Here is a 72,089-nt window from a genome sequence, read left to right as displayed (position 1 = left end):
TACTCGATCTTGTTGAACTGAAGATAGAACTGCTTCTTCTGGCGCAGAAGTTTGAGGCTGATATGCTTTAGATGGCGCTATCCCAGATGCTCCATTGTTATGGAGTCCTACTATGACTCCTTCGATCTCTGTTGTCCTATGTGACAACGAGGCAAGAGCGTTTATGATGGCGTCTAGTTTGGATTCCAAACTTTCAGCCATTTTAACGTCTTAACCTTCGGCTAATCTTCAGAAAGAAGAAAAAAGAGTTTTGACAAGAGAACAATATTGGTTCAGAGGAGAGTACTCCGCAACCTCTAAAACGCCTTAAGACTCCAAGATGAGGGATAATCCACTCTCTCCAAGAAGAATAAGGCTCCAATATTGAGAAAGAAGAGATATTAGTTTAGAGGAGGGTAATCCGCAACCTCTAAAACACTAGCACACCTTCAAGAAGAGGGGTAATCCACTCTCTAACAAGAAGGAACTAGCTCTGATACCAGTGAAAATGCAGTCTCGACAAACTGTCATGGACACAAAATACAGACTTGAAATCTAACAAGAATTTCAAGAAGAAGTGGCAGAACTAGATTAAACAGATGAGTACAAGAACAACACCAGAAAGATGAGCTAGAACTCCAAGAGATGTGTTGTCGAGACTGAAGAACCCTTCAACCTCGACTCCTATATATACTACTGAATAGGAAGCTTCTCGAGCTACTTCCGCTAACTAGGACGCTTCTCCAACAACTTCTACTAATTAGGAAACTTCTCGAGCAACTTCCTAGAATCTATCAGAATATTCTAGAACCTTCTAAGAGAATCTTTAGAGAATATTCTAAGAATATTCTAGAACCTTCTAAAGGAATCTTTAGAGAATATTCTAGAAGAATATTCGAAGAATCTTCCAATGTATGTCCATGACACTGACATAAATTCTTTGACTTCCACAAATAAAGATTAATATGGCTTATTATTATTATAATTAGAACTTAAAGTGACCTTAAATAATTTTAAATCAAGATTAGGATTATATAATTTAAATCAATGGAAGCTCATTACCACCAAATTTCAAGGATATTGAATGATGCTAAAGACAATGTTAGATATTTGATCTTTAAAAGCATTTGAGTTACAAATTTATAGTTTGAAGTTTAAATAATTTATTTTAAAATAAATAAATAAATAAATAAACATAGTGTAGAATCATATAGTAGTATGAGAATTGCATTTGATGGTTTATAATTGTCTAACTAAAAGGTCTCTATTACAACTAGACATCTTTGTTTTCTAACTTTTTGCATTTAAATTAATATTCTTTTTTATGTCTCTTATTAATTTAATCTGATATTATTATATCTTATGATTTATTTTTTAAAATATAAATATCAGATTTTATATCTATTTTTATTTTTTTATAATTCTAATTTATATAATAAGTAAGATTTTGGAATTTAATAGTATAGATAGTATTTATTTGCAATCATTCTTGTAAATAAATATATATATATATATATATATATATATATATATATATCTTTTTTAGATTTATATCTCCAAATATGGTTGTAAAAACTTTGAAGAATAAATTTAAGCCTTATAGAAATTATGAATAATTTTCTATCAAAGGTAAAAATAAAAAAAAAAATAAATAAATAAAAAATCTCCTAAAATTTTAAAATCCTAAACTTTAAACCCTTGTCCTAAGAATATTAAAAAGTTTATAACGGTCCATAGTAGTTGCAAATCTATTTTTACTTCTACCGAGTGCAGTATCTATAACTTTTTTCTTCTATTTTTAGAATAAAAAACTTTAAAAATTCTAAAAATTAGATTAAAAGAAAAAAACCTACAACCTCTAATATCAACCAAAAAAATTCTTAAAGAAAAGTAGTCTATTCTCTTTAAAGAAAGAATCAATATTTAAGAAAAAATAAATATAAGTTTAAACGTGTGTAATCAATAACAATAAGATGTAAAATAATCTATTTTCTTTTAAAATAAAATAAGAATAATAAATTAGGATTTTTAAAAAATTATTAAAGACATGAATCACATTAAAATTCTAATAATGTCAATATATACTTTTCTACCAAAAAAGATGAAGTAGATAACTCAAAACAAAGCATAGAAATAAAATTGGAAGAGCTATTAATAAATGCAAATAAACTTGGAAATCTTGAACTAAGATAGAATAAAAGAAAGATATTGATAAGAATAAAAATAGCCTCATTCTATTCTCCATATAAACTATCTATTATAAAACTATGTGGCAATGTTCTATAGATAATATGACAAGTGTCCAACTTGCAAGATAGGTGTCAAATTTGTAAGGTAATTTTTTAATAGGTGCTCTACACAATTAATTTGAAATATAAGTGGCTAAATGTGCAATATGTGACTAAGTTATTGGCTAAGTTTTCAACTTACTAATCACTTGTAAATGTATAAAGTCTACAAAGCTCTTAAAATGTTACTTAACAAAATATCAATAATTTGGCATTCTTCTACTTGTGTCTATCTATTTTTTACTTATTAAAATAAATATACTATTAAACATGAATTTTTTTTTAAATAATTTTTTAGTGATTCTTTGAATTTTAAATAATTTTATAATATAATAGAAACTATTACATTTATTTTAATTTTTTTTCTTTATAAAAATTTTAAATTTGCTAAAATCGTAACGAAAAATCTTAAGAATCACATAAATATGAATTTGGAAGAAAATTAGAAAATTAATTTAAAAAATTAAATTATCTTTAATTATTTATAAGCAAAAATCTCAATGTCTAGTTTATAGTATTTTTACTATTTAATTTTTATTATAAATTATAATTTATAAATATATATATATATATATATATATATATATGTTAAAACTTATATGAATAAACCTTAATTAAGTATTTTTTTGATAGAAACTACAAAAGATATATAAATATATATGTTAGAAGTGGTTATGACTTTTAAAGAGATAGTAATTCTAATTAAAAATCAATACAAGATGCATTATAATAAATTTATATATATATATATATATATATATATATATAGTAATAAAAATTTATCTATATTTATATTAAATTTTTAATAAATATATAATTATATTAAAAAAAAAATAATTAACTGAGCTTTAAATCTCTTGAATTTTTTTTATATATTGTATTAACCTTTTGTTTCTTAAAAATAATTAAGTGTATTAAGAGAGTGTTTCCCTCTATCTATTTTTTACAAGAAAATAATATATATTTTTTCAAAATTTAATACTTAAATTCTTATCTATTACATTATCTACACAAATAAATTATTCTGATTTTTTACATGTTTATTTGATCTAAACACAACACTGATTAATTTTAGATTTAAATTAACTTCTTCTGAAATTTTATGAAATATTTTTATCTCATATTATTTTAAAAATTATTATCTTTTTTCATATTTTAAAATTCAATTATTTAAAATAATATGATTTAAATTTTTTTAATAATTAATCCATTTAAATATAACATATTACTAAAATTTTCTATACATATATATATATATATATAGATATATATATAGATATATATATATATATATATATATATATATAGATAGATATATATATATATATATATATATATATATATATATATTGAACATCTTTTATTTTTAATAACCATTAACTAATAACCTTTTATTGGAGCTAATAAACAAAAAATAATAATATTTCTTTTTTAGATCTATGTACCTTTATATACATGTGTGTGTGTATGTGTGTGTGTATGTTTTTTTTATTCTATTGGTTTTAAATTTCTTACTACAATGTGTAGTTTGTTTTTTACAAAAAAAAGTTTTGTCATTTAAAGGTCATTTAGTATAAGAAAAAAAATACAATTTAAAAAATAAAAAGGCTTATTTTTTAAATTAATTTTTTTTCTTAATTTTGTTTTTTTTTTATAGTGGTTTTAAAATTGATTCCACTTATTTATATTTTTTATATGTATATTTTTAAAATTTATTTTATTTATAATATATTTGAAAATTTGATGAAAATTTTGTTCTTCAAATCATAAAATGCCATTGTGCTACTTAAGTAGAATATTTAATTTATTTTTTTAAATAATAAATCTTTGATAATATTTTTTAAAAAAATTTAGGTCATTAAATGATTTATTTAGAATATATTTTATATTGTCTACTTTCTTGAAAACAAATGGTAGTTTATAATATTAACTTTTTGTTATCGTATGAGAAAACATAACTATATTGCTGAAATAGAATCGATATGCATTATTATGTTTAATACCTAATTGAATGAAATAAAAATAAATAAAATTTAAATTTAATTGTTTAACAAAATAATAATAATAATTAATAAGTAATACTTATTGCAAGTACATAAGTAACTAGCTTTCCTGTAAGGCTTATTTTACCAGCAAACACTTGGCTAATAAGCACTTGACTTCTTAAGCCACTTAATTGTTCTAATAAACTATCAAGAATACACAATAGTACTATCAAATTTTGGTAATTCTAAGTAGTTGATTGATAGCACAATATCAACTATCCACATACTTGTTAATTTCATAATATATTTAAAATTTTAAAAATTTAAATCTTTAACATATTTTTTTATAAATATTATGTATTTTTTGAAATAAAAAATATTTAATCCAAAACTAATTGAATTGTAATCCTATAAAAGAAATTTAAAGATTTTTGCAAGTAAGTATTTAGGTAAAACTAATAGTACAATTATACAAAATTAGTATAATTTCTTAAATCATAGATTTTTATAAATCCTCTCTATTTTATAGATATTTATTTTTACATAATTTAGTTTAGTTTTTATTTTATTGTATTTTTTATTTATTTATGTGGTTGTATAGAAATCTAAACTATAAAGTTTATTAATATTGAATAAAAATAATTAAATATTATTCATAATTATACATAAATTTAGAGAGTTTTTAAAGCCATGTTCTTATTTTTTTAATGCTACACCTCTTCTTTGCTATCTTATTATTAATTTAGTCTATCTCCACTCTTTGATCCCTCTCCTCTTTCCTCACTCTTACTTTGTTCCCCGCTCTTGTTCTTTGTCCTAATTTCTTCGACCCTTATTTTCATGTCTCTATTCTTAACAATTATTTGATCAATCTTTGACTCGCTTTGTTCTTGCTTCATTTGATCTATCTTATTGCCTTTGTCGTCCAACCATGTTTCTAAATTGCTAGGTCAAGGCCTTCTAGTAGCCCTTTTTCGTTCTCTTCTTGTCTTTCTTCTTGCTATTATTTTATTTCTTTGTTTTTTCTTATGCCTCCCTACCCCCCCCCCCTCCCCCCTTATACCATGCTTGTTCACATTGCCATTCAAATCTATGCACTTCATATTCTTCATTTGTCTACTAAACTATTGGTTTCGTTTTTTTCACATTGTATTTTTATAGTTTCTAAATTTTTCACTTTTGGTGGGATGCAAACAAAATTTAGGAAATCTAACCATAACATATAGATTCTTGTGCATAAGGTTGGAAGAAGTTTAATTGATTTTGAGATAGATATAAAGATAAAGTAGGAAGATTATTGCATACAAGACTATATCTTAAAGGTAGGAGTATAAAGAAAATGAATAAAAAGAAGAAAAGAAAATGAAGAAGGAAAAAAATTAATATATATATATATATATATACATACATACATACATACAAAAGAAAAATAAGAGAGAGGAGGAGGAGATTATGAGCCTTATGATGGAGGTTGTGGTAGTAATAGTTCTTAGAGAAGGGGCTCTTGGAATGAAGATGAGAGGTAGAGAAGAGGTTTAAGATAGGAGAAGAGGCATGGAAACAAGAGATTAGAGACTAAGAACAGGGACATGGTGGTTGAGATGGAAAACAAGAATTAGGGACATGTAATAAGAAATTGGGATTAGGGATGGAGGTCAGGGACTAGGGACCAAGTTGGAGTTTGGAAATATGTGACAAAGACAGAAGATAGACTAAATTAAGAATAAGTGAATGGAGGTGTGGCTTTAACAACTCTCTAAACTTAAAGTAAATAACTAAAATATTTTAAATAGTTTTTAATATGTATATTAGATAATTTTTAGTAATTCAACTTTTGAAAAAAAAAAGAAACAAAAAAAAAAAAGAAAAAAAAAGAAAGAAAGAATACGAATTATGATATTAAAATGTTCAGGTACAAAATTTGAAAAAATATTATCAATTTTTACAATTTCAATTAATTAATTGATTTTTTTTTGTTAAAAATAATAAATTTTGATTAGATATCAAAGCCAATGGAAACTCTTATGATTTTTGATAGTCTTCTTATTAATTCTGAATTAAAAAAAAAAAAAAAAAAAAAAAAGAGGAAGAAAGGATAAGTATCATGAATTTGTGATTTGTATTAAAAAATGTGAGAATATGCTATAACTGTGTATTCTGTTTGAGATACTTGGAGCATATTTACATTTTAATTTTTGATGCATAATTTTGATCATATTACAATTAATCTAATAATCTCAGTAAAAAATAAAATATTATTAGTTTGAAACTTAAACATGTTTTGTCGAATAAAATCAGGTGTAGATTACATGAAAGTTAGGATGCATAAATAACTAACTTACAAAATATATCCAAAAACATTTTTGCAATGATTTGAATATTTTTCGGAAAACGTGATCATTATTTATGGTATATGGTGGATATTTTAGTTGTTATGCAGTAAATTGTAAATGGTGCTTCAATTTGAAATTTAATTCATAAAATATTTATTGGAGTTATATTTTTTAAGTCAAGAATAAAAGGCTATAGAACATTTAATATACTTAAAAAATAGAAATAATGGTTACTGACACCTCTCTTTATTTATTTCTATTTTTTAAGTATATGGTTACTTTATTTATTTCTTAATATTTTTTATTTAAAAATCTAAGTATATGGTTACTTTATTTATTTCTATTTTAAATTTTAAAAGTAAATATATAATTTGAAATTTATTATTTAAAAAAATATGATTAATATTTATTTTAATTGACTTATTTAGTTCTATTCTTAATGTGTTTGATTATTCAATGTTTAAAATCTAAAACCATGTAGAGCAAAAATTATATTAAGATTTTTTTTTATCTTATCAATTGGAAACTATATTTTTGAAATATTTTTAAGTATTATATAAAAACATAAATATAAATATAATATTGAGATACTCAGATGCTTATTTAGAAAATTATTAATGCGTCATCTCCAATTATATTGTTACATCCCACATAATCTCTTTGTAGACAACTAGCTAATAATATGACTCTTTCTTTTGTGCATTTTTTTCTCTTCTTTGCTTTAAAAAAAGGTGGTGGTTGAGGATGAGACAATAAATATTTTATGAGAGAATATTTTGTTTTGCAACTTTTCTTATAAAGATTAAAAAATTCCTCAAAATTTTTTTAATTCATATTTTTTTTATATGACTTCCAATAAAAAAACAAAAAAAAAAAAAAAAAAAAAAACTAATTTTATAATTTATTATATCTTTTAATTAATTTTGGGACTGAATATTAGATTACCAAATATGTCATAAGTATAGAAATGTACTTTTTTAGTCAATTTAAGTTATGTAGATGTCATGTGGGATGTAGCAATATTATTTAGGGATGTAGAGTTAAAAATTCTTCTTATTTATTATCTGATATTAAAAAAATTGTGAAGAAGTTTATTTATGATTTAATTGCAAAACTTATTGCATGTAATTTTTTTTTAATTTAATATTTTTTTTTGAAATAAATGAGGTGAAGGTTTGTAACACAATATATTTAATTGTTTTATTTAAAAAAATGTCTCCCAAAAAGGCCATGTTTGAAACCCCCTAATATGTCTACCATTTCTATCATAGTTTCCACAAAATATCAATAGTATACAAATCACAAAGATTATTTTTTCAAGACCATGATGTCATTGTTGGTCATTCTTTAATCACTTTTCTTGGAAAAATCTTGCAAAAGTACCTCATCACATTCATGGAAATCTTACAAGAGAATTTTTCTTCCACCTTTTATTTAAAGAACGTACCACTCCAACTTTTGTTGCTGACATTAATGCCCATACACACACACTCAAACTTCCGCATATCACAAAACTGCAAAAATATTGAAACTAATAATTATCTACTTGTAATCATTAGAATACATCTACCACTTTCATCAAAGTTATTCTTTTGTTCACTAATTCTCAATACCACTCAAATCACATACATTGTTTCTCAAAAATGTGATTTTGTATGGGGTCATCCTTGATAAGTTTTTTGAAAAACCTTGCAAATTTGTACCCATGGGGATCTGCATAAAATCAAAATTTCCTTGTAGAGTTTCTAAAAGGAAAGAAACAACTTCAGAATTTTTCACCAACATTAGTTCTCCCCCCACAGACACACCAAAACCTCCACAGATATCCAAACCCTTCAAAGGACCCCACTTCATCTTTTTTGCAAAGTCTGCTGCAACCGAGCAATTATTCAGACTTTTCCCATGGTTTCCAAGACTTTCATACATGCAACTCCAGCCGCACAAGTTACTCCAGTTTCTGCAAGTGAAAAAGCCACAATCTCTTCCATCCTCAAAATGCCATTATGCATGTGCTTTTCAAAGTTAACATTCAATGAATATCACAAAACCCTAAAAATGCACTTACAGGCTGACATTCCATGAATATAACCTAACCCTAAATATCAGCTTGAGGTTTTTATAATATGTCTTCCTGGTTAAAAAAAGAAAACCTGCTTTCCCTTCCCTCTTCTAATTCTTTCTCTTTCATCTTCTTCTTCCTCATTTATTTACGTATATTTTATAACCAAGTCAACTTTGTGGCTGAGCACATGTGGTCTGCAATATTGGTACTGTTGGGCACACAGTGTGGACATCAAAAGGGCTGAAAAATGGGTTTGGGAGTGGGACAGTTCCCAACCAAAGGTTCCCAAGGCATTGACCCACTTTGCTGACTTTCCACACAGTAAGTGGACTCCACCTCACAGAACTGCCACAAGTTCCTTTGCTTTTGCAAAATCCAGACAGAGCCCATTTCTTCCTCATTTCTTAGTGTTTCCCTACACACCAACACTCCTCAAACCCATCATACAGTTTTCACACTTGTCTTGTTTTTTTTTGGGGTTTTAAACTGTCTCTGAAGGTGAGGATTTAAAGGGTGTAAAAACAGTTTTTTGAAACTTTGACTGGAACAACTTCCATATCTAGGTGGATTTAAATAGGCAGTATCTTTTTTATCCCTATTCACATTTGTTTTTGTTTGTGTACATTCAATTGTGGGAGGCAGATTTTGGGCAAATGAATTGGGCTTAGCTGTAAGTGTGCATAATAATTGTTAACAAATGTTGATGGTCTTTTTCTTTTTTGACTTTTTGACTATTTAAAATTTGTGGTCATTTATGACATGATTTCAAATTGATATACAAGTCAAGAATGAATATAACATGCATGTTTATATGATCTTCAGGGTGAAAAATATTGTATTCTTTGCTTTACAAAATATTAAATATAATTTGTATTACAAAATAAAAGGTCTACAAACAAAGCATAGAATACAATATTTTTCCATAAGGTCTATAAATAAAGCATTGAATTCACATATTTAAGCAAACAATAGCAAAAAGGACATTTTCACAGTCCATCTCTCTTCTCAGTGCACTCCACGTCATGCTTGCTTGCTTGCAGGTTGGCTTGCTGGCGGGCTCGTGCGGGGAAGGATTTTGTCGACGCACCCACAAAACAGACTCACATAAGATGAGAACCACATGAGCACCACTTTGTGATTGCGAAATGTGCGAAATGTGCGAACTCGGAGATGCGGAGCTTTTGCTGATCTGAAACTAGCGGGGTGGATTCGGAAGAGTGTGCCGAGTCTGAGATTGGACACAGTCATTCCATTCATGTGGGTGCGTCGATGAGGAGACGACTGATGAGGTAATCCGCGTGACAAGTCAAGGCAGTTGACTATAGAATGACTAGCATCCAGACAACTGATTCCGGCTCCCCCTTAAAGCAGCTACCTGATTGAGGCCAGAACTACCGCCAGCTTACCGAGCATTCAGGTCTGATTTGGTTTAAAATTAGTTTTAATGAAAAAAACACAGACAAAAAAAAAGTGGAGAAAAAAATTTGCTGGGCAGTGTGATGGCATTGTCTGTTTCAACGCCGTGGAAGTAGCAGTGCGATGGATTTACGACCAACCACTGATGCCGGGCAACGGCCGCGATGCATGCGGGTTCCTCCGAACTCCCTTGAGCAGTGTGCATGCGTACAAGGACGATTCGCTCTGCACATTGACAGAGTAGACTTGGGTGACGCCGATCAACTCAAGGGTCCCACACGACATTGATGTCCCTGGTGTCTTGAATTTCACCTGGTGAATGTTGCAGCCCCCCCCCCCCCCCCCCCCCCCGTTTGGATGTGGGTAGTAGTAGTATCGTGGGATGGTGCCTCATTTTAATGATTTCCAGGACGTTCGTCGGAGTTCTGATGCACTGTTTGGGGCTGGCTGATGTAGACGCTGGCGGCCGATTCTACGCTGCAAGCTACAGTAGTGAGTAACAAGTTCCGAGACGGTTCTTGGTGGATCTCTTTAGAAAATGCGTGCGATCGGGCGAAAGTATTTATAAGTTCTTGAGTTCAGAGGACGTAGAGTGCTTTAAAAGAGTCGTAGAATTGGTCTTCATCGATTCACACTCGATCTGAGTGTTAGTCCAGTAGCAGGTGTTGGAAGAGCATTCTTGGCAGGTTTGTGTTTGGAGGAGGAATCGATCATTTTCAGATCAGGTTTGGTGATTGTGTTGTGATTTTGAGGCGTGGAGAGAAAGGAACAAGGTTGGTGGAGATATTTCAATGTCTGTCATGGTCGCTACTCCGCCCTGCACCCCGCGTACTCTGCAAAGGTGGAAACTCGAGGAGTTTCAGCATTATCTTCTGGAAGAAGACGACAACCTCTGGATCACGGAGGAGGAACTCATGCCTTCGCAGCAGATGGAGAATTCAGAAGAATTGAGCGCTGAAGCATTCTTAGACACCCTCACATCGCCCTCACATACTCCCAAGTCCCCTGGTCTGTTGCCATCGTGGTCATCAGATGAGCTTCGTTCTTTGGATCTTTCAGACCAGGTTCGAGCTCAATCAATGCTCGACGACTTGTGTAATGTGATGCAAGCATTCTCGGGGCAACATTCAGTTCAGTCCAGGGTGCACAACTTGTTCCCTGCGATTCCCGATAACCTCAGCTCGTCGAGTGTTGGGCCGAGTTATACAAGGTCATGTAATGGTGATTCTGAACACATCGATTTTGCGGAAAGTTATCTGGAGGACGATGATGCTCAGGCTTGGATTGAATCGTTTGGAACAGAGCCACAAGCCTCATCACCATCGCAGGAGGAAGGCTGTATGCCGAAGAAAGATGACGTGCCGTTGCGAGCCAATCTACAAACTCTTCAAGTCAATTCCAAGAGAACTCGGCTGTTCAATTACCGGGGTGTGAGGCGGAGGCCGTGGGGGAAATTTGCTGCAGAAATCCGGGATTCCTCACAAAACGGTGCTCGGATTTGGCTCGGGACATACGAAACGGCTGAAGCAGCTGCCGTCGCATACGATCATGGTAACACAACATTATCCTTGCACTTCCTTTTAATTCTAATTATTTTGAAGTTTAGTCACAGGAACTGTAAATCAACTCCACCATGATCTGTGATTTACTGGCAAGCTAACATTCCTTTATGTTCATTTTTGCAGCGGCATTTGAAATGCGAGGTTGCAAGGCTCTCTTAAACTTCCCTCTGAATGCCCACATTTACTCGGCTAACCTGGCCGCAAAGAAAAGTGCCGGCAGCTCTCCCAAGTCTGCCAACTCGTCGAAATCCCCCTCAAAGACATCAGCACCCCTCCGATCGTCAGGGCGGGAACAGGGAAAGTCATCTTCAGCCGGCACACCGGCAGAGAAGTTCAGTAAACCAAAATCTCCCTCGACCAACTCGAAATTCCCGAAGAGAGCCAACCCGCCTGCTTTGGCCGAGCCAGCTCAATTCACGAACCTCAACCAAACAAGCGTTCAGAAAGTGGAAGCAGAGCTAGCCGCACAGACTTTGGCCAGCAGCATGGCCGTCGTCTCCCCCCAGCTTCTGCAGATGAAAGCTGCCATGATGCAGAAGGCAACTGGGCTGATCACTATTTGTTCCTTAATGCAGCTTCTTGGTGGAATGTCCAGTCCGGCATGTTCTGCATCTTATGGCACGCTACCACAACTTCCACAGAGAGGTTTCTCATACTTGGAACAGGCAGCATTGATCAACGCACTGCATCAAGAGCAGAACTATGGATTTCCATCCACCTCAGCCGGTCTCAAACGCAGCAGATCGGCAGAGTCGTTCGCAGATCCTGCAAGCTTGTGGGAGCCGTCCTCTAAGAAAGTTTTCCGAAGAACAGCTGCCATGGGAAGTTCTACTTTATATTAATCTATCTTTAGGGGTCGAAATTTGTAGTTTATTTGAAGGGTTACATTATCTTGATGCAACCCATTGCTAAAATAGATCCAAGAGAGGTCATTCCCGTCGGGAAAAGGACGTGTACAGGTGAAATTGGGAGGCTCTCCGAGTTATGTATCATATTAGGGTCGATGACCCTCAGAAGATGAATTAACTTTTTGTTCGCGACAATTTCTAGACACCAGACGAATATTTTTGTGGTGAGCTGAAATGCTGGCAGTTTGCCGGAATTAAATGCTTTTAACAGGCTTAGGACAGCAGTTAGCCGGAATTAATCCCGGACTGTTGGGGAATCACAACACTCCAGAGGCATCCCTTCAAATTGTGAATAAAACTGATTTGAAGCATGATTTCATTGTGTTCAATTCTTGTAATTATTCTATGTGTTTAATACTTAAATTTGAGAGGATATTAATTGATCCCACTGATTGTTCAACTTCACAACAAAAATGTTCACTCCTGGATCACAGTGACTCGCTCTGGTCTACTCAGAACCCCTAAGAAATTGATAGCACTTATCCTGTTCACTTAATTCCCTATGACAAGATACCACATTACCTCACCTTGATAAGACATGGTCAGGTGCCAGTCCACATAAGATTTCAGCCTGAAATGTGATGAGAATACAACTCCTAAAGTGCATCTGCAGAACTCTGTGCTCAAATTCTATTAATGTTTACCAGCCTTCATGAACACGAAGGGATACGTTGTTGGCGAAAACACACACATCGGCATGGTCCAACTTGGACTACATGTCATCCAATCAGCCAACCTTCTAAAAATTACATTCAGTCAAACATGAATCCACTTGTAGTAGCACCGCAGTAGCAGATATGTCACCTCAGTGAGCATTTGTCGGATGCTGCCACTTATATAGCTAAGTTGAATAGCAACTTGAGATACATGTAAATATCAAGGACCGAACACAATAATCTCAATGCAAAGTTTACCACTTTCGTTCCGCATTCAAGATATCAGCATGGGTCACTTGTCGCAATATATGTCACTCACCTTTTGAATATTTCTGATCAAATTCACAAACACATAGAATTTAAACGTCCTCCGGGTATGTTTCAGCTCCTGGTTCCGCCGACCGATGCGTGGCACTTACTCTGTGACGTATCAACTCATGATCAACATGTTGGTCTGCTGCAAGGCGGGTGCTAAACTTTCCCGTACCAACCAGACTGGAAAGCAGCAGGCTCCACCACTGTCGGGTCCATCTCATTATAAGTCGATGTGATCGTTACAATGGTCTGGTGAGAGCATTTTTGCTGGGAACAGCTATGACTTGCACAAACGGGCCTCCAACAGCCCTTACAGGCAGCATTGTCCTTCGTTCCCATTTGCCGATTGCTTTGCGGCCGTGAGGGAGTCACGTATGGCGCACTATTCAAATTGACTTCCGCACTTCTCACCCATTTCTCGCCATGATTTTCGGTGGTCAAGAATCTATCTGTCGAGTCAAGGGCAGCATTGCATCGAATCCAGGAACCAGGTAGTTATGTATCAGGGGTATTAGGAAAGCCCCTCAGCGCCTTCCCCCTGTTCCAGTTATATTTTACGAAATTCCAGCAGAAGTAACAGAAATGGATCAAGGTTATCATGCTCAGAATCCTTCACCTGATTTCTCATGTGATAGAATCCAGATGACAGAGAGGTAACTCCTACATTTAACTATTGGAAACTGCCATGCCGGAGCTGATTGGAGGAATGTTGACGTTCAGTTCCAAGATTCTCTTTCAGCTAATCCCAGACGTAGCTTTCCACCAGCACCGCGTGTTAGCAGCATCCTGATTTTTCGTCCAGACCGAAAAACCTCCATCTTCTCATTGTTCCCCCGATTTCTATCGTCTACTACGCGTAGAACACCAATTGCAAAAAAAGAAAATACGAAAAAGAAAATGAGGTATCACACAGAATTCAAAAACCAGAAACCTTGCATTCGATATTCCCCTAATTTTTAATCATTTTGTCGTAGTCTTTCATCGCAATCAACAGACCGGTTAAATAATGCCCTGATCGAACCTTACCACGAAGATGGTGACAATTTTCTACCCAAAAGACGAGTAATGCAGCGTGATATTGTAGAAGAAGCAGCTCAGGAACTGTCTGATGGTGGTGTAATTTCTCACGCAGCAGCTAATTGAGAAGTGATTATTGATCCACTTCCAACTGCGATTATATGTCTTCAACGAGTTTTTACAATGTATTTCAACTTTACAATATAGATATCAGTTCTTCTGGAAGCGATCAATCGAATAATCGGAAGAATTTCTGATCACGTAATTATGCATATTGCCTGTGAACCAACCAAGGTTCACCTTCCTCACTATTGTGAAGTGCCGGTTCGTTCAGACTTCTCTTTCGTCAGAAGCGATCCAGAAGTCACTGGTAAAAATGACACCGCAATTGAGGCTTCACTACTGCGATGGAGAGAACCCTCGTCACTGCATCTATCGTCGCCATTGTCAACTTGTAAGCAGCTATCGCATCTGACCAAGACTGATCGAGAGAACGCAGATAACGAAGCGCTGATGGATGCATCGAATCTAATACCGCGTCTGGACGCGACTGTCGTCCGGACTAGGTCAGAATCAGCTCGCAGTGTCGATGAATTGCTACTTTCGGAGCCTCTCCGGCTATTTCCTATGCCCCAGAAACTGATTAGCAAAACCCTAATTTCTCGTAATGAGCTCTATTTTGAGATTAAGGTTCAATAATATTTTTCCGAATAAATTGTTTGAAAAAGGAACAAACGTGTTAGTTGATTGCAATGGAATTTTGATAGGCGATGTTGTACTAAGTAAAGATTTCTTTTTACTGTTTAATGGTATTTATTTATTATAAATAGGTAAATAGAAGAAGAAGAAGAAGAAGAGAGATATGGATATAATTTATCATAGTTAGAAAAAATATATTGCATAACATTATTAAGTGGGACAAACATTAATTCTTGTCTTAGTACTTGTAAAAATAGTAGACCTATAATAATCTATTCAAATATATACACTACAGCAAACCATTTTTTTAAAAAAATTAAAAATAAATACCAAACAAATAATTTATAAAAATAAATCTAACAACTAAAATATATAATTGGTATACTTTATTATAAGATACTTTTATAATATTATTATTAGATTTTTTGGGAACCTTCATTTTTTTTATCTTTTTTAATTATTATTTATCAATTAAATAACCAACTAATCCAAATGATGATAATAATTGCACCTAATTGTTACACTAATAATTTTTAATGAGTCAACAACCAATAACTATGCTTATCTTTTTAAAAATGGATTCTAAAGCAAATGTAGTAAATACAATGAAGCTTTTTATTCTAAAATAAAATAAGTAGCTTTTTATTCTACTTTTTAAGTTTTTATGGATTAAAATCTATAAAAAATTTTAAAGCAAGATCAATGATATAATTAATAATTATTGAGGTTTTAAATTTCTGTAGAATTTGGTTAAGATTAATAAGAATTTTATTAGAAATTTATTAGAATTAATTAAGATACATTTGAGATTTTTACTAGAATATTATTAGGATTTAATTAAGGATTTATTAGAATTAATTATAATTTATTTAGGACTTAGTAAGTATATTATTAGGATTTTATTAGAATTTTTTTAAATTTTATTTAAGATTTTATTAAAAATATCTTTAAGACTTTAATAGAGTTTAATTAAAATTTTATTATAATATTTTAAAAATTGTATTAGGCCTATTTAGAATTTAATTAGGATTTTCTAGGATATCCATATGATTTTTTAAAAAAATGATTTAATTTTTTTATTTAAAAATCTTTAAGATTATTTATGATTTCTTTAATGTTCTTTAAGATTTTTATAAGAGTTATTTGGGATTTTTTTGAATTAAGGTTTGATTAGGATTGTTAAGATTTAATTAGACTTTATTCATGATCTAATTAAGGTTGTTAGGTTCTTTGTTAGTTATAAAATATAAGTTTACTTTCTACAACTAAGTGCCAAATATATTTTTAAATAAGATGACATGTAATACAATAGCATGCAAATGATTCTTTTATAAAATTATTTCAAATAAAATTATTAATACAAGATATTTGTAGGTAATCTTATACAAAAATGTGTTTGTATTGTACATATTATACAACTAGTGACAACACATCATTGACTTAATTAATACAACATTAGATAAAATTACCATACATTTGACAATTAAACCATTAAAAAGAAAAAGTTGGATTATGTTGGCTTACTCAAGCCCATAATAGCTCACACAAGTAATAAGTGCATTTTAATACCTAGTGCTTATGCCCCTAAGTAAATAAAAGCTTGTACATAAAAAATAAATATGGTAGCAGTTATTATTTTTTTTCTATGTAAACATATTTTAACTTAATATAATTATCTATAGATTCTTATTTTTAACTAAGATATATGATTATTAATAAGTCAATTTAAATTTTTTTAGATTTTTTATTATAAATTAAATAACTAATATTAGATTTTATGTTAATCTAAAAGATATTTTATTAAAAAAAATCATCTAAATCAGAAATCAAAAAGATCGGAAAATATCTTAAAATAAAATAAAATAAAAAATATAAACTAAAGCTTTTTTATTCTATTTAAAGATATTTCAATCCAAACTTTGGTACTTTAGACATACATTTATCTAATTTTCTACAATTTGGAATTTAGTCAAATAATACTAAAAGTTTAGTAAAGACTCAATGATTGATTCTAAAAAAACTTTGAAAGATATTATTGTATATCAATGTTAATTTGCAATATAATTTAGCCTTGCTTATTTCTACCAAAATTTATAAGTTGAAAACAAAACTTCTATTGTGAATTGTTTTACACCAACTACATTTATAAGTCAAATTGCAAGAATATTACTTTAATTAATATAAAGAAAATAAGAGCATAAGATAAAATAATAGAAAATAAATTTTACACAAGAGATTTAATAGAATAGAAAAAATCACAAAAAAATAAAATAGAATAAAAATTATATCCTTATATTTAAATAATAGGTGATCTTAATTATACAACAAAGCATTCAGTCACAACATGTTTAGATGGTTTAGAATAATTAGATGTTTATAGAATCAATGCCTATACTATAACCAAGGGTTGATAAGGAACTAATCTTTCTAAAACCAATAATATTGATGGCAAATTTTATGTTTATCAAGTAAAAAAATAAGAATATAATCTATCATCTTCATCTAATTGTAATAAGATTGCATCTATTTCTAAGTCGAATGGATTTATTTTTATAAACAATAGCTTAGAAAATATTTAGATGGTACAAAGTAAAATTTATTTTTTAATTATAAAATGGTGATTTTGTATCTTTATTCTATTATAAATTTTCTTCATAAATTATTATTTTTATTTAAAATAACTTTAAAAGAACTTTTGATAAATATTTAATAATCAATGTTTTAAAAATATGCTAAAACTCTTCATTTCAAATTTATCTTAATAATTCTCATATTATGAGAGGATTCTAGTCAAATCTCCACTTAAATTTTTACTTAGAGCTAAATTATTTTTCTTTTCTTACCACATATATAAATATTCTATGTTCATTAAATAGATGCTTGATTTTTTAAAATACAAGATACATTTTTAATTTTAATTTTCTTAAGAAAAGATAAGAATAAAAGGCTATAGAACATTTAATTTATTTAAATTATATATATATATATATATATATATATATATATATATATATATATATATATCTACATTTTCCATAATAATCATAAAATATCTAAAATAGTTCTAAACTTTGTAATACTAAATGTGACTTAATTTTAATGACCTTTATTGATTACTTCTATTGACAAGGTTTCATAAGTGGTATTTTCTAAAAACAATAAAATTTGTCTATGTATGACTTTGATATGTATATACTTGACTTTCTTTTATTGAAAATATCTTATAATAGTTTATAAATATTTTATGGAAAAAAAATAAGAGAAACTTAAATCTAAAAAAAAAAAGTAGAAATGATAGAAATTTTGGATCTTAAAAAACTTGTATTAAAAAATAAGCTAATTTTTAAAATATAATAAAATATCTTAATAAAATAATATGCTACAAAAATCTATCTTTAAAATTTAAATTTTTTTTAGATGGACTTATTTTCTTAATACATTTATTTTTAGAATTGCATTTCTTGTCTTATAGTTTAATTTCTTTTTTTGAAGATATTGAGCAATGTGTTTTGGTTCTTAGAAATATAAGTACAATTCTTCGTCTTGACATGTAGTTTTTTGTTTTTTTTGTTTTTTTTGTTTTGTTTTTTTTTTTGTTTAGAAGGAATTTAAAATCAAAGAGCATCAATTTTTATATCTTTTAAATATGATTTTATATCTTTGTTAGTAGTAGAATTCGTAAAACAAATATCGAAGTATTAAAATACTAGATTACAACTTTCTAATCAAATTTATATTATTGGTTTTCATATGTGACAAAAAAATCAATGGTTCAATTTAAAATTTGAAAAACCAAAAAATTAAATAGTAATTTCTTTATATCATGGTATAATCAATAATTTTTTTGATAAATAAGTGCAACATTATTGGACTTGACATTAATAAGTTATTGAAGTTGTTATGTATACATGGACTAAAAAAAATTCTATTAAAAATAAAATTAGATTTTATTAATCAATATATAAACTGCATCATTTTTTTTCTTATATAGATCAATTTTTTTCTAAAACTCATTAATGGTATCTAATGTATAATCTTTTTATTCTAAAAATGATAAAAATTAAGAAAAAATAGATCTCTTAAATAAAGTTTTAATAAATATAATTTGAAATATTTAGATAAGATAAACAAGACATTGGAGTTGAAAAAAAAGTTATACATATGTAATAAATCATTAAAATAAGATTTAATACTATTATAATTTTTTTAAAATAAATATTTTTTTCTTTAATTATTGTAATTTTATTTGAGTGAATTACTTGAGGCGATGTAATTATTAAATTTCTTTTTACTTTTATATTTTTTTGATGAATTATTCTTGATTATAATTGATGTGATAGAAAAAATTATTACATTTGAAGCATCAAATCTTTCATTTATTCCAATCTTTACATTATGGCAATTTTCATCTTTGCTAAATTTGTCACAATTATAATGATTTGAGAATTTTTATATAATAAAGTAAAATATATCATATTCAAAAAATAATATCATTTAAGAATAGAGTAATTATTAACCTCTAAAATATCTTAATATTTTAAAATATATAAATATATATATATATATATATATATATATACATATACATACTTTTTATCTAAAAAGATTAAATTATATTATTGTATATGTTGGTCTTGTTAAAGTTTTAGGATTTAAATCTAAACAAAACTTTTAGAGACAACATATTCATTTGTTACTAAAAAAATAAGCAAAGAAAAAAATGAATTTAAAATAAAAAAATGATTAAAATGTCTATTGCTGAATATAAAAAAACTTAAGAGTCATGAATCAAGACTAAAACTTAGGGCATTGATAAGACTAAGGATGGCCTCATTTTTATTTATTTATTTATTTATTTTTATGTATATTAGCCATCAAGAAAGATTTGTAGAAGCTTTATATAAATCCTAAAGTTGCAAATTACTTTCAATATGATTTTATTAAAGTTGGAACTCTAAAATATAAATTTTAATATTAATTTGGCATGTCTATAGGATTCTTTAAATCTATTTTTTGTCTAAAATTCATCTTTGAAGTTTCTTAAGGAAGATGTGATGTATTTAGTATATTTTTTTCTCATTTTTACTTACTTCTATTAATTTAGACGTTTATTACATAAGATTGAGATAGTTTTTTTAACCTTCTATAATATTATTAAGATAAAATGAAATGGATATTTATAAATTAATTCATTAAGTGAGCCTTAATACCTTTTTTAACTTCTAAAAGCCAAACCAATAATAAAAATAATTTCTAAGATTATTAAAAAAAATTAAGTAAATATTGTTGGTCAAGGGTCAAATTAAAGAAGATGGCCAAATTTATATGTCTAATCTATTTTTAATGTTAAGAAACCTTATAGAAATCACCAAGTATATTATCTAAAATATCTTTGGCTTTAAGAAAAGAATCAATATATCAAATCAACATGTAATTAAGAGATTTTAAAATTAATATAATTAATTTTATTTATCAACTAAAGGCTTCTAACATGATGATAATTGAATGAAGGTAATAAAACTTGCATATTAAATATAAGTGCAAGTCTTTCCAAATATATTTGGATTTAAGAACATTTTTATTTTTTAAGCAAAAACATTTTTAAAACTTGTTTGAAATATAGAACATGGTAGAACAATAAGAACAATATGCACTAGTTGTACTTTGTAGTAACCAATCTATATCAACATCTTATCTATCTCAAAATTCTTTATGAAACAAATATATATATATATATATATATATATATACATAATATCTTCAAAAAAATATAAACAATCACGAAAAAATCTAAATTTTGATGCTTAATACTTGATATAGTAGATTGATAAATATACCATAAAATATAAATAACTAATTTAATATAGTGATTTTATTTTAAAATCTTAAAATTTATATTAATAATAGTTAAAATATTTATTTATTTTTTTAATAAAAATCTAAAAAGTAATGTAATATCACACATACATACACACACACACATATATATATATATATATATATATATATAACTTTTAATTCTTCTCTAAAATATTTATATGTTATTTCTTGTTACTAAGATTTTATTAAAAGTTTTTTTAGAACATTATTAACTTTATACTTTAAATATATATATATATATATATATATATATAAATATATTTCACTTTAATAATGATTTACTTACCTTCACTTATAATTGTAAATTGGCAGCAAATCAAACATATTTGATCTATACAACATTCTCTAGTTTGTGAGAACACGTGAAAATACATATTCTATCAACATTTTTCTACTCATCATCAAATAACTCCATTTCTCATTTGCATTCAAATATATGTTTAACATTTATTCATTCACTTCTTGATTTCGGATTTGACATTTTATTCATTATTTCAGGAATAAAACACTTTATCTAATCTCTTAGAGTTGTTTAATAAATAGATACTATTTCCATCGTCATCATTTACATAAAATATATAAAAATAAAATAAATCAATCTCCAGTTTGGTTGTTACAATTCCGAGACAACTCATCTCAAAGAAGGTTGGCCATCACCAACATTTTCCTGTTTTTTTTAGTAAACTCTTTGCATGATTTACTAACTGGAAGACTGATCGTGATGCACAGCGCCTCTCCTTCGTCGAGCTAAGACATCGTCTTCGTCTAACTCGGGATTCACAGACCGTCTATGGCGTTTGATTCCAATCACGATCTGCAATTCCTCCATTACCGCATTTGGACGTGAACCCATGTTGGTTTTTGGTACTCCAGTCTTCGCTTCCGACATGCATACACTCCAAATGCGTGAGAACTGATTAGAGATGGTTCTCATTGGAGCGTTGTATTTTCTTTTCTTCCTTCTTTTTCTGTCTTCGTTGTGTGATCACGTACGACGCTCGATACAAGTAGCGCGTCACTGTACGCAGCGGTAGGGGTTAACCTTCATTCCTCAGCAACATGATAGTATTCTGACTCATCGTGAGCGATATATCTTTTCACCTTGTGCTATTTGGGTTATGTCATTGATCTTACGTTCCTGCCGATCCGGCCACACTTGACGGGGGTTGATGCACTGAAAGTTTTTCCCCACGTGCCTTGTGCTGAAACAAAACTTGCAGCAAATGGTTTTGCAGGCATGGTGGATGATCAAGTTGATCTACGAGTGGTGGAATGAAGGTAGTATCTATCATCAGTCCGTCTACTTTTTAACAATGTCCACAGCTTGTCTGTACCGATTGATTGATTTTTCTTATTTTTTATTTTTTTGTTTTTGTGCATGAGTATTTCTTCATGAAATAACCGCTGAACCGGCAGTAAATTCTTGCTAAACGTATATGTTGGTGCTTTAAAATATGCTTCAGTGAAAATTTGCACTTCAGATTGTTCAATGATCCACAACCATTCCCTTAGAAACTTACTAACTTATATTGGACTCTCAATAATTGCTTTCCAACAACCTATTCTATTTAACCTATTATATATGCCTGTAAAGAGTCTTGATAACCAATATCATTCTCTCTTATTGGTTTTTAGAAATAAGAGATTGTCAAAGATATAAAGAAGTAGTTAATTTTTAGCACCAATATTCCCACCTAATTCAATGCAAACTACCAAAGAGTCCTTACGTAAATTTTGGTGACTTACACAAAAAGATAAATACTAGTTTTATAATATTGGGCCATTTTCTACATGTGTTATAAAACCATAATATAGAAAGCTAACTCAACTACCACATGAATAATTTTTTAAACAATACCAACTTTGGATTCAAGTCCATATATAATATATATTAAAATCATCAAATCTCAACTTAAAATCACCAAGAACCATATCTTTAGAATAATTAAACTTAGTCCTAAACTTTTTAACTTTGAAAAAACCTTTAAAAATACTTTGGAACTAAAAATCTATGCAATAATAAGAAATTTATTAAAAATTGATTTGCTATAAATTAATTTTTCTTACTTATTAAATACAAATTATTTGTCAATATACAAAAAATATGCTAGGAGTTAAATCACAAAAAGCTTGATTGAACAAACTATATCAATAGTTAATGAGAACCTTGTTTAATTTCTAATTTTTAATTGATTATTTTAGCCTAAATTATATTTTTAAGTTATTTTTGCTTAAGTAGAAAAAATGAACTTCTACATTATATCTGTAGAAGTTATAGATGTGATTTATTACAATAAGTCAAGAAAGATCAATAGCAAGCATAAGCCAATATAGATGCCTTGATAATCCAATAATAAATGATAACTAATTTAAATATCTTAAAAGAGAAACAACAATAAAATAATATTATCATGGATATACATATTTACTCTAATATTTATCTAAAATAGATTTATTATGTAAAAGTAGATTTATTTTATAATATTTTTTAGAAGATTCTAAAAAATATTCTAATTATGTGGTGCACATATAGAAAACTTGCCTTGCAACTTAAGATATATGTCTTAAAAAGTCAACACATTTTGGAGGTCCTATAGGATATTGCCACATAGCTCTTAGTTAAGATTATATAAAAAGGCAAGAGTAAAGCCTTCTCCACTCTCATCAATGCTTTTTTAGTTCTTAATCTTATTTCAAGACTTTTTAGTCTTTTTGTCTTTGATAATAGCCATTCTAGTTTGATACTATATCATCTTTGAGTAATTTTTTTGTTCTTTTAAATGACATAAGAAAGTATTGAGAATTTCTTTTTTTGAGGTTCATATCCTTAATAATTTGACAAGAGTGCTAACTTATTGTTTTTATTTTATTTTAGAAGTAAGTGAATTACTTTACTTCTATTGTTATATTTTGAAGGTTGTGAATTATCTACCTTCAAACAAATTATTGAATTTTTAAATACCAATTTTTTTTCCTTGAAGACATGTGATTATCCTTCTTTGTAGAAATTTTCATTCAATATTAGAGGTGGTGGATTATCCACCTCTAATTTGACTTTTGGATTTTTTAAGTTATTTAAAATAGAAGAAAAAATCATAGATGCTATACTTAATGATAGTAAAAATAGATTTATAACTATTGTAGATCTTATCAAACTGATCAATACTCTTAGAGTGGAAATTTCATGCATTACTGATGCCAACCATGGAAACACTAATCCTATGCCTATAGAAGAAGTTTAAAATATATTGCAAGAAGTTGTACAATTTAAAGAAGCAAGTAGATTGACCTCACAACCAAATCTAAGAAGTTTTGCTTCTACAAGTACGATGGAGATATGGATTACTATGCTTGATAAGTTTGATGGAATGAGATCAAAATTTCAAGGATTTTTGCAATAAGTTAAGCTCTATCTAAAATTGCATCTTTTTCAATACCTTAATGGATTTACTCAAGTTGGGTTCATATTTTCTTGATTTGTATCATTAATAGAAAAGAATTTATGACTCTTTTATAATTTGAATTCATTCTTAGAAGTATTTATAGCTACATTTGGAAAAATTGATTGAAAAAGAGTAGCAAAGACCAAGTTTTTTTTATCTTTACAACAAAAATCACAGTCTCCTTCGATATATGCTCCTGAATTCTAAAATGTTGCTTGCAATGTAAATTGGAATGATAAAGTCTTTATTAATCAATTTTGATATGGATTGAAGGATAACATTAAATATTTGTTATTGAAAATATCAAAAGTAGAATTTTTGGAATAATTTATTATTCAAGCCATTGCATACGATAATTAATTATTTGAAAGGTGTTAAAAATAAATACTTGACTAAAAAATAATAAACCAAATAATCATGGCAGTTCTTAAGTTTTTAGAAATTTATTTATCAAGGCCAAAATTAATAAAAATTGATATAATATATTTTAAATCCCTCATTGAAGAAAAAAAGACTCAATGTCATCAAGAAGATTTGTGCTTATATTATGGAGAAGCTAAATATAGTATTTAATATTATCTAAAGAAGCAATGCAAGCTTAAAATGAGGAATATGATTGCTAAAGAGGATAATGTGTTAAAAAATGAGTTTTTTCAACTACAATAGGGATTGTGTGGTTGATATCATGTGCAACACCTAATAAATGTTTTATTTTCTCCTCAAATTCTTCACCTTGTTTTATAATAGATGTATGTTTAGGACCTAAAAATCACAAAGTCGTTATATTATTAAATTCAAGAGCCTTAGCTTGTTTTATAGATAGAGATTTTGTCAAGAAATAAGAAATACCTTTAAGCAAGAAAACTAAACTTATACATATAAAAGTTATAGATGTTCATATGTTATCTTTTGGAGATGTTACTCATGAGATTTTTTTTTAGATATAGCAATTAAAGATCATAATGGTATAATAATATTTAATATAATAAGATCTCTCTCTAATCTAATTATTTTAGGATTATCATGGATGAAAAAATATAATCCTAAAATATGTTAGAATTTTTATAACCTTAATTTTTCTTATAGTTTAATTCAAAATCTTAATAATGAAGTAATAGATAAGTCTAATACATCCAAATCTTTATTGTTAGGTACAAGAGCTTTTATGCATATGACAAAAGAAGGTCCATCTTTTGTTATATATGCCACATCCATTTTTAATGGTAGAAAGACGTTAAATGATATTTCTAGCTAGTATCAAGATTTTTAGGACGTTTTTTTTTAAAAAAAAATATAGATATTCTATTAGACCATCGATCCTATGATTATTCAATTGATCTATGAAAAGAAGTTCAACCACTATTTAGATCAATCTATAACTTATCACAAAACAAGTTGTTTATACTAAATGAGTATATTAAGAAGAAATTTGCTAAGAACTTCATACAATGTTCAAAATTTCTAGAAAGAGCTTCTATCTTATTTGTAAAGAAAAAAGATAGATCTCTATAGATGTGCATAGATTATTGGGGATTTAACAAGATCACTATTAAAAATAAGTATTCTCTACCTTTGATTTTAAGATTTTTTGACTAATTTAATGAACCAAAGATCTACACAAAAATAGATCTACAAAAAGCATACAATTTAATCTACATCAAAAACAGTGATGAATAGAAGATTATTTTTTGAACTAGGTATAGAAATTTTAAATATAATGTCATGACATTTGGACTCATGAATACACCAGCTACTTTTCAACATCTCATGAATGATGTCTTTTGTGAGTTTTTTGATTATTTTATTATCTATTATTTAAACGATATTTTAATCTATTCTAAGAATATAAAAGAATATGAACTTCATCTTCATTATATGTTATAAAAATTTAGAGATGCAAGATTATATACAAAGATAGAAAAGTGTGTATTCTACACTAATTAAGTTGATTTTATAGAATATATTATTTTCAACAAAAGATTAATAATGGATCGTAAAAAGGTCTAGACTATCATGGATTGGAAGGTCCCAAAAACAGTTAGAGATGTATAATGTTTTTTGAGATTTTTCAATTACTATCAAATCTTTATCAAGAACTTTTTTTAAGTTATAGCTCTTCTTTCACGTTTGATATGTAAAGACAAACTTCAATGGAACAAAGAACCTAAAATATCTTTTGAAGCCTTGAAGACAATATTTATTTTCATACTAATTTTTTATTACATAAATTTTTTTAAGGCATTCTTTATGGGAAAAAATGCATCAAATTTTACTATATGTGTTGTTTTATGACAAATAAAAGCATATAATAAGCTCTATCTTGTAGCTTTTCATTCCAAATTTTTTTTGACAATTGAGATTAACTATGAAATCCACAAATAAGAGTTGTTGTAATTATGGATTCATTTGAAGAATGACATCATTATTTAGATGGTGCTTCAAGTCTAGTTACTATGTATGTGGATCACAAGAACCTTGGATACTTCATGTTGGCTTGTATTTTGAATCATCACTAAACCCATTGAAATATGTCTTTATCAAGATTTGATTTCAAATTCACCAATAGACTTAGAAAATAACAAAGTTTATTAGATGACCTTTCTAGACGTTCTTATCTTATACCAAAAGAAAAAAATGCAGCTTTTGATCAATAAAGAATAATTTTCTTGAAGCCAAAATATTTTCATCTTTGAGAAATAAAATCAACATTGACTATTGATTCAATCTTTATCAAGCAAATTCAATCAAGTATATTTTTTTAGTCTCTCATTCATAATAGCAAGAATAATTCTTCTAAATATTATGATACTTCCAAGTTTGAATTCAAGAATAATCTACTCTACTTCAAGGAACGATTATATATTTCAAAAGACAAAGCATGCTTATATATTCTTCAAGATTGACATGACTTTTCAGCAGCCAAATATTTTAAATACAATAAGACTTTGGAGCTAATATTTAAAGGCTTTTAGTGGCCTGAAATATAGAAGGCAATTAAAGACTTTGTACAATTATGTGATATTTTTTTAAGATTCAAAACTCCTTGTCATTGATCTTATAGACTTCTTCAACCATTACCTATTCCAAAACAACCGTGCTCTTTTATTTTTATGGATTTTATCATAGATCTTTCAATCTTAGGTTTGTATAATTTTACATTTATGATAGTAGATCATTTTATTAACAGAACAAATTTTATACCATATACAAAATCTATTACAAATAAAAAAAAAGTGGCTAAGCTTTTTTTTGACAATATCTATCGCTATCAAAGATTATTCAAAGATATTATATTAGATAGGAAGACTCAATTTATATCAAGATTTTAAAGATGGATATAAAGCTTTCTTTGACTTTTCATCTTTAAAATGATAGACAAATAGAAAGGATGAATGAAGTTTTAAAACAGTATTTGAAGTGTACCATCAATTATCATCAAGATGATTGGATAATTCTTTTTCCATTGGCAAAGTTAACATATAATAATTCATTACATTTTTTTATGCAACAAATACTTTTTTTTTGTCAATTAAGATTATCATCCATGACTTCATACTTTTGACTTTTCTAAAGTTGATAATCCTATGGCAGAAGATTTTGTAAACTATTTGTCAAAGTTACATGCAATAATGAAGGCACACTTAAAGGGAGCTCAACAATAATAAAAGATCTATGTACATGCCTATCACAAGGACAACCGTAATTTAACATGGATGATAAGATATGGTTACTCCATTGTAATATCAAAGCTATTTGTTCTTATTACAAGTTGGACTATTGTAAGCTTGGACCTTTTTTTCTTTGTGAATAAGTCAATCTTGTTGCTTATCGATTGCATTTACTGAAATCTATAAAGATCTATCCCATATTCTATGTGTTTTATTTTTTATCCATATAAGATAATGAATATCTTGAGAAAAAAACAAATGCCACCTCTTCTTGTAGAAGTGGATAATAATTAAGAATTCTAGGTGGAAGAAGTCTTAGATTCAAGGCGGTGCCAAAATAGGTTCGAATATCTTGTTTATTAGCATGAATATGATAATAGTCAATGCATATGGAAGCTAATAAAGAATCTTGCAAATGCATTAAAGCAAATTTAGGTTTTTCATTAATAGCATCTATCAAAACTAAGTTGAAGAATAAAAAATCTTTAGTGTAAAAGAAATAAGATCCAAAGAAGATAGCATTGTACTTTCTACCTTTGTTTATAGCTTTTGTAAGTTTGTGACGCTAAGGAGATGGAAAACCAATAACTAGCAAATTCAACTCAAGAAATTTCACTTATTGATTTATTAGATGAGACATTATAATTGTCACAACCTTCAAGATGACGTAATTAAAATGAAGATCCTCAATAAAAATATATTCTTCCTTGAATACATGACAAAATATAATATGTTTGGTATTACAACCTTGAATGAGACTTCCAATGTTTGGTGATTTTATTAGAGGTAGGAATAGCTCTTGAAGATATTTCAAATGTTTTATTTGAAAAAAGTTACAAAAGCCTCAACAATAATCAAATAACAATGTGGTCTTTTTGCTTTGATATGACATACTATCAGTGCCTAAGAGGACCTATTAACCATCTTCAAAGAGAATAAAGATCAAAATATGAGGCAAAAATAATTTGCCGCATTTTGGATTTCTTTAACATATGATGACTGCTCCTTAAAGAACTTGTCTTTAGAAGGAGAGGTAATATCATGGACATATATATTTATTCTAATATTTACCTATATGATCAAGTAGAAGTATGTAAAAGTAGATTTATTTTATAATATTTTTTAGAAAAGCTTCCGAGAAGCTTTATAGATGGTGCTTTGACTTAACATATGTGTATAATTGATTGGTAGATTAGAAACTTGGTCAACAAGTTAAGCACATGTTGATAGCTTATGGAATAAGCTAACTATGTGGCACACATATAAAAAACTTGTCTTGCAAGTTAAGATATGTGTCTTACAAAGTCAACATGTTTTGGAGGTCCTATAGAACATTGTTATGTAGCTCCTAATTAAGAATATATATAGAGGCAAGAGTGAAGCCTTCTCTACTCTTATCAATGCCTTTCTAGTCATTAGACTTGTTTCAAGACTTTCTAGTCTTTTTATCTTTGGCAATAGCCATTCTAGTTTGATACTACATCATCTTTGAGTGATTTTCTAGTGATTTTGAATGATATAAGAGTATATTGAGAATTTCTTTCTTCAAGTTTTATATCCTTGATAGATATTAAATTAGCCTTCTAAATAGTAGAATAAAAAAATATAAAAATAAAGGTATTTATTTTTAAGAATAAGATTGAAAAAATTTAAATTCAAATCAAAGATAATTTTTACTTATTGCAATAGAATTTAAGCGAATTTTTAATTCAATAAAGATATAATTAACTCAACTTATTAATGATTTTTAAGATTCAATAATAGATATAAAATAAAATAGCCAATTATAATAATACTATTAAAAAAATTATAATAATAAAATATATAGATAATAATTTTTATATTTAATTTATTTTTTAATAGTTTTTTATTTCCTTAAATGCTTTAAGAGGATTTTAACTACAAAAAAAGAATATTAATTAAATTATTTTGGGTATTTTATTTATTTATTTATTATTATTATTATATAATAAATTAGAATTAATAATGAAAAAATCACTTTGACATTGCATTAATAGATTCTAAAGAACCAACAATCCATTACTATGCTTAATTCTTTAATAGATGGATTTTAAAGAACTTACAATAAATATGACTTCAAAGAATTTTTTTTAAAAAAGAAGCATAGATTTTAGAAAGTAATTATTTTAGAAAGACTAAAAGGATTAATTTAATTTAAATCAAGGAATCTTAGCTCAAGTGGTGGTTTTTTTATAAAATAATAATATAATAATATAATAAAATAGAGACAAATGCTAATTTTTTATTTTATTTTATTTTATTTAAAAAAAAAAAAAACAACAACAACAACAACAACAACACTTAGATTGCTCCCAAATTTGTACAGGCAAGATTAGAATGATTCTTGTCATATCTTTTTATTACCAATATAATAATAAGGTCTTATATAATTTTCTAAGAAGAATTCTGAGAGCTATAAAATATATTTTCAATGTAAATGTTTAAAATATATCTTTTTAAAAGACTGAAAAAATATTCGATGACTGTAGAAGCTTCTATAAAATTAAAAAATAATTATGATATTCAATAAAATTCAAAAAAATAAAAAAAGTTGAAACAAATATCAAGAATGTTTAAAAAATTCTACAACATATTAGAGGGTGCATATACTTGCAATTTATTATATATTTGTTACAATAGTTCAATTGGATGTTATTCATGAAAATATGAGAAATGTCAATAAAAAAAATATATTTATATATATATATATATATATATATATATGTATTATAAATTTATAAATATAATCTAATTCAACTTATAATTATTAGATAAAAATTCAAAACTTGGTTTCATTAGAATCTCTAATTTTTTTCAAAATAAGATGTAAAAAGATAATTTGTTTATGTATTTATTCATTATGTTATAAATTAAATATATTTTTTAATTATTAAAATCTTCGATAAACATTAAAAAAGGAAATAGGAACCAAAGCGTTCATTTTTAAACAACTCTACTGATTTGATACAGATAGTTTAGCACTTACAAATTAACGAACTATTCCAACCAAATAAATTTTACAGGAAAAGACACACAACCTATTACAAACGGGCAACACTTGCAACGTTTTTTCAGTTCAATATGTTCTATCACCAACAAAAATATCCTTTTCAAGACAACGTGGTATCATGAACACTTAAAAGTTACATCAAGGCAAAGTATGCGAACAACACGTTGGACCAAGTACTCATACTCACATACAACCGAAAACTGAAATAGAAACAAGAACAAAAAAGGGGCTACTTACTCCAATAACATAAATAAAACAAACCAACTCACAAATCGATATTGTTGGCTTGCCCTTTCTCTCACCAACGAAACAGATCATGTGGGTTCCCATGAAATTATCATATCTCAATAGAACGGAGAGTAACAACTACGTAAAAGCCATCGATACAATCGGACGACCATCTACACCTCAAAGACAGAACACCCGACTAACACGACGAGACGAAGCACAAGGGCTCACAACAGTCGTTAGCCCCAGGGTCGGACGGGTCCGCGCAGGGAGGAGCGAAAGAGTAGTCCGAGGACCGGAGACAGGTCAACCTGGGTGATAGGTCCAACTGGGGGATAGGTCCATCAACTGGTGATAGGTTCAACTGGTGGTAGGTCAAGCTGCGTGGTAGTGCTGGTGCTGCTCTCCCCCCGTAGCCAACACTCGCCGGACAGGTTGTAGGGAGCGGGAGCTATTTCTCAAGATATACTGGAGATATGAACCTTGTTTCTAGATTCCATTTAACGCTGTTTGGTTGATCAGTTGTACTTGGTGATGCTACGCAGGTTGTGGAGGTGTCGGTAAACGATAAACCAATGAAAAGCGGCGTCCAAATCCAGAAATGCCGGTACCTCGAAACCAGCGGGTGCACAGGCCTTTGTGTGAACTCATGCAAGATGCCCACACAATACTTCTTCACGAAGGAGCTCGGCATGCCTTTGACAATGGAGCCCAACTTCGAGGACATGAGCTGTCTGATGATTTTCGGACAAACTCCACCTGCATTCGAAGACGACCTGGTGTTCAAGCAAAAGTGTTGCACCACATATTGTCCAACGTCAAGTCAAGCCTCAGAGGTGTGTCCGAAACTTAGGTGACTGCACAACCCAATTCTGTGAACATCTCATAGCTGTGTCGGTGAAAAACAAACTACTACAGTTGACGGCTTCACACATCCTGAGCATGATGTGTTAAGCATCACATTCACAGACCCTAACATAGTCTAAAAAACTCATCGTTCTACAAAGTATATATTTTTCAGAGAACTTGACAAGCTTTGTAATCTGAAGTGAACTGGGGTTATTCCACATGTAACGAATGCTATTCATTGATCTTTTGCCTACCAACCGCACCTATAGTTACGCAACTGCCACCTTTCTGTTGTAGAGTTGTGAAGCCCTAGAATCCATACCTACCTGCATGATATTCTCTATCATACCACTACCTGTAGTGTGATTTCAGACAGTAAGATGTATTTAACTCTAGAAGCATGCGTATCTAGTAGTTGAAGAGCAACTTATGCTGTGTGAAGATTTACTTTATTAAAGCTTTCGTCAAATAATAACAAAAATAACAGTAACAGTAGTTATAATTTTATATTAGAATTTCCACCTGTTCACACAATGTTGTGTAGAAGAAATTGGGTTTTTTTGGAAGTTGTGGAAAACATTTTTAGTCGATATGAATAAAACTGTATTAATCGCCATCCTTGCATTTATTCAACATATTCATACTGCTTTATTTTCTTTTATCAGAAACTAACATCTACGTTCATAACTGTTTGGCTCAATCACTTTGGGGCCTTGTCTTCGTTTCGAATCTTTTGTAAGCTTTCATAGTTGTACCTAGTAAATGTATTAACTTGCATATTATTCCAAACATTAAGTTTTGTTAATCATTAGCTAATGATGCTATGGGAAAAATAATAGATAACTGTACTTATGGTTGTATCATATTTATTATTCATGTATATACCTTTCATATTCCCTATCTAAATCACCATAATATTATTCTCCGTTCACAAATGAACGTAATAAATCCGTCTATGTTTTTATAAGCGTAAGTAAGCCGCTTAATTAGCAATATTCGATTTTACTAATGCCTTGACCATGGCGGCATCATCAGCTTAAAAGGTGGTAAAACGACTATTTCTCAAAAGCGGCGGAAGCTGGATGTGACAGAAGCGATGAACAGAATGGCGAAAGTAATCCAAACTGTTGTGGCAATCTCTTTTGACGTATACCGACAATTAAATATTCACTCGTGAAAACTCACCTAAAGCTGAACGTTTTTCTTTATTGATTTAAATTCGGGAGAATCTAGAGTACTATGTGCGGGCACTTGGTCTAGTGGTATGATTCTCGCTTTGGGTGCGAGAGGTCGCGAGTTCGATTCTCGCAGTGCCCCTCCCTCATGGAAGCGGTATGTTCGAGTTTTGTTAATTTGGCGTTACATGCTGAACCCAGGCTTTCGGGACAGAGAGGAAGATTATTGGAGTGTCATCTTCGCTTGATAAATAGCACCAGTTTAATCGATCGACCCCTGTTTCATCTATCAATTGCTGCAGACAAGAGAAAACAAATTCTCGGATTGTTCATGCCGTGGAAAAAACGTTCAATGTGAACGCCGCCGTAGAAATCCGATTAGCCATTTGTTAATTCTGTTGGGTATTCTACCTGTGCGCAGTATTTCCGGCGGAACGAACTGCCGACCTGAATTGTTACCTGCATCGTCTCTTCTCCGTGGACAGCACAGTGCTCTTCCCGCTTGCAGTGACAAGGATGTTTGCCACCTAGTGCCAAAAATTGCTCATGAGCCGAACCAGGATGCGGTTCTGGGGTCAAATTGGTGTGTCACTGGACGTCAACACATTGCTTGTTTACTCTATTTTTCTGTGTGTTTTAATTTCTAAATTTTTTTCCTCGTACCTTTTTCTCCTTTTTGTGGGAACAGTATCAATGTGTGGATTTGTTAACTTTAAGTTTGCATGTAGAGCTGTTTTATTTCATTATTATTACTAGTATACTACGCAAAACGTGACATATATTATATTTAAAATAACTGAAATACTAAAATATATTATATCTTCCCACATGGGTCAGTCAATCTAACCATTCAATACTTGGAAACCTAATAGATTGGAAATGTGTGTATAATTTATCCTAAACGCAATAAATAATACTCGTCACACGGTACTGAAAAAACATCACTTCGTACTGAACATGTTCATGAGTGTTTTCATGGATATCTTGTGATTATCAAAAAAAAACACACATCATAATCACTAAAAAAACTATATTCAGCTCATATATATGCTGATCAACCTCAAAAGATTACTTGTTACCCTAACTTGAACAATAAAACTCTGATCACAAGAATAATAAAATTTCATGAGCCAAATTAAACAATTAAAACTGCAGGAGAAGGAAATTAACTTCGTTGCATACAGGAAAGCACCAGCTCTATGATCTAAAACCAGAAACAGAACAAATACCGATAAAGAAACTCATTTTGCCCCTTCATGTGAAACATTAACAAGTATCTCAGCAAGCCAAATACACAAACAAAACCAAACAGCAACGCTGTAACAACTGAAAGAGTACAGACAGAAGACCAATTTGTCACAACAATATGCACGTTCAATTTGATACCAACAAGATAACAGAACTAAATTAAAAAACTTACAATGCGAATGTACGTAAAACATAAAGAGAAAACACATCATGCTGCTAGAACTGCAGACAATCGACTCAAAAATCAATTGCACCGTACCACCTTCGTAAACTTCACTGACATTGTTCAAAATTATACGGGAAAAAGTATACGTGCTAAAGTGTACGAGAAAATGTGGGTGCACGGCAGGGGCAGGAGGGGGGGAAAGTGGGCAGTAAGAACAGGAGCAAGAGCAAGAGCGAGAGAGAGAGCGCGAGAGAAAGACAGAGTACCGGAAGGAATGACGGAGGGTGGGAGAGAGGGAGGGGGATAGGTCCATCTAGGTGGTAGGTCAAGCTGCGTGGTAGTGCTGGTGCTGCTCTCCCCCGGTAGCCAACACACGCCGGATAGGTTGTAGGGAGCGGGTGCTTTCGGTAGATTGGCAGCTCGGTCCATCCGAGCTGGCCTTCACTCCCTCGCCCTCTCTCCCTCTCCCTCCCTGTTCGTCGTCGTTGTCGCTGGCCATGGCTGTGCCTCGCCACTCCGCGGCCCCCATTCTCATGTGACCATGGTCCCTTGCCTCTCGCCAGTGTCCACGCCTCTCCTGCGCGAGTCGCGTCCCTCGCTGTGTTCGTTCTGAAGTCGAGCGCCCTTCCGCTCGCAGCGGCGAGCTTTCCAGCACTCCTGCTCGTCCTTGGTGGCCTGTTTGAATCTTCAGCTGCTTGAGGTATGTGAGTCGCTCCCTGCTCGGTAGACGGCAGAGTCTCCCCACGGGTCGGTGATCTTTATGATTGCATGACATTTGTTGGATCTCGAGTGAGTCGGAAAGGTTTTTGCAGGTGAGAATTCGTCGGCATGTTGGCGTCGTGCTGCTTTTTTGCTCTCAGGGCTGGATTGTGCGATTGTCGTGGAAATTCGTGAGAGCTGTAGGATTTTTGTGCTGCCAGATGTCGGGAACCTGAACATGCTTCAATGCCGTCGAGACATTCTAGTATGAGCCTGGCCGCATTGGCGTCGTGTTTGTGGTGGAGATACGTTCTGGAGAACGTTAGCATTCCGACGCGTGCCTTGGCAATCGTGAGTGCGCCCGTGTCAACGGTTGACGGGATTTCGCAAGTGAGGGATTGCGCGATTTTGTGGTTAGGTGTTGCTTGGATTTGGAATGACCGTATCAGCGTCAATTTGCACACGCCTGGGACAAGCGCAAGTGATCCCGACTTTCGAAATTTGGTCGCTGGGATGAAGATCCAGTGACCGGGCGTAGCGCCTCCAAAGTTGCTTTTTCCGATGGTGTAATTTGCATCGCGTTTTCGTTCTGAGGGTCGAGATTGCTCTTCCTGGTTGCGGAGCGATTCCCAGCGCAAGGCTACCTGCGTGTGTGATTTTCTGTTCGCTGCTTGGGGGATCGTTCCGAACAGAGTGATGTTTTTGTAGTTTTATTTTGACGAAGGACGAGCATCAATGGCTGTCTTCAATCTGGATCGAAGTTTTTGAGCAAGCGAAATTATGCCGAGCGACCACTCCTTCTCTGATGGAATGCCTGCACTGACCTCCACATCGAAGTGGCCTCGGTATTTGCGCCAGCGTCTACACATATCCCAAGTTTGCAAGTGACGGGGTGTGGGTCTTTCCATGGACACAGTAAATTGCATGCAATAACAACACGTGCTCAGTGATCTACAGATTGAGCCGGTATTCGCTCACACGTTTTTATTGCTGTGCATCATGTGACACTTGTTCGCCGTGTTGGCAGCAGAGGTCTGGACTGGTTGAGCCAAGATGATGCAAACGCGGAAGGACATTTTGGAAATCGACAGGGAGAGTGTGATTGTCATCTCCAAGACGAAGCTCACAGATGGCTTACTCCATCTGCTAGGTGCGTACTTCACGACTTCACATTTTCCTAGTAGACGCTGCTTGGACTTTGCAAGGATTTGGCGTGCTACGCCTTACCATGTGGTGATTCGGACTCTGTCGACTTTTTCCATGAACCTGAGCAAATTTCAAGTAGGAACAGTTCCCTTACATGCAGGCGTGAATGGTGGTTGAAATATGTGTGCACTGCACTGAGAGGAGGCTGTGACCTTCCTGGCTCATTTTTGTCCACGATTGTTGACAGGGCCAGATGAGAGGACGGAGTTCAGAATTCTGTGCAGACGAGTTGAATCCACCATACGTGCTTGGTACAACCTTCAGTTTGAGGACTTGAATGTGAGAAAGAGGTTTCCTGCTAGCAAATGCAGGCTGTTTGCTTCAAGTCTTGTTCCAATTTATAGTATGCTCGAGGTCGTAGTGTGTACAAGAAGCTATGGAATCACTGTGCGCATTTTACGGACGCAGTCAAACCTCGATGTGCATTGGCTTGTAGTGTCGAAACGATTACACAAAATGAATTGTCGGGTCGCTGACCTCAATTTGTGGATCGGGACGAAGTGTATGGATCTTTACACTGGGTGGATAAGGATAATCATTCGTAAGCCTGCATCGTGAAGTAGGAATTGAGGGTTGGCAGGGGACACGAGTTTGTCGTCCCGTCCTGAGCTGATGTATGAAGCCTGACATGTATGACTGAGTTGATCATGCAATGATGAGCTGATGCACAGTGATCACAATGCTGTCCAACCACGGTAGCCTGTGAACGACAAAGTGTTTAGGTGTTGAGATTGCGATGACGTTGACAACCTGCTATCATCTCTGTCTGGAAACCGCTGGTCTGATTTCACCCCACATTTATATCGCAGCATCTGTATTCACTATTCGATCCTATCCACGGGCGGAGGAAGTTGGAGCAGTTGCATCTCAGTCCGGCGAAGGTGGATGTGATGGAGCAGCGGTTCCTGAAAATCTTGTTCCAGGTGCATCTTCTGCTCCCGCTTCTTCCACTGTCACCGCGACTATTGTCGGCATGTTGTGTTTAATATTGAACACGCCGATTTGTTATTCATTTTCACTGTTGTGTTTTAGATTCCTCGTTCAAGTTTCGGGTGTAATGCTTGGACATGTATCAGGCGTCCAAATCTGCGAGGAACCGTACAGAACATGATGTAGTGTACTGGCTGTTGCCTTTAGATGAGGTCCAAATGTAGAAGGTTGTGATGGATGGACACGGTCGCAGCGAGATTTGTGTGCTGACTTGGCTTGGTGCACCTTTGGTGTGACGAGTAGGTAATGGAGAAGAGCAACTTTCAAATACTGAACGATGCCGAGGTAGAACTGGCGCAGTCAGGCCAGTACCTTCTAAATATGCCGATTGCGGTTGACAAATTCAAGGTGCTTCAACGAAAGCAAGCCTTTAGATTATGAGTTGGGTGTGCTGTCCACCATGAGTGTCGCAGCATATCGTGTAACGCTTTGATAGCAGTTTCTGAAATCAGTTCATGGGATTCGTTGGGCGGTGCGCCTCTGCAAAGCGATGCTTTTCATGGAATTGAGGATTCGCAGGGTTTCGTTACTGAATCTTGACCCTTGACCCTTGCAGTTGGACAAGAGGTTGTTTACAACATATTTCAAGGAGAATAAAGTTGATGAAGTGCCTTCTTATGCGGATCAGGTATTTTTGAAACTCGTGTTCTTAAAGTAATTCTCTGAGGCAGTGTGAAGACTTTCGATAGGTAAGCAATGGTCGTCATGCGATTTGAGTTGTATTCCTCGGCTCGATGTGAGTGTACTTTGTTGGTAGGTCTCCCAGTTCATGAACGTAGACTGGTCACTGGTGTTCAATTACTCGCCGAAGAGGATGTTTGGACCCGTGGCAGGTTGTTTGGAACAACGGGTTTGTGGGCTTCACTTCCAGATGCTTTTGATTAGAGGCATTGATGTGTCGGACTTGGTTCCTTACGTGGTGGAAGAAGTTCAGGTGTTGAAGTGTTTTGAGTGTATGAATACGCCATCGAGTTTTCTTTTTGTTTGTGTATTTTTGGTTTCAAAATCAAAAGAGAAGTAAAAGTATCTGACGCCTTGATGCCATCGTTTGGTTGCAGTACGTAATTTTCCGACGCGGAATTGGAATCGACAGAACCACAGATTATTTCATCATGCCCAAGCTGGATCTCCTCATTGAACGCACTTGGGGTTGGGGTCTCGAAAAGTTGGGGTGTGATGTTCTTACCATCTGTGGATTCGAAGCGCACGATGTCAGACTCGGGTTCACGATAATTGTTCGCTTGTTTGACCCCGCATCCGTGTGTGCACCAGGCTGCGGAAGGTGAAGACTGAGGAAACTGTGAACCTACACTCTTTGTCGAGAAAGGGATCGAAAGGGGAGAAGAGGATTCAAGACGGCGCGCAGAATGAGGAGAAGGCTCCAGGAGCTGACAACAACGAGCTTCGGTTTGAACGTATTCGAATACAAAATATGGATCTCAGGTGATGAGAGTTGGCCATGGTACCTCACTTTTCAACGCCAAGTGTTTATATTGGAGTCCTTCTGCAGGAATTCGCTGAAGTGCATACCTTGCTATTGGAAAGTCGAGTTTGCTGTATGTACGATGTCGCCTATAGTTGGCTGACATAGTGGTCAATGCTTCAAAGACTCTCAGGGTGGGGTTCAAATCAGGATTCTGTCTTTGGTGTCATGCTGGATTGTTTTGGTACGGGGAGGCTCGTTTCCATGAGAGTGCAGAGACTTGTTGGAAACGGGCATTGGTGATGTCGAGGATCGCATGTTGTTGTTCCGGTGATCGGATCACATGAGATTGAGAGCTATAAGATGAGACGTTACATAAGTGTGATGGTCGTGACGCAGTTTCAAGAATCTGTTCACTCAGAATACAGTGCAGGAGCCCACATTCGACCGTATGATCGTGGTTTATCGGTAAGTGCACCAGAATACTAGTAGGCATACGGTAAACTGCGATGCGGAGGGTGGTTGGAAGGGCAACACTCCATGTTGAGAGCCTCAAGTGTTTCAATGCTGGACTTCACATTTTGAGTGCATCGGGTTGGGATCTGGAACGATCGTGCTGTATGGAGTTATATTTCTGTGTCTAGAACTGGAAATGCGAAGGAGTTTGCTTGTTGAGGAGGATTGGGTTCAGCGAAACCACAGTGAAATTGGAAATATGTTTTGATGTGGGTTTTCCTATGAGCAGGAATGCCTCGAAACCACACCACATCCTTGATCCCCTGGGAGACAGAGCCATTCACATCCGGCATTTTCGAAATATTCCTATGGCAGACATGGAGCTTGTTCTTGTAAGTTGTCGATACTCGTATGCTCATAACAGTTAGCGGCAAGCCTGAGAGCTAGTCATGGAAGCAGTATTTTACATTGTGGGACTGCGTATTCCTGGATTGCTGCAAGACTTGAAGAGTGGTCTCTCAGATTTGGGTGACATCCGAGCAATGGTGATTGTCGCTGTCGCTTGATTCGCTCTTGACTAAGTTGGGCTGTGTCGCCCTTGGAGTCGCAGTATGGAGGGCGTCCTGCTTTTAAATTAGCGCATGCTTATTAGTTCACTACCGGTTGAGTTAACCTCGTGTGTGCGATTGCAGCCTGAGAAGAAGAATCCAGGTTTGACACCTATGGACTGGGTGAAACTAACTATATCGGCAGTTCTTGGCCTGGTAAGCCTGACCTTCAATCACGTGTGATCTCGGCACTCTTCCATGATATGGTTGTCACGTGGTGGTACAGAACACTTTGGGGCTGGACAGAAGCATCTATTTTAAGCTGCGTGAATGGTGCGCAGGTTGCCTTGATTGGATCGACAGAATCGGGGAAAGGTGACGTATGGGTGCTAGTTGCAGTCCTGGGTGGCATAATTGGATACATTGCAAAGATATATTTCACGTGAGCACTGTTTGAATCCAGAACTTATTTTGTATGACTAAAGTAATTATGGAATGTTTGTTCTTCCATCCCGTGTGCGTTGTTCCTCAATGCCAGATGATCTCTCTAAACCGTTGGATAGTTAGGTGCTCAAATTACCACCAGTGCGTGGTCGCCAGAAATGAAGGCGCAAAGAGGATGGGTGGGAACGGACGGGCTCATGAGCAGCGAGTTACAACTTGGTAGGAGGAAGTTGGATAACTTGAAAAATGAGGACGTTACTGATAGCCTGGGTGGAGTTGTTTGCAGGTTCCATGCCAATCTGGAGGCGTATCAGAATCTTATTACTCAATCCTTGTATGACAAGCAGCTCGATAGCGGAAGGGGAACTCTACTCCATCTATGCGATGATGTCATCCAGCAAGAGGTGTGAACTTTGTCACGAAGCGGGGCGTTTTTTGTGGGGTGCGATCACTGTAAATAGCTGTGTGTAGGCATGTTATCGATTGTGACAGGCGTTTGAATGAAGAGTCGGGTTTGCGTATGAGAGCGTTTTTAGATGATCATTGGTATCCTAAAAGGTTGCATGTCGAATGCGAGGGTTGAGGGCAATGACTATGCGTTGGGCTCAAACTCGTGATGGTAGAGAATGACAGTGCTTGTTTTGTGCAGGTGAAGGAAGTGATTATGGCTTACTTTGTGTTAATGAGCCAAGGCAAAGCTACTGATCTGGTGAGTGATGAATCAAGGGAGCCCACTGGAGGAATGCTCGTGCGTGTCTGGTTAGTCGGTATACGTTAGTTAGTATATTTGCATGTTATTTCGATGTCCAAACCTAAGCATGGTGTCTAAGCTGCAATCCTCTCGGAGCTGGTGATTATGCGGGCATGCGAACGGAGAGACACTGCACTGTTGGTCCGGCTGAGTTGACAACCGGAACGCGTGATGTGAAACAGGAATTGGATAAACGGTGCGAGGAGTTGATGGCCACAAAGTTTGGTGAGAAATGCGATTTTGATGTAGAAGATGCACTAGAGAAGCTGGAAAAGTTGCAGATCATAACGAAAGTAAGCCTCAGTTTTCGGAACTTGACGTTCACATCAGCGCTCGTCGTGACGTTGTTTGGAAACTTCATGGTTATTGGAATTTTCTGTATCCAGGGTGATGGTGCCTTTGGCGCATCCATCGGCGAAGTTTGAGGTCTTGGGTTTTGGAGGTCTTCATGCGAACCGGATTGCTGTAGTCGGTCGCGTTTGTCGATTTTACTTGTTGCATGATTTGGAGGATATCTGGTTGTTACGAGCAGAGACCATGAAAAAGAACTAGGGATTGTTGGTTTGAAATGTCATGGTCAATGTTGAGCGAGGAAGGTTCGGACTTGCTCAGGGTGGGAATGGTGCTGAGTGGTTGCCATTGATACGGAACTGTGCAGGATGTGAACGGGAAGTACTCGCATCAACCTCTGAGAAAAGCCAACGACGCTATAGGTGAAACCACCGATGAGCTTGTTGAACGGAGAAGCCGGTGATTAGAAAAGGCTTTATGTTATCCCTATCGAGATTCAATGAAGGCTGCAGGGTTTTGTAAGAGCATTGGAATAACTGCAGGCTTGGAGGAGGAAATTTTCCTTGTGATATTCTCTGACAAGTAGTTTTGGACAGGTTTGTGTGTTTGTAAATGCGCAACGCACCGTAGTTTGTTCCAGCGCACAACACAACCACTGCTCAGCTTTCTCCCAAGTGTAGTAAAATGGGTTTTTCTATTCCACATCCAGGCCCATCCTTGGTGTGTATCTGGGTGCTTCAGCGCGGGCTGCTATTAGCTTGTATTTTCATCAGCTTTTACCTTATTTAGGTCTCATGCTGAGGTCTTCACACGCTTTTGAATGGGCGTGGAGGAGCTTTAGCTTGCTTTATACGTAATTTTTGTGTTGCTTACAATTGTGCTCTGTATGAAGTGCTGTCAATGCTGAGGAGGAAATCTGGTTTATGAAGCTGTTATGTTCTCTGTTTGCAGTCGATTTCGTCCTTATGGCATTTTGGAAATTATTTTGTTTTCCAGCCGAATGACTTATGTTGACTCCTCCATATCTTTCAGCTACTTGCACACACAAGTAATGGGAATAAGTTTCGTTATTAGTTTTGAAAAGTGTAGTGTAATGGAAGGGTAGAAGATCAATCTGATTATGGACTACTGCCTTTGATCTATATTGCTTGATATTGCTTTTATTGTTGGCTAAGTTGCCAAGTTTATGACTAATGTAAGTACATAACTTGAAGAAGATTTTAGGGAGTCATCATTACTTGCGTAATATGTATTATTCTAGCCTTGAACTTGATACAAAAAATTAATAGAACATTGTTTACTTTGAAAAATAGTTCTATATTAGAATGAGCCTATAAGATATACATTATATAGTTTATTAGGGACCAATGCGCTTACCTTGGATTGCCCATAAACTTGGCAACTTAGCCAACAATAAAAGCAATATCAAGCAATATAGATCAAAGGCAGTAGTCCATAATCAGATTGATCTTCTACCCTTCCATTACACTACACTTTTCAAAACTAATAACTAAACTTATTCCCATTACTTGTGTGTGCAAGTAGCTGAAAGATATGGAGGAGTCAACATAAGTCATTCGGCTGGAAAACAAAATAATTTCCAAAATGCCATAAGGACGAAATCGACTGCAAACAGAGAACATAACAGCTTCATAAACCAGATTTCCTCCTCAGCATTGACAGCACTTCATACAGAGCACAATTGTAAGCAACACAAAAATTACGTATAAAGCAAGCTAAAGCTCCTCCACGCCCATTCAAAAGCGTGTGAAGACCTCAGCATGAGACCTAAATAAGGTAAAAGCTGATGAAAATACAAGCTAATAGCAGCCCGCGCTGAAGCACCCAGATACACACCAAGGATGGGCCTGGATGTGGAATAGAAAAACCCATTTTACTACACTTGGGAGAAAGCTGAGCAGTGGTTGTGTTGTGCGCTGGAACAAACTACGGTGCGTTGCGCATTTACAAACACACAAACCTGTCCAAAACTACTTGTCAGAGAATATCACAAGGAAAATTTCCTCCTCCAAGCCTGCAGTTATTCCAATGCTCTTACAAAACCCTGCAGCCTTCATTGAATCTCGATAGGGATAACATAAAGCCTTTTCTAATCACCGGCTTCTCCGTTCAACAAGCTCATCGGTGGTTTCACCTATAGCGTCGTTGGCTTTTCTCAGAGGTTGATGCGAGTACTTCCCGTTCACATCCTGCACAGTTCCGTATCAATGGCAACCACTCAGCACCATTCCCACCCTGAGCAAGTCCGAACCTTCCTCGCTCAACATTGACCATGACATTTCAAACCAACAATCCCTAGTTCTTTTTCATGGTCTCTGCTCGTAACAACCAGATATCCTCCAAATCATGCAACAAGTAAAATCGACAAACGCGACCGACTACAGCAATCCGGTTCGCATGAAGACCTCCAAAACCCAAGACCTCAAACTTCGCCGATGGATGCGCCAAAGGCACCATCACCCTGGATACAGAAAATTCCAATAACCATGAAGTTTCCAAACAACGTCACGACGAGCGCTGATGTGAACGTCAAGTTCCGAAAACTGAGGCTTACTTTCGTTATGATCTGCAACTTTTCCAGCTTCTCTAGTGCATCTTCTACATCAAAATCGCATTTCTCACCAAACTTTGTGGCCATCAACTCCTCGCACCGTTTATCCAATTCCTGTTTCACATCACGCGTTCCGGTTGTCAACTCAGCCGGACCAACAGTGCAGTGTCTCTCCGTTCGCATGCCCGCATAATCACCAGCTCCGAGAGGATTGCAGCTTAGACACCATGCTTAGGTTTGGACATCGAAATAACATGCAAATATACTAACTAACGTATACCGACTAACCAGACACGCACGAGCATTCCTCCAGTGGGCTCCCTTGATTCATCACTCACCAGATCAGTAGCTTTGCCTTGGCTCATTAACACAAAGTAAGCCATAATCACTTCCTTCACCTGCACAAAACAAGCACTGTCATTCTCTACCATCACGAGTTTGAGCCCAACGCATAGTCATTGCCCTCAACCCTCGCATTCGACATGCAACCTTTTAGGATACCAATGATCATCTAAAAACGCTCTCATACGCAAACCCGACTCTTCATTCAAACGCCTGTCACAATCGATAACATGCCTACACACAGCTATTTACAGTGATCGCACCCCACAAAAAACGCCCCGCTTCGTGACAAAGTTCACACCTCTTGCTGGATGACATCATCGCATAGATGGAGTAGAGTTCCCCTTCCGCTATCGAGCTGCTTGTCATACAAGGATTGAGTAATAAGATTCTGATACGCCTCCAGATTGGCATGGAACCTGCAAACAACTCCACCCAGGCTATCAGTAACGTCCTCATTTTTCAAGTTATCCAACTTCCTCCTACCAAGTTGTAACTCGCTGCTCATGAGCCCGTCCGTTCCCACCCATCCTCTTTGCGCCTTCATTTCTGGCGACCACGCACTGGTGGTAATTTGAGCACCTAACTATCCAACGGTTTAGAGAGATCATCTGGCATTGAGGAACAACGCACACGGGATGGAAGAACAAACATTCCATAATTACTTTAGTCATACAAAATAAGTTCTGGATTCAAACAGTGCTCACGTGAAATATATCTTTGCAATGTATCCAATTATGCCACCCAGGACTGCAACTAGCACCCATACGTCACCTTTCCCCGATTCTGTCGATCCAATCAAGGCAACCTGCGCACCATTCACGCAGCTTAAAACAGATGCTTCTGTCCAGCCCCAAAGTGTTCTGTACCACCACGTGACAACCATATCATGGAAGAGTGCCGAGATCACACGTGATTGAAGGTCAGGCTTACCAGGCCAAGAACTGCCGATATAGTTAGTTTCACCCAGTCCATAGGTGTCAAACCTGGATTCTTCTTCTCAGGCTGCAATCGCACACACGAGGTTAACTCAACCGGTAGTGAACTAATAAGCATGCGCTAATTTAAAAGCAGGACGCCCTCCATACTGCGACTCCAAGGGCGACACAGCCCAACTTAGTCAAGAGCGAATCAAGCGACAGCGACAATCACCATTGCTCGGATGTCACCCAAATCTGAGAGACCACTCTTCAAGTCTTGCAGCATTCCAGGAATACGCAGTCCCACAATGCAAAATACTGCTTCCATGACTAGCTCTCAGGCTTGCCGCTAACTGTTATGAGCATACGAGTATCGACAACTTACAAGAACAAGCTCCATGTCTGCCATAGGAATATTTCGAAAATGCCGGATGTGAATGGCTCTGTCTCCCAGGGGATCAAGGATGTGGTGTGGTTTCGAGGCATTCCTGCTCATAGGAAAACCCACATCAAAACATATTTCCAATTTCACTGTGGTTTCGCTGAACCCAATCCTCCTCAACAAGCAAACTCCTTCGCATTTCCAGTTCTAGACACAGAAATATAACTCCATACAGCACGATCGTTCCAGATCCCAACCCGATGCACTCAAAATGTGAAGTCCAGCATTGAAACACTTGAGGCTCTCAACATGGAGTGTTGCCCTTCCAACCACCCTCCGCATCGCAGTTTACCGTATGCCTACTAGTATTCTGGTGCACTTACCGATAAACCACGATCATACGGTCGAATGTGGGCTCCTGCACTGTATTCTGAGTGAACAGATTCTTGAAACTGCGTCACGACCATCACACTTATGTAACGTCTCATCTTATAGCTCTCAATCTCATGTGATCCGATCACCGGAACAACAACATGCGATCCTCGACATCACCAATGCCCGTTTCCAACAAGTCTCTGCACTCTCATGGAAACGAGCCTCCCCGTACCAAAACAATCCAGCATGACACCAAAGACAGAATCCTGATTTGAACCCCACCCTGAGAGTCTTTGAAGCATTGACCACTATGTCAGCCAACTATAGGCGACATCGTACATACAGCAAACTCGACTTTCCAATAGCAAGGTATGCACTTCAGCGAATTCCTGCAGAAGGACTCCAATATAAACACTTGGCGTTGAAAAGTGAGGTACCATGGCCAACTCTCATCACCTGAGATCCATATTTTGTATTCGAATACGTTCAAACCGAAGCTCGTTGTTGTCAGCTCCTGGAGCCTTCTCCTCATTCTGCGCGCCGTCTTGAATCCTCTTCTCCCCTTTCGATCCCTTTCTCGACAAAGAGTGTAGGTTCACAGTTTCCTCAGTCTTCACCTTCCGCAGCCTGGTGCACACACGGATGCGGGGTCAAACAAGCGAACAATTATCGTGAACCCGAGTCTGACATCGTGCGCTTCGAATCCACAGATGGTAAGAACATCACACCCCAACTTTTCGAGACCCCAACCCCAAGTGCGTTCAATGAGGAGATCCAGCTTGGGCATGATGAAATAATCTGTGGTTCTGTCGATTCCAATTCCGCGTCGGAAAATTACGTACTGCAACCAAACGATGGCATCAAGGCGTCAGATACTTTTACTTCTCTTTTGATTTTGAAACCAAAAATACACAAACAAAAAGAAAACTCGATGGCGTATTCATACACTCAAAACACTTCAACACCTGAACTTCTTCCACCACGTAAGGAACCAAGTCCGACACATCAATGCCTCTAATCAAAAGCATCTGGAAGTGAAGCCCACAAACCCGTTGTTCCAAACAACCTGCCACGGGTCCAAACATCCTCTTCGGCGAGTAATTGAACACCAGTGACCAGTCTACGTTCATGAACTGGGAGACCTACCAACAAAGTACACTCACATCGAGCCGAGGAATACAACTCAAATCGCATGACGACCATTGCTTACCTATCGAAAGTCTTCACACTGCCTCAGAGAATTACTTTAAGAACACGAGTTTCAAAAATACCTGATCCGCATAAGAAGGCACTTCATCAACTTTATTCTCCTTGAAATATGTTGTAAACAACCTCTTGTCCAACTGCAAGGGTCAAGGGTCAAGATTCAGTAACGAAACCCTGCGAATCCTCAATTCCATGAAAAGCATCGCTTTGCAGAGGCGCACCGCCCAACGAATCCCATGAACTGATTTCAGAAACTGCTATCAAAGCGTTACACGATATGCTGCGACACTCATGGTGGACAGCACACCCAACTCATAATCTAAAGGCTTGCTTTCGTTGAAGCACCTTGAATTTGTCAACCGCAATCGGCATATTTAGAAGGTACTGGCCTGACTGCGCCAGTTCTACCTCGGCATCGTTCAGTATTTGAAAGTTGCTCTTCTCCATTACCTACTCGTCACACCAAAGGTGCACCAAGCCAAGTCAGCACACAAATCTCGCTGCGACCGTGTCCATCCATCACAACCTTCTACATTTGGACCTCATCTAAAGGCAACAGCCAGTACACTACATCATGTTCTGTACGGTTCCTCGCAGATTTGGACGCCTGATACATGTCCAAGCATTACACCCGAAACTTGAACGAGGAATCTAAAACACAACAGTGAAAATGAATAACAAATCGGCGTGTTCAATATTAAACACAACATGCCGACAATAGTCGCGGTGACAGTGGAAGAAGCGGGAGCAGAAGATGCACCTGGAACAAGATTTTCAGGAACCGCTGCTCCATCACATCCACCTTCGCCGGACTGAGATGCAACTGCTCCAACTTCCTCCGCCCGTGGATAGGATCGAATAGTGAATACAGATGCTGCGATATAAATGTGGGGTGAAATCAGACCAGCGGTTTCCAGACAGAGATGATAGCAGGTTGTCAACGTCATCGCAATCTCAACACCTAAACACTTTGTCGTTCACAGGCTACCGTGGTTGGACAGCATTGTGATCACTGTGCATCAGCTCATCATTGCATGATCAACTCAGTCATACATGTCAGGCTTCATACATCAGCTCAGGACGGGACGACAAACTCGTGTCCCCTGCCAACCCTCAATTCCTACTTCACGATGCAGGCTTACGAATGATTATCCTTATCCACCCAGTGTAAAGATCCATACACTTCGTCCCGATCCACAAATTGAGGTCAGCGACCCGACAATTCATTTTGTGTAATCGTTTCGACACTACAAGCCAATGCACATCGAGGTTTGACTGCGTCCGTAAAATGCGCACAGTGATTCCATAGCTTCTTGTACACACTACGACCTCGAGCATACTATAAATTGGAACAAGACTTGAAGCAAACAGCCTGCATTTGCTAGCAGGAAACCTCTTTCTCACATTCAAGTCCTCAAACTGAAGGTTGTACCAAGCACGTATGGTGGATTCAACTCGTCTGCACAGAATTCTGAACTCCGTCCTCTCATCTGGCCCTGTCAACAATCGTGGACAAAAATGAGCCAGGAAGGTCACAGCCTCCTCTCAGTGCAGTGCACACATATTTCAACCACCATTCACGCCTGCATGTAAGGGAACTGTTCCTACTTGAAATTTGCTCAGGTTCATGGAAAAAGTCGACAGAGTCCGAATCACCACATGGTAAGGCGTAGCACGCCAAATCCTTGCAAAGTCCAAGCAGCGTCTACTAGGAAAATGTGAAGTCGTGAAGTACGCACCTAGCAGATGGAGTAAGCCATCTGTGAGCTTCGTCTTGGAGATGACAATCACACTCTCCCTGTCGATTTCCAAAATGTCCTTCCGCGTTTGCATCATCTTGGCTCAACCAGTCCAGACCTCTGCTGCCAACACGGCGAACAAGTGTCACATGATGCACAGCAATAAAAACGTGTGAGCGAATACCGGCTCAATCTGTAGATCACTGAGCACGTGTTGTTATTGCATGCAATTTACTGTGTCCATGGAAAGACCCACACCCCGTCACTTGCAAACTTGGGATATGTGTAGACGCTGGCGCAAATACCGAGGCCACTTCGATGTGGAGGTCAGTGCAGGCATTCCATCAGAGAAGGAGTGGTCGCTCGGCATAATTTCGCTTGCTCAAAAACTTCGATCCAGATTGAAGACAGCCATTGATGCTCGTCCTTCGTCAAAATAAAACTACAAAAACATCACTCTGTTCGGAACGATCCCCCAAGCAGCGAACAGAAAATCACACACGCAGGTAGCCTTGCGCTGGGAATCGCTCCGCAACCAGGAAGAGCAATCTCGACCCTCAGAACGAAAACGCGATGCAAATTACACCATCGGAAAAAGCAACTTTGGAGGCGCTACGCCCGGTCACTGGATCTTCATCCCAGCGACCAAATTTCGAAAGTCGGGATCACTTGCGCTTGTCCCAGGCGTGTGCAAATTGACGCTGATACGGTCATTCCAAATCCAAGCAACACCTAACCACAAAATCGCGCAATCCCTCACTTGCGAAATCCCGTCAACCGTTGACACGGGCGCACTCACGATTGCCAAGGCACGCGTCGGAATGCTAACGTTCTCCAGAACGTATCTCCACCACAAACACGACGCCAATGCGGCCAGGCTCATACTAGAATGTCTCGACGGCATTGAAGCATGTTCAGGTTCCCGACATCTGGCAGCACAAAAATCCTACAGCTCTCACGAATTTCCACGACAATCGCACAATCCAGCCCTGAGAGCAAAAAAGCAGCACGACGCCAACATGCCGACGAATTCTCACCTGCAAAAACCTTTCCGACTCACTCGAGATCCAACAAATGTCATGCAATCATAAAGATCACCGACCCGTGGGGAGACTCTGCCGTCTACCGAGCAGGGAGCGACTCACATACCTCAAGCAGCTGAAGATTCAAACAGGCCACCAAGGACGAGCAGGAGTGCTGGAAAGCTCGCCGCTGCGAGCGGAAGGGCGCTCGACTTCAGAACGAACACAGCGAGGGACGCGACTCGCGCAGGAGAGGCGTGGACACTGGCGAGAGGCAAGGGACCATGGTCACATGAGAATGGGGGCCGCGGAGTGGCGAGGCACAGCCATGGCCAGCGACAACGACGACGAACAGGGAGGGAGAGGGAGAGAGGGCGAGGGAGTGAAGGCCAGCTCGGATGGACCGAGCTGCCAATCTACCGAAAGCACCCGCTCCCTACAACCTATCCGGCGTGTGTTGGCTACCGGGGGAGAGCAGCACCAGCACTACCACGCAGCTTGACCTACCACCTAGATGGACCTATCCCCCTCCCTCTCTCCCACCCTCCGTCATTCCTTCCGGTACTCTGTCTTTCTCTCGCGCTCTCTCTCTCGCTCTTGCTCTTGCTCCTGTTCTTACTGCCCACTTTCCCCCCCTCCTGCCCCTGCCGTGCACCCACATTTTCTCGTACACTTTAGCACGTATACTTTTTCCCGTATAATTTTGAACAATGTCAGTGAAGTTTACGAAGGTGGTACGGTGCAATTGATTTTTGAGTCGATTGTCTGCAGTTCTAGCAGCATGATGTGTTTTCTCTTTATGTTTTACGTACATTCGCATTGTAAGTTTTTTAATTTAGTTCTGTTATCTTGTTGGTATCAAATTGAACGTGCATATTGTTGTGACAAATTGGTCTTCTGTCTGTACTCTTTCAGTTGTTACAGCGTTGCTGTTTGGTTTTGTTTGTGTATTTGGCTTGCTGAGATACTTGTTAATGTTTCACATGAAGGGGCAAAATGAGTTTCTTTATCGGTATTTGTTCTGTTTCTGGTTTTAGATCATAGAGCTGGTGCTTTCCTGTATGCAACGAAGTTAATTTCCTTCTCCTGCAGTTTTAATTGTTTAATTTGGCTCATGAAATTTTATTATTCTTGTGATCAGAGTTTTATTGTTCAAGTTAGGGTAACAAGTAATCTTTTGAGGTTGATCAGCATATATATGAGCTGAATATAGTTTTTTTAGTGATTATGATGTGTGTTTTTTTTTGATAATCACAAGATATCCATGAAAACACTCATGAACATGTTCAGTACGAAGTGATGTTTTTTCAGTACCGTGTGACGAGTATTATTTATTGCGTTTAGGATAAATTATACACACATTTCCAATCTATTAGGTTTCCAAGTATTGAATGGTTAGATTGACTGACCCATGTGGGAAGATATAATATATTTTAGTATTTCAGTTATTTTAAATATAATATATGTCACGTTTTGCGTAGTATACTAGTAATAATAATGAAATAAAACAGCTCTACATGCAAACTTAAAGTTAACAAATCCACACATTGATACTGTTCCCACAAAAAGGAGAAAAAGGTACGAGGAAAAAAATTTAGAAATTAAAACACACAGAAAAATAGAGTAAACAAGCAATGTGTTGACGTCCAGTGACACACCAATTTGACCCCAGAACCGCATCCTGGTTCGGCTCATGAGCAATTTTTGGCACTAGGTGGCAAACATCCTTGTCACTGCAAGCGGGAAGAGCACTGTGCTGTCCACGGAGAAGAGACGATGCAGGTAACAATTCAGGTCGGCAGTTCGTTCCGCCGGAAATACTGCGCACAGGTAGAATACCCAACAGAATTAACAAATGGCTAATCGGATTTCTACGGCGGCGTTCACATTGAACGTTTTTTCCACGGCATGAACAATCCGAGAATTTGTTTTCTCTTGTCTGCAGCAATTGATAGATGAAACAGGGGTCGATCGATTAAACTGGTGCTATTTATCAAGCGAAGATGACACTCCAATAATCTTCCTCTCTGTCCCGAAAGCCTGGGTTCAGCATGTAACGCCAAATTAACAAAACTCGAACATACCGCTTCCATGAGGGAGGGGCACTGCGAGAATCGAACTCGCGACCTCTCGCACCCAAAGCGAGAATCATACCACTAGACCAAGTGCCCGCACATAGTACTCTAGATTCTCCCGAATTTAAATCAATAAAGAAAAACGTTCAGCTTTAGGTGAGTTTTCACGAGTGAATATTTAATTGTCGGTATACGTCAAAAGAGATTGCCACAACAGTTTGGATTACTTTCGCCATTCTGTTCATCGCTTCTGTCACATCCAGCTTCCGCCGCTTTTGAGAAATAGTCGTTTTACCACCTTTTAAGCTGATGATGCCGCCATGGTCAAGGCATTAGTAAAATCGAATATTGCTAATTAAGCGGCTTACTTACGCTTATAAAAACATAGACGGATTTATTACGTTCATTTGTGAACGGAGAATAATATTATGGTGATTTAGATAGGGAATATGAAAGGTATATACATGAATAATAAATATGATACAACCATAAGTACAGTTATCTATTATTTTTCCCATAGCATCATTAGCTAATGATTAACAAAACTTAATGTTTGGAATAATATGCAAGTTAATACATTTACTAGGTACAACTATGAAAGCTTACAAAAGATTCGAAACGAAGACAAGGCCCCAAAGTGATTGAGCCAAACAGTTATGAACGTAGATGTTAGTTTCTGATAAAAGAAAATAAAGCAGTATGAATATGTTGAATAAATGCAAGGATGGCGATTAATACAGTTTTATTCATATCGACTAAAAATGTTTTCCACAACTTCCAAAAAAACCCAATTTCTTCTACACAACATTGTGTGAACAGGTGGAAATTCTAATATAAAATTATAACTACTGTTACTGTTATTTTTGTTATTATTTGACGAAAGCTTTAATAAAGTAAATCTTCACACAGCATAAGTTGCTCTTCAACTACTAGATACGCATGCTTCTAGAGTTAAATACATCTTACTGTCTGAAATCACACTACAGGTAGTGGTATGATAGAGAATATCATGCAGGTAGGTATGGATTCTAGGGCTTCACAACTCTACAACAGAAAGGTGGCAGTTGCGTAACTATAGGTGCGGTTGGTAGGCAAAAGATCAATGAATAGCATTCGTTACATGTGGAATAACCCCAGTTCACTTCAGATTACAAAGCTTGTCAAGTTCTCTGAAAAATATATACTTTGTAGAACGATGAGTTTTTTAGACTATGTTAGGGTCTGTGAATGTGATGCTTAACACATCATGCTCAGGATGTGTGAAGCCGTCAACTGTAGTAGTTTGTTTTTCACCGACACAGCTATGAGATGTTCACAGAATTGGGTTGTGCAGTCACCTAAGTTTCGGACACACCTCTGAGGCTTGACTTGACGTTGGACAATATGTGGTGCAACACTTTTGCTTGAACACCAGGTCGTCTTCGAATGCAGGTGGAGTTTGTCCGAAAATCATCAGACAGCTCATGTCCTCGAAGTTGGGCTCCATTGTCAAAGGCATGCCGAGCTCCTTCGTGAAGAAGTATTGTGTGGGCATCTTGCATGAGTTCACACAAAGGCCTGTGCACCCGCTGGTTTCGAGGTACCGGCATTTCTGGATTTGGACGCCGCTTTTCATTGGTTTATCGTTTACCGACACCTCCACAACCTGCGTAGCATCACCAAGTACAACTGATCAACCAAACAGCGTTAAATGGAATCTAGAAACAAGGTTCATATCTCCAGTATATCTTGAGAAAAAGCAATGGAAGGGTGACAGATGCGGATTGTAGTGTAATTTGGAGTTGCGTGATAACCTCACAAGGGCCGACAAGCCATGAGAAGAAAAGCGGCGTGATGCGGGCGTTAAGCTCAGCTCCCCAGTCTGAGTATGGGAACAGCTTTCGAAACCAGTCTGGCACTTTTGGAAAACCCTAGACCCAGAAAGACAAAGAGGACTGCAAATTAATTACGTGAATTCATCTCTTTGTCGTCAGTAATAAATGTCGTGCCGGTTCAATTAGACTCTTTCTTGGTTTAAACAGCGGCATGTAAAGACTAAAGGCAGGCAAGTGCTTCCGCAAAATTGAGAAGAGTAATGCGAGCTTGACAAAGTTATATATGCCCCGCAAAGCTTCAGAAGTCTTCCAAGCAAAGGCCCCGCACGTAGGTGCATGTTCTCGAACATAAAAACCGCAAGATTATTCCTACCGTAGAACAGCTAAAAATGCACAAGCAGCGAAGTGAAAATAATAAAAGAGACGGATAGGTAAATTGTGTCTTACTCGAAGTACTGCGGCTTGTTGTTCTGCTGCATTTTTGTTCCTCGCCAAAGCATGCGAGACTTCCACCATCCCCTCGTAGCCTTCTTCCCAGCTCCGTGGTGACTATAATACGCATTTGTAAATGGAGAAATGTTACAAATCATCTGGTGAATAAGAGGACTTCCCCCACAAGACCTCAGTTGGAACTAAGAAAGGATAAGCAAAGTCATGTACAGGCAATTCCAGAACAAGAGCCTAACCTGCCAGCCTGCGACTCTGCCGAAAGCTTCACGGCATCCGTTGATGAACACGAGATCGGTAAAGGAGTCCTTGTACTTCCGCCTCTCTCCTTGGATGCCTGGTTCATTCCGCACTTGTGCACATTGCACAATTTGTAACTTTCTACCACTACAAATGGGTTCCGGACGAATAGAGCAAAACGGCAATGGCGAAAAACATGGAGCCAGCGCGACTACTGCCATGGCTAATTGGAGATTCAATCCACAACAGTGTAACAACAAAGTCGTTTAATGCAGTCTACGAAGCGTCATCGGGGTCCATATCTGCCAGAGACGGAAGTCGGTGCAGAGCATACTTTTCAGGACCAATCTTTACAACGGAAGTGAACACGTTCCCTCAGATAATTGGGTCAGAGCAAATACGCAAGCAACACGAGAAATCAGGATCCCAAGCACCCACTATCACCACCCGAATCAACAGCTCCGTTGTAATCACAAAAGACGCTCAACACCCTACAAGAGAAATAGAGGCACGACGGAGAGACTTTCCAATCGAATGTTCTGTGTGAACCCAAGAGAAATAGAGGCACGACGGAGAGACTTTCCAATCGAATGTTCTGTGTGAACCCAAGAGAAATAGAGGCACGACGGAGAGACTTCCCAATCGAATGTTCTGTGTGAACCCACTTCAGCATGCCAATGCAATTGTTGAGAGCATTAAATGTTGATGAGAGCATTAAATGTAGCTTGCTCTCCCTAAATATTTACTGTAGTCTACAATAAATACTATAGCTACAGTAATTGGAATGTAGCCGAGAGGAACTGTTTATCCCCTTCTCTTCTTATATATAAGACACAACCAAACCAGATCAATAGATTTTTGTGTGTGAAGCTCTCTCTCCTAAGAAACCTTCTTGTGTGTATTACTTACTATTACTCTTGTGTGTGTGTGCATTACTTATTACTATTCTTGTGTCTTTCTAAACATTCTCAACACCTTATCACCATGACTCTCTACGACACACTATCACAATTTTTTTTTGCTCTAGTCTTGACTCTTCAAACCTGTTGCTACTCTTGCTTCTTATCTGATTCATGATCTTGCTGCACTTCTTGCTAGCCTCTCATACATTAGCTACTTGCTTATAGTACTTACTCCATTCTTTGCCCTACTTGCTTAGAATACTTGCTCCAGCCCAGCCTCTGTGTTGTGCCCTGCGCTTAGTGCCAAATAGCTGTCATTACTAACCGTCAACTATCGCTGAACCACCATTAACCTCGCCGTTGCCATTGACCGCCAACTACCGTTGATCCAGTCGCTACCACCCTACCGCCCGCCACCGTCGCCACCCTATCATTCTACCGCTGCCGCCTTGCCATCGCTGCAGCTTGCTGCCGTTGTCCTACTATTGCTTTGTTGCCACAATCCACAACCTTCTTTAAAAATAAAAAATAATAAAAAATAATAATAATTATGATTTTCAAGTTCAAATTTATCATTTTATTTGACTTTATATTATAAGGTACATTATACTCAACTTTTCTATTTGATCTTGTATTTTCTTTATAGATTTATTTATAATGAGTGCTTCAACATCTTCAACTACTTCTACTATGGTTCCAACTATAACTAGTGCATCCTAACATTTTTAAGCTCTTTTATTTTCACCATCGATTGTGGATGGAAACAATTATCTATTATGGGCAAAAATGGCAAAAGCAAATTTATTTGCAGAACAACTCTCTGATGCCATTATGTTTGAAGAATCTCCTATAATAAGTATTTCTATTCTTCTTGCTATTCATTGGAAAGTACTTCTTCTCTTTTGTCGTCATCTTGTACTTGCATTATAACATCAATATTTGAAAATGGAAGATCCTAGAGAACTTTGGAAGAATCTTAAATCCAGGTTTGATCATCAAAAGACCATTTTCCTTCCACACGCATGTCATAATTAGACACATTTACATGTCTTGGATTTTCCAATTTTAAATGCTTTCAATAGTGAAATATATAGTATTGTTTCACAATTACGATTATGTGGACAAAACATCTCTGAAGAAGAAATGATTGAGAAAACTCTCTCTACATTTCCTCCTATATCTGCTATGCTTGTACAATAAAATAAGAACATGAAATTTGAGAGTCATTTTGATCTCATGTCTTATCTACTTCTTCTGGAGAAGCAAAATGAGCTACTCTTACGCAATGCAGAAGCTCATCCTATTGGAATCATAGTTCCAAAATCTCATGCACTTAATATTTCAAAGTCTAAGAAAAAATTATATAAACATGGAAAATATACTCATAAGTATCAGGGTAGTCATAATCATGACCATTTTTATCCATATAAAAAGAATAAATATTCTACTATTAATTATAGTAGAAAACAAAAATCAGAGATGCATTCTTATTATGAGTGTGGAATGATTGGACATTTAGCACATGTATGTCATACTTCACAATATTTTATTAAAATGTTCCAAAAAAATAAGAAACTACAAGTTGAAGCTCATGAAGTTCATACCATGGATGCATCCATGGATTCAATTGGTGCTGATGATTTAGAGACTTATATGAATGACAAAACCTCTAATGATGAACCAAATGATGTGCTCATTGATTCTGCAACAACACATAGTATCTTACGAGATAGATAACTTTTTATTAAAAAATCTTCAACTTGGCAAACTAAAAATATGATGTCTATGGCTGGAGCAAATGCATTTTGTTTTCAAGAAGATACATCGATGTCGAGGTAGAGAGAGTTTGCCTCAAGAAAGCGTTGGGCTATTGGTTGACACTAAATACTCAATCAAGTCTAAGATATAAAAATCCAAGTTTATATATATAATATTTTTCTTTTTTGGGCAATTACATCAAAACACAAGCCTAAGTATCAAGAAAACATCCAAATGTGTGATAAAGATCTTAAAACCTTATATATTCTTTTGAGAGATGTTTTTCGAACTTCAATAGCTCATATCTCACGATCGGATTGTCCAAAAAATCCTTAATTTTACATTAAGTACTGATATACTTTCAAAAACTTTCAAAAAAAAATTCAACTGCAAATTTGTTATGGATCTTGAGATATCGCCAAAACCCTAACAGTAGCTTTAAACCCTAGCTTACTTACACCTGCATGCTAATTTCTTCATATCTCACAAAATAAGTATTTAAATACAATAAAACTTTGATCTATAGCTTTTTAACTTAATAACTCACATTTATAGAAGTTTTGAGCCAAAAATTCGTCCAGAAACTCAAGATATGGCTCCAACCATTACTATCAACGAAATGACTCACTTACTGCCTTTGAATTACATGTGCTGTCTTCAATGCCCTATAACTCCTTCATTTACACTTGGAATTAATCAAACAATATATATAAAGTGTAGCCAAGAAAGTGTCCTCTCCAATTCTAGTCGTAGATCTTTCATTGCTCTCTGTATGCATATGTTATGCTTCTAAGGATGACAGTAGGTATAGATTTGACACCTTAACTTTGAACACTTATATCTCCTTCAAAAAAAACTCGAAATCACACACACTCTTCACCCAAATTTTATCCAAAACCCTGAACTTGTTGATCCTAGCCTCCAACGCTTGAATGACTTCGAAAGAGAAACCCTAATCTCTAATAAGGCCTTGGGCAGCCTCCTTCAAGCCCATTAGGCATGGCCTTTGACCAATAGGAATGAAGTTCTCCATTTGTTGCCTTTATCCAACCATGCCTTGCTTTCATCCCTTCCAATAAGCCTCCTATTAGTTAAGATTTTCTTCTTTAGGCTCTATACTAAACATTTAAGTCTTACAATTGTTTTAAATGTTATAATCAAAAAAGATAAAACTCAAAATAAAGTTTCTTAAATCCACTCTCTTTAAATTAATCTATTAATCATTCTAACATATATCTAGATTTATTAACATATAATATATTTTAACTAATTTTTACATACTCTAAGCTTTTACAGTACGACAGCGATGGTAAAATTATCTGGGATTTCTATCATAAAATGTAAACATGTGATGTTTACACCCTCAGCACCTTGGAGTCTAATCAACCTCTAATGATGAATGACAAAACCTCTAACGATGAATCAAATGATGTGCTCATTGATTCTGCAACAACATATACTATCTTGCAAGATAGACTATGGAAAATTAAAAATATAATGACTATGACTAGAGCAAATACGTTTTGTTTCTAAGTGAGAATAATGATAGTAAAATTACCTACAAGTGGGAATAATGATAGTAAAATTACCTACAAGTTCCATCATAAAATATAAATATGCGATGTTTGCATCCTCAGCACCTTGGAGTCTGATTAGCTACCGAGATGTATGTATCAATAGTTATCACCTCTCAATCATAATTTTAAATAAAAAAGAAGTTTTGGTTCTTACGAAGAATCATAAAATTGTTGAAAAAGCTTTTGCTACAGAAAATGGTTTATACCAAATTATAATTGGGCCTCCCATTACATTTAATTTTGCATCATCTATCATAGAGAATCGTGCTTCTCTCTGACATGGATGATTGGAACATCCAAGATCTACATTATTTAGAAAGATCATTCTATGTATAATTGGCCACAATTTAAAGCATGTAGATGTAGACTCCATGAAATTATGCCGTGCAAGCATGCAAGGTAAGATGATTACTTGGCCTTCAATTTGGAAACTCCTATAAGAATTACCACTAATGCTTAAAAGATTGTATGGTAATATTTGTCATCCTATTAATCCAATATCGGGACCATTTCATTATTTTTTGGTCTTTGTTGATGCATCACGTAAACAATCACATATTTCATTATTATCACATCAAAATATGGTGTTTGCCAATCTTATATCTATGCTTATTTGTTTTCAAGCACATTTTTCTGATTATACTATAAAAATATTGCATATGGATAATGCAAAAGAATTTGCATCAAAGTCTTTAAAAGACTATTGTACTGTAAGAAGAATTGACTTCATATATTGTGTTTCATATGAACATGTTCAAAATGGACTTGCAGAGTCATTTATAAAGCATATACAACTCATTACCTAGCCACTCTTCTTTCACACAAATTTACTTGCATCTATGTGGGGTCATGTAGTTTTACATGCTGCAACATTAATATGCCTCCGCCTTTCTTTTCTTGAAATTGTTCCAGCACATGAACTCATTTTGGGTCATGTTCCAAATGTATTTCACTTACAAGTATTTGGTTGCCGTGCTTGGATTCCAGTACCAAAACCTCAATGGCATACCATTGGAGCTCATTGAGAAGAAGACATATGTGTTGGTTTTGATTCACTAAGCATTATTCATATTATTCATCCATCAACTGGCACATTATTATGTCCACATTTGTAAATTTGCCGTTTTGGAGAAAATATATTTCCATTTCTTCAAGGAGGAGTATTAAATCAGCAAAGAAATAAAGTACTTGTATTTGAAGCACTAGAAACATTTACAATGAATCCCGATTCTTAAGACATCTTTCACTGAAATTGAAGTTGCTAAGATTTTATATCTAAAACGGATCGCAAATGAAACACCTGATGGCTTCAATGATGTATCTAGAATTACAAAAGTTCTTATTAATGAGGCTCAAAATGCACCTACTCAAATTGCAGTGCCACAGACTACAATACCTCAAGTTATAACAACAACAACTAAAAGAACTTGTGGACCAGATAAGCAACCACATAAGAACAAAGCTATAATATTGAATAATCCTGTTATTATTTCTCAAGAAATTGCCACTCATCCTGTAGGACCATCAATTCATGATGATATATTCATGCATAATGTACCTTCAATTCCTGTGAAAAATAATTTTGGAATTGGAAGGAATAAGAACAAGTTGAATAAAGAATTATTTATTATGTATTGTGCTACAAATGATATTTGGGACAGACCATCTATTACGATAGATGAATTATTTGTATATATGTTTATAGAAGCCCTTTCATACAAAGAAAACAATCCTTAAACCATCGAAGAAGCGATGCATCCCTTTGATTGGTCAAAATAAAAAACTGCTATTGAAGAGGAATATATCTCTTTGCGTAAGAAGAAAGCCTTTGGTCCAATTGTAGACACTCTTACATCTCGCCCTATGGGATATAAGATGGTATTAATATGCAAGCAAGATGCTCAAGGTCAAATAACTCACTATAAAGCTTTTATTATTGCTCAAGGATTTATTCAACAATTTAGCATTCATTAGGAATCCATATATTCTCCAATCATGGATTCAATTATATTTTGATATATTATTGTGGTATTAAACTATATATCTAATTAACTAATGGCTACATGGCGATGTTCTATAGGATCTTCGATATGTGTTGACTTTGTAGGACACATGCCTTGACTTACAAGGCAAGTTTTTCTATGTATAGGCCACATAGTTAGCTTGGTCTTCAAGCTAACAACATGTGTGGCACATGGCCAACTTGTTGACCACGTTTGTAATCCAAAAGGTCAATTAAAGACACCTATAAAGTCAAAGCAATATTTTTAAAGCTTCTAAGAAGCTTCCATAGAAAATAATATAGAATTAACTTACTTTTATCTATTTTTATTTACTTCTACCTATTTATACTTGTAATTATTTGCTTATATACGTATGTCCGAGACATTACCCTCTCTTCTAGGAATGAGTTGCACAAGGAGTGGTCATCATATGTTGAGAAAATCTATGATGCAATGAATTGTATTCGCTACATACTCAGATCTTTGTTCTCTTTGAAGATGATTGATAGGGCCTCTCAACCATCGATAGTGTTCCATACCTGGGTGGAAAGACCACTTAGTTATTTAATCGTTGTTGAGGCCTTCATAACTTCCTTCAAATAAAATATTTTGAACATTGTTAGGAATTGTTCCAACCTCTAGTAAAATCACCAAACATTGGGAGTCCCTTCCAAAGTCATGATATCAAATGCATTGTATCTTTCCATCTATTCGAGGAAGAACATGTCATTCTTGAAGATCTTCATCTCGATTGCCTCATCTTAAAAGATGTGACAATTGTAATCTCTCATCCGGCAGGTCAGCAAACAAAGGCTCTTGAGTCAAATCCACTGGTTGTTGGTTCTCCATCTCCTCAGTGTCATAACTATAATGAAGCTACAAATAAGGATTGAAAGTAGAATCTTATCTTGCCTAAATCTTGTTTCTTTTATAAGAAAGGTTTTCATCTTAATTTTGATGAATGTCATCGATGAAAAGCCTCTACTACCTTTGCTGCATTTGCAAGATTTTTTACTAGCTCCCATGTGCGTTCACTAATATCATATCCACGACAATGGACAAGATATTTCAATTTATTTTGGCACTACCTTGAATCTAAGACTTCTTTCACTTCAAACTCTTTATTATTGTCCACTTCTAAAGGAGGAAGTAATGCTTGTCTTCTTTTTAGTATGTCCACTGTCTTATATGGTTCAAGAAGAGACATGTGGAATACTAGATGGATTTTCATTGACTCTGGTAGGTATAAACAATATGCAATTGGATTGATTTGTATAGAAATAGAAAATGGTCGAAGCCTTTGATGGTCCAACTTGTCATAAGGACGAATCGTCTTGATATTGTATTGAAGTAACCATACCTTATCATCCATGTGGAATGGTGGTTGTTCCTTTTGATAGACATCCGCATTGACTTTTTGTTGTTCTTGAGCTTCTTTTAATTGTGTCTTCTTCATTGCATGTAGCTTTGACAAATGATTTGCCAAATCTTTTGTCGCACAATTATCAACTTTTGAAAAGTCAAAAGTATCAAGTCATGGATAATAACCATAATTGGCAAAGAAAGGTGTTTGTTTTGTAGAAGAATGTACAGTGTTATTGTAAGCAAACTCTACCAATGGCAAAAGAGTTCTCTAATCATCTTGTTGGTAGTTGATGGTACATCTTAAATACTGCTCCAAAACTTCATTAACACACTCTATTTGTCCATCAGTTTGAGGATGGAATGTCGAAGATAGTTTTATATCCACTTTTAGAATCTTGAAAAGAGTCCACCAAAATCTTGATACAAACTGAGTTCCCCTATCTGATATAATATCCTTGATTAATCCATGATAGCGAAAGATATTGTCAAAAAAGAGCTTAGCTGTTTCTTCACTTGTGATGGATTTTGTACATGGTACAAAATATGTAATCTTGGTAAAACAAACTACTATCATAAATATAGAGTCATAAGAACTTGAGATTGGAAGATCCGTGATGAAATCCATAGAAATAGAAGACTATGGTTGTTCTAGAATGGATAATGGCTAAAAAAATCCATAAGGTCGATGACAAGGAGTTTTTGATCTTGAGCAAATATCACAAGATTGTACAAAATCTTTGACTGCTTTCCACATTTGGGGCCACCAAAAATCCCTGCATATTAGTTCCAAAGTTTTATTGTATCCAAAATGTCTTGCTTTTGGAAAGTCATGACGAGCTTGAAGAACACGTAATCAAGTTTCACCTTCTCGAACATATAGGCGTCCCTCAAAATATAGTAGATTTTTTTTGAATTCAAACTTGGAAGTATCATGAGACTTTCAAGGATTTTCTTTAATATCACGAATAAGAGGATCAAAAGACATACTTGACTGAACTTGCTTAATGAAAGTCAAATCAATAGTTAGTGTTGATTTCATTGCTCAAAAATGAAGATGCTCTAGCTTCAAGAGAATTGTCCGTTGTTAATCAAAAGCAGCATCTCCTTCCTTTGGTACAAAGTAAGATCATCTAGAAAGTACATTTAACAAACCTTGTTGTTTTTCTAGTCGATAAGTGATCTTGAATTTGATTCTTGACAAAGACATACTCCAACGAGCTTGGTGACGATTCAAAATACATACTGACATAAAATATTCAAGATTCTTATGATCCGTATACACAGTGATTAGGCTAGAAGCACCTTCTAGATAATGGCACCATTCTTGAAATGAATCCACAATTGGAAGAATTTCTTTGTCATGGATCTTGTAATTGACATCGATTACTAAAAATTTTCTAAAATGAAAAGCTATTGAATGAAGTTTATCATTTGTTTCTATTTATGACAATACGGCATCCAAAGTAAAGTTTGATGCATCTGTTTCCATAAAAAATGGCTTAAAAAAATTGACGCTATATAAGATTGGTGCAGAAACAAAGGCTGTCTTCAAAGCTTCAAATATTACTTCCGCTTCTTGATTCCATTGAAGTTTTTCTTTACAAGTCAAACGCAAAAGTGGAGCTATAACTTGAGAAAAGTCTTTGATGAAGATCCAATAGTAGTTGGCATATCCCAAAAAACATTGGACATCTCTTGCCGTTGTCATATTACGTATTGTTTTGCTCAAGAATGCATCATGCACTTAGTTGTGGAAGATGAGATTATGTTTCACAAGTAGCCAAGAAACCCTAATAGGTTTCATCCATGCGAGAAGAATATAATCTGAATTTCAATTCAAAAATACTTAAAACACTCTTCTTAGTAGTCTTAACCATACATAAAGCCCAATTACCTTGTTACTTTCATATTTAAGCAATTTTGATTTTTTTTCTTGTAAACCTCAATCCTAATCAGTGAGCTTTAATAAGCTGTAACATCCAATACAACCGGCCACTTGATGTGGAATTTTGCATACAATTGCCAATGTAAGTCTTCTAAATGCTCAAGAATTTTTAGTCCAATCCAACGTACAGACTGTGAAAAAACCTCCAAAAATTGCACCAATATCACTTGGCCGCCAACTTGAAAAGTGAAGCAAAAATCCGAGCAATGATTTCTCCTTCACCAACCATTAACTTTGTTTAAAAATTGGTGTGTAGCTTTATCTTTAAGTCTTCCAATACTATCCCAATTTTCACCTTAATCCGACTGATAGATCTTTAGATATCATATAAATCCTACCCAGCCTCTAATTACCAACTTTTGAAACCCTCTTGTGCTAAAAACTAGATATCTCTAATCCATGCCATTAGATTAGCACAAAAGTTTTTATACACTTAGCACACCTAATAATCCAAATAATATCAAATTTTGAATAGTAGATGTCATGCCAATTGCATGAACTAGCCAAAATTGTTAGCCCTAATTATATTATATAAAACCCAAATCACTAATACAAACCTTGACTTTGAACAACAATTTCTAACTCTTCTAAAATCCTCTCAAAACATTTCTTATGTTTCTAGAATGAACTTTAAGTTAGCTGTCAAATCCTAATCTCTGATCTTCAAATAAAACCTTATTTTACCCTAGGCCGTCGTTTCAGTGGCCAGAGGTCTGATTTCGACCCTGTCTCACAAATGGTCGACCCCCGGGTATCAATCTATCCTATCCTAAGGATTTTTTAGCCCAATCCTACTCTCAGCTGAACCCTAGTACCAAATATACTAATTATTTACCTCTTCTAATCTGATTTCATCAATTTATGGTCTTTCTAAAGTAGTAGAAGAGTCTCTACAACCTAGAAGGTAAAATTACTAACTAACCTTCAACTTACTAATTATTAAGATAAGAAAATAACCTAAGAGGCTTTTATAAAAGCCATGTTTAGATATCTCAAATTATAATTAAATTAAAATAATTATATATTAATTAAAAATTCAATTTTGATTATAATTTCACAATATAGGAGTATTACATCACGACACCATTTTTGGAATCTTCCAATCTATAATAGTTTGAACTTTCTTAGGATCCATCATAAGTCCATCATTTGAAATACTGTATCCTAAGAAGTTGACTTGATTAGTGTGAAATACACACTTTTCTATCTTGGCATAGATTCTTGCATCTCTTAGTTTTTGTAAAACACGACGAACATAAAGTTCATGTTCTTCTGTATTCTTAGAATAGATTAAGATGTCATCTAGGTAATAGACAACAAAATCATCTAAAAACTCCCAAAAGACATCATTCATTAGATGTTGGAATGTTGTTGTTGCATTTATAAGTCTAAAAGATATGACGTTGTATTCGAAATATCCATACCTTGTTCGAAATGCAGTCTTTCATTCATCTCTTTCTTTGATGCGTACCAGATTGTATGTTCCTCGTAGTTCTATTTTTGTATAGATCTTAACTTGATTCAACTGATCAAAGAGTCTAGATATCAAAGGTAGTGGATACTTGTTCTTGATGGTGATTTTGTTGAGTCCTTGATAATCAACACACATTTGCAATGATCCATCTTTTTTCTTCTCAAATAAAATTGGAGCTCTTGCTAGAGATTTGGAATGGCATATGAAGTTCTTGACCAAATTGTCTTTAATATACTCCTTGAGTTCAGCCAATTCATTTTGTGATAAATTATAGATTGGTCTGAGTGGCAGTTGTGTCCCTTCTTGAAGGTCAATTGAGCAATCATAGGAACGATGTTCTGGAAGAATATCCACATTTTTCTTCTCAAATATATCTTGAAAATCTTAATATTGGCTTGAAATGCCACTTGAAGTCTTTTCACTAATAGAAATAGGTGTGGCATAAATGACATAAGGTGATTCTTCTTTTGCAACATGCAAGAAAGCTCTTGCATCTACAAATATAAGTTTAATTTTACTAGAATTATGACTTTCTACTTGATTAACTACGCTCTTAGTTATACTTTCAAAAAAATCAAGACTACGAGAAGTCCAATCTATTTTAAGGTTATATTTTTCTAGCCATGATAAATCTAAAATGACTGGATTAAAGGGAGATCTAATGATATTAAATGTTACAAAGCTACTATGACCATTAGTTGTTACTTCTATAGGAAGGGTTTTATGAGTATCATCTGCTGAAGACAACGGAAGACCATCTATGACTTCTATATGAACAGGTTTAGTTCTCTTTACTAAAAGTATGCTATGTCTTTTAGCAAATTCTTCATCTAAAAAACATGTTGAGGCTCCCAAATCTAGCAAGGCAAAGGCTTTGTAATATTTAGATCCTAGAATAACATTTATCGTAAAACATAGAAAGGATTCTGAGGAGAGAATAGGACCTTTATTAGGTATTGTACAAGGTTTCAATTGCACGGTTCCTATTGTACCTAGACAAATTTTTTTTCTGACATGGCATCTTCTTTGATTGCCATATTCCTCATTTTATGGTTACATTACTTCTTTGGGCAATGTTGAGCAGTGTGCTTAGGTTCTCCATAATATAAGTACAATCCTTCCTGACAATGATGAGTCTTTTCTTGCTTAGTAAGAGGTTTGAAATATATTGCATCAATTTGCATATCCTCTACTTTTGAATGTATGTATTGAAGAGATGTTGGTATTGCCATTGAATTACATTAATGTTGAGGTCCACTTGTATGATTTTCAGATCCGAATTCAAAAAGACGATCGTCGTACTTCATAGCAAAATCAATTGCTTGAATCAATGTTTGAGGATCAGGTAAGTTGAGCATTAATTTTTTTACTTCATATTGTGATCCGTAGAAAAATTTCCAAACGAGTGTAGCATCATCCTACTTGATATCAGTTGTAAGTTATTAAAAATATGAAGCGTACAACATTACTGATTGATTGCCTTATTGCAAAATACGGATCTTCTTGGTTGCAATACAAATTGCATCATGTTGTCCATGCATGGATTGGAACTCCACCAAAAAAGCCTCCAGATTATCCAATATTGGATCTCATCATTCAAGAAAAGATAAAAACCATGATAATGCTAAACCTGAAAGAAGCATATCAATGAATCTAATTTGTGATCGTGGAATTGGATAGCTTTGGGGTTGAAGTTCAATCAGAAGTTGTACTTGATTAATAAATCCTCTAAACTTTGATTTGGTGCCATCAAACCTCTCGGATAGGGTAATTCTAGGTTCTCTAATACTAAAAGGACATTCCACCATAGAAGAAGCGACATGATTTGGTGCAGATGTTGAAGCAGCTTTAATCATTTCTATATCTTCACTCCTTGCCAATCTTGTTGTTCTTTGTAGTGGTAAATTGAATTGATGCATTACAAGCATTAACTCCCTCAATTGTTCTTGCATTTGTGCCATTGCATTCTTCATTTCAATAAGTTTTGCCATGATAACACTTAGAAAAAAAGATGTCTAATATCGCTCAAGACAAATAGAAGAAGGGACTTGAGAATAAAGAAAATACTAATGACAATATCAATTTAGAAGAGGGTAATCTGTAACTTCTAATATGCTTATGTCTTATCACGAGAAAGGGATAATCCACTCTTAATCAAGATTAGACAAAGCTCTGATATTGTAAGTGTACTCTTGTTAATCTATCAAAGATAAGAACTTGATAAAAATAAATAAATAAGTGAGACTTCTCTCAAAAAAAAGATGACAAAATAGAAATAACTCAATATGTATATTAAGAAAGAAATTGGAATGGCTATTGCCAAAAGACAAGAAAACTTGAGACCCTTGAAACTAGACTAGAAGCAAGAAAGGAGTTGACAAGAGTGAAGAGAGCTTCACTCTTGTCTCTATATATACTATCTAACTAGGGGTTACATGGCAATGTTCTATAGGACCTCCAATATGTGTTGACTTTGTAGGACACATGCCTTGACTTACAAGGCAAGTTTTTCTATGTATAGGCCACATAGTTAGCTTGGTCTTCAAGCTAACAACATGTGTGGTACATGGCCAACTTGTTGACCTCGTTTCTAATCCAAAAAGTCAATTAAAGACACCTATAAAGTCAAAGCAATGTCTATGAAGCTTCTAGAAAGATTTCATAGCAAATATTATAGAATTAACTTACTTTTATCTACTTTTACCTACTTCTATCTATTTATACATGTAATTACTAGCTTACATGCATAGGTCCATGACACTTATATGTGAATTTGAGATGAAAATGCTAGAAAAAATAACTTTTTGCATTGGTCTTCAGATTATGCTTTTCATAGATGGTAGCATTTTTTTTTATCAACTAATGTATATTAGACGAAATTTGCAATGATTCAATATGATTGATACTTATCCATTGTCTATACCAATGATTGGATGTGGTCGTAATGGTCATGATCCATACCATCTATGCGAGGAAGAGGAAGAAATATTGGAAGATCAATATCTATACCTCGCAGTGGTTGGAGCACTTTTATATTTGGCTACATCTACAAGATCAGATATTGCATTTTTAGTTAGTATTCTTGCAAGACGTAGTGCATGTCCAATACTATGACATTGGAGTGGCATCAAATATTTATTACATTATTTAAAAGATACTAAAGACTTGGGATTATACTACACACAATCTACATATTCAAAATTGATTGGATATTAAGATGCCGGATATAAATCTGATGTTGCAATAGCTAAATCTGTCAAGGACAAGAACTCGATGAAAGCTAAAGAGTAAGTGAGACTTTTCTCAAAAAGAAATAGGACAAAATAGAAATATGTATATTAAGAAAGAAACTGGAATGGCTATTGCCAAAATACAAGAAAACTAGAGACCCTTGAAACTAGACTAGAAGCAAGAAAGGAGTTGACAAGAGTGAAGAGGGCTTCACTCTTGCCTCTATATATACTATCTAACTAAAAGCCACGTGGCGATGTTCTATAAGACCTCCAATATATGTTGACTTTCTAGGCCACATGCCTTTGCTTGCAAGGCAAGTTTTCTATGGATGGACCACGTAGTTAGCTTGTTCTTTAAGCTTCCAACATGTGTGGCACATGGCTAACTTGTTGACCAAGTTTCTAACCTAAAAGTCAACTATAGACTCCTATAAAGTCAAAGCAGCGTCTATGAAGCTTCTAAGAAGCTTCTCTAGAAGATATTACACAATTAACCTACTTTTATCTACTTTTACATACTTTTATCTATTCATATAGGTAATTATATGTATGTCCGTGACATTACCCCCCCTTCTAGGGACGAGTTCCACGAGGAGCGGTGATTATATATTGAGAAAATCTAATATGCGGCGAATTGTATTTGCTACATACTCTGATCTTTGTTCTCTTCGAAGATAGTTGATGGGTCCTCTTAGCCATCGATAGTGTCCCATTCCAGGGCGAGAAGACCACCCTGTTATTTGATCACTGTTGAGGCCTTCATAACTTCCTTCAAATAATACATTTGAAACACCATCAGGAGTCGTTCCTATCTCCAATAATATCACCAAACATCGAGAATCTCTTCCAAGGTCGTGATACCAAACGCGTTGTATCTCACCATCTATTCGAGGAAGAACATGTCGTTCTTGAGGATCTTCATCTCGGTTGCGTCGTCTTGAAGGTTGTGACAATCGTAATGTCTCATCCGGTAAGTCAGCAAACGAAGGTTCTTGAGTTGAATCCGCTGGTTGTTGGCTCTCCATCTAATTAGCGTCACAAATGCAAAGAAGTTACAAACAAGGATAGGAATTTGAATGTTATCTTGCCTCAATCTTGTCTCTTTTATAAGAGAGGTTTTCATCTTGGTTTTGATGGATGTCGTTGATGAAAAACTTTGACTTTAGCTGATGCATTTGCTAGATTCCTGGATGGCTCCCATGTGCGCTCACTAATATCATATCCGCGCCAATGAACAAGATATTCTAGCTTATTTCGGCACCGCCTTGAGTCTAATATCTCTTCCACCTCAAATTCTTCATTATTATCTACTTCTATAGGAGGCGGTGGCATTTGTCTTCTTCCTTGTATATCCACTGTCTTATATGGTTCAAGAAGAGACACGTGGAATACAGGATGGATCTTCATTGACTCCGGTAGATGTAACCGATATGCAACTGGGTTGATCTGTTCAGAAACAGAAAAGGGGCCAAGCCTACGATAGTCCAATTTGTCACAAGGTCGAGTGGTCTTGATATTGCGACGAAGTAGCCATACCTTATCACCCACGTTGAGTTGTGGTTGCTCTTTACGATATATATCTGCATTTATCTTTTGTCGTTCTTGAGCTTTCTTCAACTGCGCCTTCATTATTGCATGTAACTCTGACAACCGATTTGCCATATCTTCTGCTGCAGGATTATCAACTTTTGAAAAATCAAAAGTATCAAGTCGTGGATGATAGCCATAATTGGCAAAGAAAGGTGTTTGTTGCGTGGAGGAATGTACCGTATTATTATAAGCAAACTCTGCCAATGGCAGAAGGTTTGTCCAATCATCTTGTTGGTAGTTGATGGTACACCTTAAATACTGTTCCAAGACTTGGTTTATGCGCTCTGTTTGTCCATCAGTTTGAGGATGGAAAGCTGAAGATAGCTTTATGTCCACTTTTAAAATCTTGAAAAGAGTCCTCCAGAATCTCGACACAAATTGAGTTCCCCTATCCGATATGATATCTTTAGGTAATCCATGATAGCGATAGATATTATCAATGAAAAGCTTAGCTGTTTCTTCACCTGTGATAGATTTTGTACATGGCATAAAATGTGCCATTTTGGTGAAACGATCTACTATCACAAATATAGAATCATAAGATCTTGAGTTTGGAAGATCTGTGATGAAATCCATAGAAACAGAAGACCATGGTTGTTCTGGTATAGGTAATGGCTGAAGAAGTCCGTAAGGTCGATGTCGAGGAATTTTTGATCTTGAACAAATATCACATGATTGTACAAAGTCTTTGACTGACTTCCACATTTGTGGCCACCAAAAATCTCTTGATATGAGTTCCAGAGTCTTATTATATCCAAAGTGCCCTGCTGCTGGAAAGTCATGACGTGCTTGAAGAACACGCAAACGTGCTTTTCCTTCTGGAACATATAGGCGTCCTTCAAAATATAATAGATTATTCTTGAACTCGAACTTAGAAGAATCATGAGACTTGGAAGAATTATTCTCGATATCATGAACAAGAGGGTCTGAGGACATACTGGACTGGATTTGCTTGAGAAAAGTTGAATCAACAGTCAATGTTGATTTCACTGCTCGGAGATGAAATTGCTCCGGTTTCAAGAGGACCGTTCTTTGTTGCTCAAAAGCTGCATCTCCTTCTTTTGGTGCAAAATAAGAACGTCTAGACAGGGCATCGGACAAACCTTGTTGTTTTCCTGGCCGATAAGTGATAATGAAGTCGAATCTTGACAAAGACATACTCCAACAAGCTTGACGACGATTCAACACGCGTGCTGACATGAAATACTCGAGGTTCTTGTGATCTGTATACACAGTGACTGGACTAGAAGCGCCTTCTAGATAATGACGCCATTCTTGAAAGGAATCCACGATCGCAAGAAGTTCTTTATCGTGGATCTCATAATTGATCTCGGCTGCTGAGAATTTTCTTGAATGAAAAGCTATCGGATGAAGTTTGTCATCTGTTCCCAT

At 35.1% G+C, this 72,089-nt stretch overlaps 4 protein-coding genes and 2 non-coding genes across 14 annotated transcripts; 3 read left to right on the top strand and 3 right to left on the bottom strand.

The window, feature by feature from the left end:
- Nucleotides 1-10,665: 10,665 nt before the first annotated feature.
- LOC112281055 (uncharacterized) lies at nucleotides 10,666-12,862 on the top strand. Its single transcript, XM_024517215.3, has 2 exons — nucleotides 10,666-11,614; nucleotides 11,749-12,862. The coding sequence occupies exons 1-2, from the start codon at nucleotides 10,855-10,857 to the stop codon at nucleotides 12,465-12,467; spliced, it is 1,479 nt and encodes a 492-aa protein (XP_024372983.1). The 5' UTR covers nucleotides 10,666-10,854; the 3' UTR covers nucleotides 12,468-12,862.
- A 20,702-nt stretch (nucleotides 12,863-33,564) lies between these two features.
- Nucleotides 33,565-33,636, top strand: TRNAP-UGG (transfer RNA proline (anticodon UGG)). Its single transcript has one exon. It is a non-coding gene; the product is annotated as a tRNA-Pro (tRNA).
- A 1,693-nt stretch (nucleotides 33,637-35,329) lies between these two features.
- On the top strand, nucleotides 35,330-42,573 carry LOC112281605 (uncharacterized). Of its 5 annotated transcripts, none has more exons than XM_024518255.3 (16): nucleotides 35,330-35,608; nucleotides 36,635-36,757; nucleotides 37,001-37,092; nucleotides 37,623-37,736; nucleotides 38,047-38,151; nucleotides 38,360-38,431; nucleotides 38,862-38,974; nucleotides 39,076-39,246; nucleotides 39,626-39,694; nucleotides 39,972-40,074; nucleotides 40,375-40,446; nucleotides 40,572-40,672; nucleotides 40,961-41,078; nucleotides 41,324-41,383; nucleotides 41,608-41,718; nucleotides 42,084-42,573. In XM_024518255.3, exons 2-16 carry the CDS (start codon nucleotides 36,661-36,663, stop codon nucleotides 42,177-42,179), a joined length of 1,494 nt encoding a protein of 497 aa, XP_024374023.1. In that variant the 5' UTR covers nucleotides 35,330-35,608; nucleotides 36,635-36,660; the 3' UTR covers nucleotides 42,180-42,573. The 5 variants fall into 5 exon arrangements, with proteins under 5 accessions (XP_024374023.1, XP_024374025.1, XP_024374022.1 ...); XM_024518257.3 differs by having other exon boundaries at nucleotides 35,352-35,608; nucleotides 36,638-36,757; nucleotides 37,001-37,064; XM_024518254.3 differs by having other exon boundaries at nucleotides 35,365-35,608; nucleotides 36,638-36,757.
- An 863-nt stretch (nucleotides 42,574-43,436) lies between these two features.
- On the bottom strand, nucleotides 43,437-50,717 carry LOC112281587 (uncharacterized). Of its 5 annotated transcripts, none has more exons than XM_073533535.2 (16): nucleotides 50,402-50,717; nucleotides 49,253-49,372; nucleotides 48,918-49,009; nucleotides 48,274-48,387; nucleotides 47,859-47,963; nucleotides 47,579-47,650; nucleotides 47,036-47,148; nucleotides 46,764-46,934; nucleotides 46,316-46,384; nucleotides 45,936-46,038; nucleotides 45,564-45,635; nucleotides 45,338-45,438; nucleotides 44,932-45,049; nucleotides 44,627-44,686; nucleotides 44,292-44,402; nucleotides 43,437-43,926 (listed from the first exon to the last, which is right to left on the bottom strand). In XM_073533535.2, the coding sequence occupies exons 2-16, from the start codon at nucleotides 49,347-49,349 to the stop codon at nucleotides 43,831-43,833; spliced, it is 1,494 nt and encodes a 497-aa protein (XP_073389636.1). In that variant the 5' UTR covers nucleotides 49,350-49,372; nucleotides 50,402-50,717; the 3' UTR covers nucleotides 43,437-43,830. The 5 variants fall into 5 exon arrangements, with proteins under 5 accessions (XP_073389636.1, XP_073389637.1, XP_090106104.1 ...); XM_073533536.2 differs by having other exon boundaries at nucleotides 49,253-49,375; nucleotides 50,402-50,680; XM_090249978.1 differs by having other exon boundaries at nucleotides 48,946-49,009; nucleotides 49,253-49,375; nucleotides 50,402-50,673.
- A 1,656-nt stretch (nucleotides 50,718-52,373) lies between these two features.
- On the bottom strand, nucleotides 52,374-52,445 carry TRNAP-UGG (transfer RNA proline (anticodon UGG)). The gene has a single exon. It is a non-coding gene; the product is annotated as a tRNA-Pro (tRNA).
- Nucleotides 52,446-53,074: 629 nt separating this feature from the next.
- Nucleotides 53,075-55,109, bottom strand: LOC112280872 (beta-carotene isomerase D27, chloroplastic). Its single transcript, XM_024516777.3, has 4 exons — nucleotides 54,850-55,109; nucleotides 54,611-54,712; nucleotides 54,143-54,259; nucleotides 53,075-53,994 (listed from the first exon to the last, which is right to left on the bottom strand). The coding sequence occupies exons 1-4, from the start codon at nucleotides 55,069-55,071 to the stop codon at nucleotides 53,683-53,685; spliced, it is 753 nt and encodes a 250-aa protein (XP_024372545.1). The 5' UTR covers nucleotides 55,072-55,109; the 3' UTR covers nucleotides 53,075-53,682.
- Between the last annotated feature and the right edge of the window lie 16,980 nt (nucleotides 55,110-72,089).

The sequence above is a fragment of the Physcomitrium patens genome, chromosome 4 (assembly GCF_059467195.1).
Source record: "Physcomitrium patens ecotype Gransden chromosome 4, ASM5946719v1, whole genome shotgun sequence".
Taxonomy (NCBI): domain Eukaryota; kingdom Viridiplantae; phylum Streptophyta; class Bryopsida; order Funariales; family Funariaceae; genus Physcomitrium; species Physcomitrium patens.
This window is presented reverse-complemented; position numbering and strand designations above follow the sequence as displayed.

Bases quoted from the DNA above. Each gene is read 5' to 3' on its own strand.
- LOC112281055 (XM_024517215.3), top strand. From the start codon at position 10,855: ATGTCTGTCATGGTCGCTACTCCGCCCTGCACCCCGCGTACTCTGCAA. The intron at 11,615-11,748 runs GTAACACAACAT...TCATTTTTGCAG, and splicing joins TGCCGTCGCATACGATCATG to CGGCATTTGAAATGCGAGGT.
- LOC112281605 (XM_024518255.3), top strand. From the start codon at position 36,661: ATGATGCAAACGCGGAAGGACATTTTGGAAATCGACAGGGAGAGTGTG. The intron at 38,152-38,359 runs GTGCTTCAACGA...TGACCCTTGCAG, and splicing joins TTGCGGTTGACAAATTCAAG to TTGGACAAGAGGTTGTTTAC. The intron at 41,384-41,607 runs GTGAGTGATGAA...GATGTGAAACAG, and splicing joins AAGGCAAAGCTACTGATCTG to GAATTGGATAAACGGTGCGA.
- LOC112281587 (XM_073533535.2), bottom strand. From the start codon at position 49,349: ATGATGCAAACGCGGAAGGACATTTTGGAAATCGACAGGGAGAGTGTG. The intron at 49,010-49,252 runs GTGCGTACTTCA...GATTGTTGACAG, and splicing joins TGGCTTACTCCATCTGCTAG to GGCCAGATGAGAGGACGGAG. The intron at 45,050-45,337 runs GTGAGCACTGTT...AGTTGTTTGCAG, and splicing joins ATTGCAAAGATATATTTCAC to GTTCCATGCCAATCTGGAGG.
- LOC112280872 (XM_024516777.3), bottom strand. From the start codon at position 55,071: ATGGCAGTAGTCGCGCTGGCTCCATGTTTTTCGCCATTGCCGTTTTGC. The intron at 54,713-54,849 runs GTTAGGCTCTTG...TGCGTATTATAG, and splicing joins GCAGAGTCGCAGGCTGGCAG to TCACCACGGAGCTGGGAAGA. The intron at 53,995-54,142 runs GTTATCACGCAA...GATGCTACGCAG, and splicing joins GGCTTGTCGGCCCTTGTGAG to GTTGTGGAGGTGTCGGTAAA.